Source organism: Silene latifolia, chromosome 9, assembly GCF_048544455.1.
Source record: "Silene latifolia isolate original U9 population chromosome 9, ASM4854445v1, whole genome shotgun sequence".
NCBI classification, from domain to species: Eukaryota; Viridiplantae; Streptophyta; class Magnoliopsida; order Caryophyllales; family Caryophyllaceae; genus Silene; species Silene latifolia.
The window spans coordinates 74,735,369-74,807,457 of NC_133534.1; the positions used below are offsets into that span (position 1 = coordinate 74,735,369).

The 72,089-nt window shown below is 38.1% G+C and overlaps 1 protein-coding gene across 5 annotated transcripts; it reads left to right on the forward strand.

The window, feature by feature from the left end:
• Positions 1-25,372: 25,372 nt before the first annotated feature.
• LOC141599930 (putative WD repeat-containing protein C2A9.03) lies at positions 25,373-30,778 on the forward strand. Of its 5 annotated transcripts, none has more exons than XM_074420058.1 (10): positions 25,373-26,041; positions 26,681-26,835; positions 26,918-27,085; positions 27,179-27,265; positions 27,957-28,091; positions 28,246-28,356; positions 28,696-28,787; positions 29,009-29,114; positions 29,227-29,313; positions 30,001-30,778. In XM_074420058.1, exons 2-10 carry the CDS (start codon positions 26,707-26,709, stop codon positions 30,412-30,414), a joined length of 1,329 nt encoding a protein of 442 aa, XP_074276159.1. In that variant the 5' UTR covers positions 25,373-26,041; positions 26,681-26,706; the 3' UTR covers positions 30,415-30,778. The 5 variants fall into 5 exon arrangements, with proteins under 5 accessions (XP_074276159.1, XP_074276162.1, XP_074276158.1 ...); XM_074420061.1 differs by having other exon boundaries at positions 25,385-26,041; positions 26,699-26,835; XM_074420057.1 differs by having other exon boundaries at positions 25,692-26,041; positions 26,644-26,835.
• Positions 30,779-72,089: the final 41,311 nt, after the last annotated feature.

Sequence of the window (72,089 nt, forward strand, 5' to 3'; positions counted from 1 at the left end):
GTATAGCGAGCTATACATTAATCATAGAAAATATATGTAATAAAAATTGAGAAACTTGCCAAATTGAACAATAATGACACATGAAAGGTAGTGTGAAAGTCATATCGATTCACATATTTTACGTAATAAGAAAATGGCAAGCATGGGAAGTTGGTAGTACTCCTTTAGAGTAAAGAAATTTGGATGTCCCTTAAGTGACATAGATATCTGAATGATAATAGATGACCTATATGAAAATGGAATGGTATTATATATATTCAGATATCACTGATTCAGTAATAACAATATCATGAGATGTTGAAAATATATCGATATAATTAAAGAACTGATATGCATTTGCGCGCAGGGTTTAATGGACTAGATAATGGGGATCTTATAAATAAGTCCAATTTTATTGTCGACATATAATCTATGATGATTATAAATGAGCTCATGGACCTGAAGTCCATCTATTGACTTGAAGTCAATCGAAATTATGAATATTGGAAAGAAAACTGTACAGTTTGCATTATCGAGTCATCATCATGTGCATTTAGAGATTAAGTTCATCATTTGCATCTTAGTTTTAATATATATACATTATTGCATTATTTTATATTGTTGTTTAGAATTAGTTACATATCATATACATACACATAATTAATTAAATTGTTTTACTTTTATACATGTTTAAAAAGGAGAAATGTTATATTATGAGATACTTCAACGAGGATAACTCCCTATAGGAGCCTCTTATAAACGATCATCAAATGATGATATTTTATTAATTGAGTTTTGGGAACTCAAGATTATATATGAACCTCTACGACACGATTGAAAGGTTATCGTGATTATTTTCGAAATGGAAAATTTAAACTCCTGTAGAGTTTACTTAAAGGAAAATATTATTGTCTCAATCCAAAGTCTGAGCATATGAGAATAATGATTTAAATGAGCTTAATGCTAAATATGTGAAATTAGTTTATGGTCCAGAAGTACCATAACGATTGGAAAATAATGTAGTCAAAGTCTACAATGAGAATGTCAATCAATACATATATGTGGTTTAGCAAAGAAAATTGCTCAAAGGTATTGGATGATTTATTCAATAATTATCGGATTGACTCTCCTTAAGACAGAGAATTAAGGAATGATAGCTACACTCTTATTCCCTTCGACTAGGTTTTTTTGTCCCAACGGATTTTTCCTAGCAAGGTTTTTAACGAGGTAGCATTATAAGCACATTATTACGCTATTGTCATGATTGTCATTATATCGAAGCTGTCATGGATTTTTTATTGATCGAAGATTCAAGTTTATTAACCACAATGGGTACTACTTCAACGATCGAGAAGTTACGTCAAATCATGGATCATTTCAAGATATATCAAGTTATGTAATCATCAGGGGGAGTTGACACGCGCTGTACTCTTTTTCCTTATCCATGGTTTTGTCCCACTGAGTTTTCTATGGAGCGAGGTAGCTATTATTATGCGTGTTTGAAGATTAGTGTACTCTTTTCCTTCACTAGCGTTTTTCCCATGGGGTTTTTGTAGGAAGGTTTTTAACGAGGCATCTTCTTCAGTAATAGACATCCGAGGGGAAGTGTTATGAAATATTATTATATGGATGTCGATATATTAGAATACTCTAGAATACATCGTCTTATGGAAACTCTATCACATCGTATATGTATATATACCCTTCATAATGGAATAAGAATACAGTTTTGTCTCTCTCATATTCTCTCTACCTTCTCTCTACTTTTCTCTCTTGTCTTTATTTCATAACACATTCCAAAAACTCGAGCCAAACACCCTCATCACTTTTCTCTCTTTTTCTTTAAAAGTCGGTATATTTTTGCTCGGGTCATGCTCTTTTATGTACATGATTTAGTTAATCATGGACATGAATTACCATTATACCCTTATCATTTCTACACCCTATTTTACATTTTGTTTCATAATCAATAAATTCTCTCAAATTAACCAATCCAACACCCACCAACAATCTACCAGTCGTCCCCCCACATCGCCTCCCTTACACGGCCACCCAGTCACCTGCCACACCACCCAATACCATGAAACTAGGTAGTATCCCGCGCTTTGCGCGACCTGTTTTAATTTTTTATGATTATAATTAAAGAAAAATTATATAATTTATATATAACCTTCAATATTTTCTCTTATAAATAATTTTTTTTCAAATTTAATATTTTTAGTTTAACTTCAATGTTTTAAAATAAAATACATAAGAGTTTTAATTAAAACTAATAAGTGATAATTAATTATACATGATCAACGTTTAATAAATAAATTTGTGAAATATTGATGTGACCATAATTAGAGCATATTTAGTCCCCGAATTAGCCTTGTTCCCATGCTTTTTAGTGCATATTTGGGTCATTTATTGTCTTTAGTTCTTTGTTTTTCATATTCTTTGAGGTTTTGATCCCTAGGTAGGAAAGGAGTGCAAACCTTGCATTTTCATGGCAAAACGAGACTAAATTGATTGAATTCAATGACCAAGCATCAAGGAGAGACAAGATTAGAAGGCCTTTGTACATACTATAGTAGATGGGCAATGATGAGAAAAGATCCTTGCACTCCCGAGGAAATCCCCAAGGATCTTATGAAGAAAAAGGAAGAAAAGAAGAAGAAACAAGACTGCCCAGCAATCCGTGCGTCTTCCCCAGAAGACGTCCGTCTCCACCACCACAATCCGTGCGTCTTCACTCCAAGACGCTCGGGCAGCAGCTCCAGAAGACGCCCGTCTTCACCCTAAGACGCCCGGGCAGAGACCACCAAATCCGCCCGTCCCGTGCTAAAGACGCCCGGATTTCCAGGCAGGCCCATTTCGTCTTCTCAAGCTTCAAGGAAAGATGCACATCTTTTTCTAGAGACCGGAGTCTCCCTAGAGACCGGAGTCTTTCCAAAAACACCAGCGTTTCCTTAAGTAGGGACTTAATCGTCATTTAAGCCCTTAGTTAACCCTAATTCACACACCTAATCCCCACTATAAATACCCCATTAGTCTAATTAGAAGAGGATGTTCTTCTTAGCAATCTTTAGTGTAGTTAATATCAATCAATTCTCTCTTTAATCTTGTAATCAACAATTAATCAAGTTTTAATACAAGTTTTATTTCCTTAATCTCTCTCTTGTACATCCTTTATTTTGGGTAATTGAAGATTATTTGGGTTATTATTGGGAGATTGACAACCTCTCAATCAAGCATCAAGTACTTCTTTTATTCTTTGCTTTATTATTGGAATCATTAGTAGGTATAATTCTCTTAATCCCTCTTTAATTATTGTTAATCACTTTCATTTATTCATCATGTTTCACTTTGTTGGTATGATTGACAACCTTGCTAGCATGTTCAACATGATAATGAGTGAGTAGTTTCTTTAGCTAGGGTTAATGGGTAATTAGGGGAAACCAACATGGGGAATGATTCATGCTTAAATTAATATGCTTTCATAGTTTATTTGCTTGCTTGTTGTGATCTCAACTTATGCACATGTTATGTTTGATGAAATGTGAGCCTATGAATCCTTGCATTTTTTACCCATCACCTATCTTTTCAATGAGACTTGTAAGATATAAACCAACTCGAGTCTCATTAGACCATGCATATTGTTGAGTAGGGAAGATTAAGTCGACTTATAGGTGTTGTACAATCTAATCAATTCGGCTCCGGGACCCAAACTTTCCTAGGATTGTAAGATATAAACCAACTCAATCTATCACAACAATAATTGCTTGCTTATAACTGAGAATATGTTTGTATGATCAATTCCCATGAATCCCCTATGACCCCATGACACCCTAGTGCTTTTTATCAATTGTTTACATCCCTTTTAATTCATCTTGCTTGTTTACTTTCATTGCTATTTAGTTTAGTGATCTTCTACATCAACCCCAATTGTGACACCCCCTAAGACACCAATAGTTGCAATAGAAATCTCATCTCAATTCCCGTCCCTTGGGATCCGACCTTTACTTGTCTCTTTACTAATTTGTAGAGTTGTTTGTGAAGTTATAAATTGTGTTTTGGTCTAGGTGCTCCTAACGACAAGTTACCAAAAAGACATAGTCCGACCAAAAATGGCGCCGTTGTCGGGGACGGTGTTAACTTGATTTATATTTTCTTACATTGTCATTAGTTGTGTCTTTCTTTGCCTTGGGGAAGTAAAACTCCTCAAGGTTTGCTCTAATTGTTTTCAAGTTGTTTGATATTTTGCAAGATGGACTTTATAGATTGTTTTGTAGAGGACCACTTAAGTATACCTTTCTTCAAAGATCCCATGCAAGCATTGGAAGCCTTGGAAGCAAGTGAGGCTAAAAATATGTATTTGGAATTGGAGGTAGATCTTTTTGAAGCCGCTCTAGCTAACAAAGAACTTACTCATGCACAATCCGAATTAGTGCATAACATCCTTGTGGAAGCATGTCAACCTATAGAAGATGAGCAATCCATCCTAGAAGACATCTTACAAGCTCAAGAGCAAGAGGAATCCATTATGGAATTCGAATGTGATGAGATTGATGAGAATGAAGAACAAGTTTAATATGCTATGAGAATGGAATGTCTAATGGAGATGGAGCAAATTCTCAATGAAACTCCAAAGGAGGAAAGTGAGGTACAAACTCCTACTCTAAAACCCCTTCCCCCAAATTTGAAATATGCTTACCTTGATGAATCAAAGACCAAACCCGTGATTGTTAATGATAGAATTGATGAGAACCAATTGGGAAAATTGCTTGATGTGTTGAAACAACATGAGAAGGCTATAGGTTATAGTCTAGATGACCTTAAGGGAATAAGTCCCAACTTTTTCATGCATAGAATTCATCTAGAGGAAGACCATAGACCTACCATTCAACCGCAAAGAAGATTGAACCCCCACATGCAAGAAGTTGTCAAAGGAGAGGTTATGAAATTACTTGATGCGGGAATCATATATCCCATATCGGACTCTTTGTGGGTTAGCCCCGTTCAAGTGTTACCTAAGAAAGGAGGTACCACGGTAGTGACAAATGAAAAGAATGAGCTAATACCCACAAGGAAGATCACCGGTTGGCGTATGTGCATTGACTATCGAAAATTAAATTCCGCAACAAGAAAGGATCATTTCCCCCTACCATTCATTGACCAAATGCTTGAGAGGTTAGCCTCCAACAAATTCTTTTGTTACCTTGACGGGTATTCGGGATTCTTCCAAATCCCTATACACCCGGATGACCAACATAAGACCACCTTCACATGCCCTTATGGTACTTTTGCATATAGGAGGATGCCTTTTGGTTTATGAAATGCCCCCGCCACTTTCCAAAGATGCATGATGAGTGTCTTCTCCGACTACCTAGAGACCATAATGGAAGTTTTTATGGATGATTTTAGTGTTTATGGAAAGGACTTTGACTCATGTTTGCATAATCTTTCTCTTGTATTGCAAAAATGTGAAGATGTTAGTCTTGTTTTAAATTGGGAAAAGTGTCACTTCATGGTCAATGAAGGAATTGTTTTGGGTCATTTAATCTCGGAAAAGGGCATCGAGGTCGATAAAGCTAAAGTTGAGGTGATAGAGAAACTCCCACCTCCCGTGAATGTTAGAGGGGTGAGAAGTTTTCTCGATCACGCGGGTTTCTATCGCCGTTTCATAAAGGATTTTTCAAAAATAGTGAAACCCCTCACTCAACTCTTGCTTAAAGATGCCCAATTCCATTTTACTGATGAGTGTGTTGAAGCCTTTAATAGAATCAAGGAAGCACTAATCTCGGCACCGATCATTCAACCTCCAAATTGGGAACTACCGTTCGAGATTATGTGTGATGCTAGTAACTACGCCGTTGGAGCGGTTCTTGGCCAACGGGTAGGAAGAGCTCTTCATGCCATCTATTATATAAGCAAGACTCTTGATCCCTCCCAGGTGAATTATGACACCATCGAGAAAGAGCTTCTTGCCATTGTCTATGCTTTGGACAAGTTCCGTTCCTACTTACTTGGATCCAAGGTGATTGTCTTTTCGGATCACCGTGCTCTCCGACATCTCTTGATAAAGAAGGAGGCAAAACCAAGGTTGTTGAGATGGATTTTACTTCTTCAAGAATTTGACTTGGAAATAAGAGACAAGAAAGGAGCCGAAAATGTAGTGGCGGATCACTTGTCAAGGATCCGGTTTCATGATGAACAAGGAGAAACCCCGATCAATGACTCATTTCCCGACGATATTTTGATGGCCATTCAAACACAACTTGAAAGGCATATCACCCCATGGTTTGCCGATTATGCTAACTACATTGTTGGAAAAGTACTCCCTCCAAATTTGAACCACAACCAAAGAAAGAGGTTTCTATTCGAAGTAAAGAGGTACTTTTGGGATGACCCAAACCTCTACAAGGAGTGTAGTGATGGGCTCTACCGGAAATGCATCCCTCAATGGGAAGTCCAAGGAATCTTGGAAGGATGTCACTCATCACCCTATGGTGGGCACCATGGAGCAAGGAGGACCATTGCAAAAATTATTCAATCGGGCTTCTATTGGCCTACAATGTTTCAAGACACAAGGGAATTCATCATTCATTGCGATGCTTGTCAAAGAACGGGGAATATCTCTTGGAGGAACGAAATGCCACAAAGGGGCATTCTAGAGGTGGAGATCTTCGATGTTTGGGGGATCGACTACCAAGGTCCATTTGTGACATCCAATGGGAATAAGTACATCCTTGTGGTCGTAGACTACGTCTCAAAGTGGGTGGAGGCAATTGCCACTCCAAATGATGGTGCAAAAATGGTCACCAAGTTCTTCAAGAAAATAATCTTCCCAAGATTTGGAGTTCCTAGAGCAATCATAAGTGATGGAGGAACGCATTTTCATGAGAAGAAACTTGCATCTCTTTTGACCAAATATGGTGTTCAACATAGAACCGGCTTGGGATATCATCCTCAAACAAGCGGTCAAGTTGAGTTTCAAATAGAGAGATCAAACAAATCCTTGAGAAAGTTGTGAACAAGACCCGAAAAGATTGGAGCACAAAGCTTGATGATGCTCTTTGGGCTTATAGGACGGCCAATAAGACTCCCATAGGAGCCTCCCCTTACAAGCTTGTCTATGGAAAAGCATGTCATTTGTCAATCGAATTGGAGTACAAAGCTTTTTGGGCAATCCGAGCACTTAATCTTGATCTCAAATTGAGTGGTCAAAAGAGGATGATTCAAATTCAAGAGTTGGAGGAATTCCGACTACAATCCTATGAGAACGCCAAGATTTACAAAGAAAGGAAGAAATTGCTCCATGACAAGAGGATTAGACAAAAGGCCTTGCACAAAAGGGACAAAGTCCTTCTATTCAATTCCCGCTACCGACTCTTTCCGGTAAAGTTGAACTCTAGATGGATGGGTCCATATGTGATAACCGAAGTTGGAAAATATGGAGATTTTGAAATCAAGGCGGAAGATGGAAGCAAGTTCAAAGTCAATGGTCAAAGGTTGAAGCCATACTATGAGGGAGCGTTTATTGGAGAGGTCGAGGTCACCTACCTCGGGCCTTCTCATCCTTGAAAGAACCATCAAAAGGGAGAGTTTGGTAGAGTCCTCCCTAAACCACCACTTGTAAATATACTAACCCTCTAACTTGTATTTATAATTTTATTGCATTTCTTTAATTATAAGCATAAACTCTTTCCATGAGAGTAAGTGAGGGAGGGTCACTAACGAATTTTGAATGAAGGAAGGAACCAATCTTCAAGTGTGGGGAAGCATTTATGAGAGGAAAGGAAATCAAAGGAAAAATTCGCAGCTTGAACCCGAGCGTCTTCATTGAAATTCGCCCGTCCTGCTGGAATCCGGGCGTATTAGGAAGAATCCGTCCGTCCCCCTAAGCTGTGAAATTGAAAATTTTGGGACTGCCGAAGAATCCGAGCGTCTCAGCAGCGAACCCGCTCGTCCTGAGGAATCCGCCCGTGTTTGCAGAAAGCCGGCCGTCTTTTTGCCTGTGCATTTCAAGAAATCTCACTGTCTCAGAATCCGTCCGTCTTTTGGAAAAGACGCTCGTCTCCTTTCAGAAGAATCCGAGCGTCTTGGGGTCAGGCCGCCCGTCTTGGTGGCGTCAATTTTTTTGGAAAGTGTAATATCCGAGAAAAATAAGACTATTATTACCCGTATAGACTATTGTCCAACTAAATATGATTATTGATTTTCAACCCATATACTAGTGTGTTTAGTCATAATATCCTTATTATTTTACTGGCCATAATTTTATAACTATATTTGTAAATATAGTAAGATAAGGATGGTTATTAACTTGTTGTAATCCATGTAATGGATAATATTAGTAGGATAGGATAAGCTTTAACTTTTCTTGCTTATTAAGAAAGAAGAAGCAAATATGGACTTGATCACTAAGGGTTTAGCCGACATATGTTGGCTATAAATAGCCCATCACCCTCATTTCATTCTAATTAATTCACACATACAAAATTCACTATTATTTCTAATAACTAGGTTCCCTCGATAAAATAAGGTATGATTTCGGAACCCTTCGTCGTAGAAATAAGTAATAATATTGTGATTATTGTATAGTATTATCGACCGTATAATGTTATATTTTCACTATATTACTCACATGTTATATTAACTGTCTTTGTATGAAAATGTGACTGTCATGTCAGTACTTCTGTTATAATGTACTATTGGCCAATTGTAGCATTCGGGATACGATTACGGGGGAGAGATGACATTATAAATTTATCCTGTGTACATGGAAGGGGGCACTGCCTCATGTGAACTACGGTTCTAATTATTACTGGTGAAAGTGCCAGGAGGTTTACACGGGTCTTAGACCTGGGATCCTGTGTACATGGAGGAGGGCTTAGCCCATGGGAGTTTCTACTCCGTAATGTCTCTCTATTCAGTAATGGTAGACCGGTATAATTGTAAAGTAAGTTATTGTATTCTAAGATGACAGGTTATGCATGTCTATTTAATAATTATTCAACTGTGTTCATGTGGCCTATTTTTTATACTTGTGAGATCGGAAAGAAGTGAAATATTAAAATGGAGGTATGTAGGGCCGATGGAGGTGACTGGAGTCATACTCGGCCTGTGGTTGGCTGATTCCGTTACTTTCATTCTTTTTCATGTACAAGTGTCAGGGAAGGACAAGTGTGAGGATTTTTAGATAGGATCAATGACCTAATAAGATGAATTTGTTATAGAGTTATTAGTTTTTAGCATTAAAAGATGTATTTATCTTTATTTTTGTATAAGCCTTGTATTCTCCGAAGGGGGAATACGGCGGTGACGCCCTTGTAATTCCGCTGTTGTTTATTATTAATAAAAAGAGTTATTTTGAGCTGCATGTCTGCTTTTCGAGGGCGTTACAGAAAGTTAACTGTGACAGAATCCGGGTGTCTTGCCACAAATCCGCCCGTCCCGAGAAGCTGGAATCCGAGCGTCTTATGCTCGAATCCGCCCGTCTTCCTGCGATAATTCGGCCCGACTTTTCTTAATTTTATTACACCCCACCACACAATTTGTGACACATCACCCTTCCTTCCACTTGTATTATAAAAACCCACCTCCTTATGACTCCAACGCATTTCCCAATTACTCTTTTACCCCACAAAATTAAAAAGCCCCAAATTTCTAGGGTTTCAAAGGCAACATTCAATCCACAAGGAGCATCTTTATTCTTTCACAAATCAAAAGTTCCAGCTCGATAATCAAAGAATGGCACCAAGGAGATCTTCTTTTAGGGATGGGAGAGACCAAGGGTAAGAGGAAGTTCTTCTACCTCCCACATCAACACATTAAGAAGGGAGCATGAAGAAATTGTGGATCTTACAAGACTTGATGACTTCTCAAATGTTGAATTTGTCAACGATGTGCAAAGACTAGTCTTCCACCGGCTTCTTAGTAAGAACATTCTCTCTACTAAGTTTTTATGTCATAACACTTTAAGGAAGCTTGGGATTTATCACCAAGTGGAAGCTCTCTTTGAAGTATTTGGTCTCTCCACCCTTTTCCACATGTATGAGCAAACTTACCGATCCCTTGTGCTTGAGTTTTTGAGCTTTTTGAAGATTACAACCTTGAATAAAACAATATGCATAGAATTTAGGTTGGAAAATGTTTCAAGGATGATGACCCTTGTGGAATTCGCAAATGTGCTTGGTCTCGATGTTTCGCCTACCCGGACATCGAAGCCAAAGAAATACAGTGTTGAACCTTTATGGAGGGCCATGACCGGCCGAGATTTCATACACACCAAGGAGTGTCTCGCTTTTCATATTCAAAATCCGATTTTGAGACTCACTTACCGGTTCCTCTCCGGCACCCTCCTTGCTCGCCGAGATCCGGCGATTGTGAATCAACTTGACCTTGTGTTCATGGAATCTTACCTCAATATTCAAGGAAGAAGTGTTTACCACTTCAATGCGCCTCTTGTGCTACTCGAAAAATGGGCAAATTTTAGGAACGGTGATGATGATGGGATGAAACACATTGTAAATGGAGGGCTCATTACTAGGCTTGCGAAGCATTTCAATCCGAAATTCAATGAGAATAATGAGTATGCTCCTCTTTCGGGAAACACAAGGATAAATGAAGATCTTCTTCTTATTCATCATCATTGGATAACCCTTGAGGGGGTTGATAAGCGGATCAAGTGGATAACGAAAGGAAGTGATCCGATCTATCTACCAATGACCGGCCTACCACGAATCTCCCCAAGAAGAGGACCTTTATCACCAATCCCATCCTACCTCATCCCTCCAAACCCAACCCAAGCAAGACAAGCACCACCACCTCCAAATCCTCAACAACAACAACAAGAGCAACAATCTCAAGATGAGAAGATCAAAGTGCCTCCCTACCCATTTCCTTATCAACCGTACAACCATCCCAACCCCTTTATCCTTCCCCGTGATGACTTTGTCACGGGAATTCTACAAGATTTACACTACCGACAATATGAAGCTACCGTGGACAATTATTATGCACTCTATCCTCAATACCACGATATGATTCATAGGGGAAAGGTTAGTGAAGAGGGAGCATTTCCCTCTTGGGCACAAATGGACTTACTCTTCCCCAATTCGGAGAGGGCAAATGAAGGGGCAAACGGGAGACAAGAGAAAGGGAGCAACAATTCTTGCGGAGAGGACATGGTGGAGCTTGAAAGTGAAAAGGACGAGTTCATGGACCCGAATATGAGTGATGCATCAAAGGAGATATGGGATAGTGATCTAGAGGGAGATGACGGCGATCTCTAGAGGATCACTTCATAGCTAGATGGAGCGGGCGTGAGGCACCCATCTCAAGTTTAAGTGAAGTTTCCTCATCTTCTCTCTTTAATTTTCAATTTTCTTGGAAGAGTTTTTATGTTTTGTTAAACTTGTATTTTATTCAATCTTGATCATGGTTGGAGTAGTCCTAGCAACATAGAGGACTAACACCTCGGCCCCATTGAGGTGTTCTTATTTCATTGTTCCCACCTTTTGAAAATCCAAAATGACAAATTTAGTTTCATACATTGCATCTTGTGTGCATGAACTACCCCAACTTTAGGACATTAGAAATAATGTCTAACTCGGTTTGGGGAAGTACATGCATACGCAACGGGAGGTAATCTAAATTACGCTCTCCGTCATAAACAAAAAAACCATGCATCATGTAGTGTAGATTAGTGTAGCTTGCATTTAGAGTAGAATTCATGCATCATGCTTGCATGATTTCCCATCATTTTTGCCATTGAGGACAATGCCCATATTAGTGTAGGGATGGGGAATTCTAACTTAACTTTTATTCAAAAATCCAAAAAAAATTGAAAAATTTCGAAAAAACCATAAAAATCTGAAAAATTGAAAAACCAAAAACAAGTTCATTTCCTTTGAAGTGTAGTCATGTATATATTGTTGTATATATTGTGTTTGTTCTATCCTTGTTCACATTGATCGATTACGCCACATCCGAAACATGAGGATATTGAAGACCGCATGGTATGATCTTTCCAATCTCCTTTTTCCTCTTTATGTTAATGACTATGTGGCTTTATTTTGATTGATGCGGTATAACAATGTGAACTTAGGACTTGTATTTAGTTTATATGGCATATTAGTTGGTAGAATCATTTGCATTAGGATGTTTATATGCTAGTTGCATCATGGAATGTAGTTGCATGTTAGAAACATTTTGTGAAACCGTTTACTTGGGAAGCTTGACAAGTGTATATAGGCCCTAGTAGATGCTTTTTCTTCTTAAGACTTTGCTTGTTAGAATACTTGTAAAACACCCTAGGATGTGTCATGCTAGTATCCTTTGACCCATGGATTAAGGCCTAGTCAAGAGTACCTTGTGGTGTGATAACTCCTTGGCTACCGTTTATTCCAATGTGACCCTTGAAACCATGCATCCATCCATCCATCATCCATGTTCTACCACATTTTTGTCAACAAAAGGGAATGGGCACAAAATAAAATCAATTTGAGTTCAATAAAATGAAAAGTGAAAGAAAGTTTGCAAAAATGCATCAAATGAAAAGAGGAGCAAAAATAGAACTCCTAAAGCTTCAAATATAAGGCACCCTCACTACATATGGAGTGACTTTGAAAATGTTCAAAAAAGAAATGCAAAGAAAAGTTGAAAGTTGTCAAGTGTTGAAATGCCAAAAATCAAAAAGAAATGGCAAGAAAGTGTTCTCAAATGTCAAATGCCACAAGAAATTGGGGGGAAAAACAAAAACAAAAGCAAACTCCCAAAGTGAAACTCAAATATCTATTGATCCCTTTATCCATCGTATCCATTTTTGTGCATGGTAGAGAGGGGACGACTCTTCTTCTTGTATAGGCAAGAGGGGGAATTCCGCGATCCTCCAGTGTTTCTAACACCATAGGGAGTCTACTCTTGACAAAAGCATTTAACGATTGAGGACAAAGGTTGTAACACCCAGGATATTTAAGAACATTGTTGACCGGTAATGTTGACCAAACAGACCTTAGGGATGAATGGGTGAGGGATCAGACTTGTATCATGAGGTTTACAGGATTGCTTACTCGACCTAGCTGAGGCTACTCGGCCGAGTATCCCCGATACTCGACCGAGTAGAGCCTACTCGGCCGAGTACTCTTGTACTCGACCGAGTATGGTTGCTGTCGACACGTTAATATAAACGCAAGTTCGCCAGATTCATTTCATTTCTCATTTCTTCGACAGTTCCTCTTTCTCTAACCCTAGTCTACCTCTCTCCCCTATCACCCCATATCTTCACACTCTAGTGAAATTAGCCTAAACCCTACCATGGGAATGACGGGATTCGCCGATAAAGGATGACGTAAGTGGTGGTCGTCTATGTCACCGTCGATGTGTAATGTAGGTAAGTTTCTGCCTTGTGTTCTTATGAGTGATTCTTTGAGTATAGTTGTGTAATAGGAGATGGTTATCATTGTTAGGACGCTTGTTGGAGTCCTACGTGGCTGTAAATGGGAGTCTTGCATGCTTTGCGATGAGGTAGGGTTTCCCTACTCAGTTTACTGTTAATTGAATTAAGATTGTAATTGTATTGTGTATGATTGTCATCTGCTGATCATCGGAGTATGGGTGTAGCGGTGATGGTGGCGTTGTTGTGGTGTTGTGACAGCGGTAAGGTTGTGTGTGTTGTGATGGTAGTGGAGTCACTTGCGGGAGTGACTTCACACCCTAGTTCGCCCTCCGTGGAACCCGCCACGGGAGGGGATGTGCACATTAAGGGACAGAGATTATTAGTCGCTCGTTGATGAGCTGGACTAGGTGGGATGGGTTGCGGTCACCCACTGGCGGCGAGGATTACCTGTTGCGATAGGTAATCTGGCAGGGCTACACCCTTCGGGGCGTAGTCAGTTATTGTACGTGGTTGTGAGACTGGGATAGAGGATGATCAGCTGTTTATATTGTTATTCCGTCTTACATTTGATTAGTCAATACTGACCCCGTTGTTGTTGTTTTGTGAAACCTGCGGTGATCCATTCGGGGATGGTGAGCAGTTGGCTTAGCAGGTTTTGTTGATTGTGGCAGCTAGGATTGGAGGGATCGAGTCATCACGCTACCGTTCTAGAGAGGCAGTGTCATTAGTGTCATGGTTGTATCTTTATTATAAAGACGTTGTAGTAAGCTGTATTTTATAAGACATGTTAATAATGAATTATTGTTCTTTAGTTGTCTAATTTGATCTACTCCCTCGGAAAACCGAGATGGTAACACCGTCTTACACTAGAATGGTCCTTGGTAAGGCATCCTCGTGTGCGGGGGTGTTACAAAGTGGTATTAGAGCCGACGATTTTGGAACCTAAACCAATGAACCTAATGAATATAGGGTGTCAATTAAAATGAACCTGGTGTATGTACGTTGGGAGCCCCAGCCGATGCTAGATTTTGGGTGAGTAGGCGCCCTCATTTCAAAATCATGGCCCCATCGGACTTAAGCCAGACACGGGAAAAGGGTAGCTAGTGAGAGTCGTTGATTGCTTGGTAATGATTGATGTGTGTATCTATTATTAGGGTGATACGTGTTTGATGTATGTGTGGAAAAGTTGAAATGAGTGATGGAATTGTCGCAATGGGAGATCGGTGACAAGTCAACTTATTTGTTTCACGATGAATGTGTTGTGTGTTGGATTGCTACGTTGCAAATGTGACTATAGTGTATATCTGGTGATTTAACGGAATTAGAGATGATGTGACTTGAGAGTTAAACCTTGCAGGTACTGTAGTTACATTGTTGAGTATGCTATAAGGATAGAATATAATAATTTCATGGCAAAGTGAGGAATGAAGGTAGGAGTAACGATCATTCCGATGATGGATGTGATGTTGTTATGTGTTTACGTGCTTATGTGATAGAAATCAGCCTTAACAGTGACGAGCCGGACGCACGGAACTCCGAACGATATTATCTGATTTTGCAGGAATAATGAAAAGTTACGACTTCTTCTTTGTTTTCGGAAAACTCGACCGAGTAGATGAGTATACTCGACCGAGTAGACCACACTCGGCCGAGTATTAAGCTACACAACCGAGTGCCCGTTTTGTGAGAATATTAATCGCTTCTGTTCTTCAGAACTCGATCGAGTAAGAAAGGTACTCGACCGATTAGTAAACACTCGGCCGAGTATCCTAAATACTCGACCGAGTAGTCGACACTCGGCCGAGTATTCCCAATACTCGACCTAGTATTGCTGTATCGGGACTTATGCGGGTTATACAAAAACCCTATTTTCGTTCCTTTCTTCCTTATTTCCGCCTCCCACCTTTCCTTTCCTTCTCTCTAAAAACTCCATATCCTACCTCCCTCAAGCTTTTGGGTAAAACTTGGGTATTCTACTTGTTCTTGCTCGTCTCAAACCAGTTTAAGGTAAGGTTTAAACTCAATTTTCTCACTTGCTTTCAAAGTTATGGTATAATAGCATGTTATATCTTGATTTCCTTGTTAAAACAATTGATATTTAGTCTTTAATTTGTTGATTCTTGGATTCAATTGTATATCAATCTTGTGTATGCCTTAATTGATTAAGTTCATGGTTTAAAAACTCAGTTTCTGAAGTCTAGGGTTGGCAAAAACGAATTGTGTCCAAATTTTCTGTTTGTTGATGATTATTCCTTAATTTGAAACCAATTAAAGCTTGTAAGCATATAAATTGTAAAGTAGTTGGTGATTTTCTGATAGATTGTCTTAAAAGTATGGTTTTATAAATCGATATACAATTGAAAACAAATCCGTCTTTTGAGCTAAGAATTTTGTGTCAATCCCCCCGTTAAAGCATTGTTTCATTGCGGTATGGTGAAAATCGAGGCTTACCCAACAAAAGAACTCGTACTAATGTCCAAATTGAGGTCAAGTCACCAAGCACTGAACCGATAGTTCCGCCGGTGGAAGCACATCCATCGGTAATTTTCTCTGATTTCAACCATCGAAAGGCTTTTGTGGCTCTTATGCGTCGTCCTTTTCGCCCCACCCGCTGTGTTAACCCTAGTATCCTTGAGACTTTGGGGATCAAGGAGGACATAGTTCATATTTTCAAGATTTTGGGCATGGAGGGGTTGTATCATCTGAGAAAGAAATCCTACCCCCACTTGACCTTAGAGTTTTTGAGCTCTTTTGTTTATGATAAGAAGGGAAAGACCGTCTCTTTTCGTCTCATGAATGAGGATCATGAGCTTACCCTGGACGAGTTGGCTGGCCATTTGGGTTTAGAGGCCGAAAAGGATGACTACCTTAGTGACGTGGCCAAGAATAGTGGTGCACCCCTTTACCTTCCTTATTTGATCGTAGACCCCCCTAGTGCCGGTGCCATGCATATTAATGATGTTCAAAGATGTTTCCCTTCGTATGTTTCTGAGGATGATAACCTGTTTGTTATACTCGAGAGATGATGTGAGCAAGCTTAATTCTCATGAGGTCATGTTGCTTATGTCTTACCTCAACCTCCACCGTCGAAACCATTCTACTACAAAGTGCCCCTGGTGTAGTATGCTCTAGTCCGGAGCGTATGGCACGACCGAGACCCGACACATTGCTTGCGGGGCCATAGTGACCCGTCTAGCTCGGCCCGACAGATTTTGAGGCCCCACCTCCTAAGAGGAGTGAGTATGTAGAGATTGTGCCTACCATGGACGCTCGATCGGTGTCGAACCGATGGTTGAGGAAGATGGATGATGGGTCGTATGCTTGGAGAGTGAGGGGAACTATGTGGATGGTGCTTCCTGACCCACTCATCTCCCCGTTGTTGATCATTTGGCTGAGTGGGAGCCTTGTGGCATTCCTGACCGAGCCCCCAGTCCTATCTCGATTGACCCACGATTCTCCCGGACCTACCCGAGTCCACACCGTGCCGAGGGACAAGCGCGAGCACCTCCCCCACCTCGGGAGCGTCGCGGAGTGAGGCGCTAGGGCGACCCGGTTGTATCTAAGCCCTCTTACTCTACTCCTGACTCCTATCCTTGCTACCCTTACCAGTATTCGCCCTACCCCACAGTGCATGACCCTAAGATGTAGCCGCATGAATTGGCTGAGCGGATCTCCTCTACTTTGGTGCTCCGCAACCTACATGAGATGACCCTTAACCAGGGCATAGGGACTCGCTTAGCACGGCACTGTCTGTGGAGGGGACCGGGGTGGATACCGGGGGTATTTCACGGTATGGAGTTCACCCGAGTTCTCGGAGACCTCCGGAGGAGACCGAGTTTGGCTACCTCGCGGGACCGTGGGGAGCCAACTCGCGCGATCGATTAGGAGGGGACTACTCGGCAGCAGCAGCAGGCTTTCCAGGAGCAGGGAGTTCAGGTGCAGGTACTTCGGGCGCAGGTGGTGATGATGACATGGAGGAGGGTCCCCGTCATTGATCTTATGTTGTTACACTATTGGTTTGAATTCTTTGAGGTTGGATTTATTTGGTTGTGATGGATTTGTTTTATTGTGTTGGATTTCGTACTTTTATTTTGGGATATTTCTTTCGGGATTTATTATCCATTGTTGGATGACTGTACTCGGCCATAAGGCCGTTATTTACTTAATTATCGTATGGAGACATGTTGAATGTTGTGTATGTTAGGATTTGGTTGTGTTTAATATTGTTGTAAAGAATTTGATGCAGGTTGACGGTGAATGCTCTAAGTAATGTCTTCAAAGGCTCTCTGGATGCGATAATTCGACCGAGCATAGATACTACTCGACCGAGTAGAGCTTACTCGGCCGAGTATACACATATATTCGACCGAGTAGCCTTTCATACTCGGCCGAATATTCCTGAAACAGAGAATTAAGGGAAATAGCTATAAGTTATGTGATAGTTGTATGAAAGAATTGTTAATACCTTATTTTGCTACTTTATACTATAACATGTTCCACAGATGGATTATGACCGTATCACGGATACGTGATTGTTGGAATAGGCTATGAGTTAGTGGATGTTTCGTGGTATAACATTGGTGCGTGACTAGAATCTTATATTACTTGGGGGGGGGGGGGGGGGAATAACTGCGTCATTAAAGCATATGAAAGGTAATACCCTACTCATATAGCGGGGTAGCTGTAACAAGTTTTATGCGTACATCTATATATTTGGTTACAGTGATAATCGCCTCAACGGGTTACGCATCAAGCTGCTATTTCTTATTAATTCCATATTTTTAATTGTTATATACTACTTGGTTGCTGAAACATTTTATCTTTATAAGCCACAAGTGTGTAATGTCATAAAGTAAGTTGTGCTAAAAGAGGGGGATGGTCGCGGTGGTGTTTCGTTTTGTTAGTTGTTTTGTTTTGAGTCGGGGTAAACGACTTTTGTGACGACTGCTATAACTCTTTGGTGATGTTATACGTGATTAGTATAGTCTTATGGTGTAGTGTTTTGCTTTGTCTTATAGTAGCGTGTGCCGTCAGGATGTACTGGTTGGCTTTGGGCACGGATTTGGCTAGTGGTGAACTTCGGGGACGAAGTTCCTTTAAGAGGGGAAGAGTAATGTCGCGGAGAATTAAGTATTTAATTACGTGAAATATGTATGTAGTTATACCTATGATTTTGGAATCATATGTATGTTGGGCACGTTAACATTCGGAATTTATGTTCATGTTTTCTTGAAGCTGTAGCTATGTTGTATTCAAGTAATATGAAGGTTATACTGTGCACGGATGTCTCAACCCAATTTTTATGATAATTGATCGTGGTAGTCCACATTTGTATATGGTTTGCATAATTGATCGTGGTAGTTCACATTTGTATATGGTTTGCATTTGTATGTTGCTATGATTGTATGATTGAGTGCTGTTTTGAGTATTGTTTCGTTTCTGGGTGTAGTTGATAATAGTTATGTCGCGTTTGGCAAAAGAATGCATGTGAGTTCATTAATTTCTGTAAGAGTATGTGAAAGTTGGTGATAGGTGATTATTGTTTGAGTAAGTTGGTGTGATGATGATGCCAGGACGGTGTGAATTTGTGCACCTTGGTGTGAGTGGTCAATGTCACGGTACGTAAACCTGAGGAGAGGGTCGTGTGGGCTGAACTTCGGGGACGAAGTTCTCTTTAAGGGGGGAAGATTGTAACACCCAGGATATTTAAGAACATTGTTGACCGGTAATGTTGACCAAACAGACCTTAGGGATGAATGGGTGAGGGATCAGACTTGTATCATGAGGTTTACAGGATTGCTTACTCGACCTAGCTGAGGCTACTCGGCCGAGTATCCCCGATACTCGACCGAGTAGAGCCTACTGGGCCGAGTACTCTTGTACTCGACCGAGTATGGCTGCTGTCGACACGTTAATATAAACGCAAGTTCGCCAGATTCATTTATCATTTCTTCGACAGTTCCTCTTTCTCTAACCCTAGTCTACCTCTCTCCCCTATCACCCCATATCTTCACACTCTAGTGAAATTAGCCTAAACCCTACCATGGGAATGACGGGATTCTCCAAGAAAGGATGACGGAAGTGGTGGTCGTCTATGTCACCGTCGATGTGTAATGTAGGTAAGTTTCTGCCTTGTGTTCTTATGAGTGATTCTTTGAGTATAGTTGTGTAATAGGAGATGGTTATCATTGTTAGGACGCTTGTTGGAGTCGTGCGTGGCTGTAAATAGGAGTCTTGCATGCTTTGCGATGAGGTAGGGTTTCCCTACTCAGTTTACTGTTAATTGAATTAAGATTGTAATTGTATTGTGTATGATTGTCATCTGCTGATCATCGGAGTATGGGAGTAGCGGTGATGGTGGCGTTGTTGTGGTGTTGTGACAGCGGTAAGGTTGTGTGTGTTGTGATGGTAGTGGAGTCACTTGCGGGAGTGACTTCACACCCTAGTTCGCCCTCCGTGGAACCCGCCACGGGAGGGGATGTGCACATTAAGGGACAGGGATTATTAGTCGCTCGTTGATGAGCTGGACTAGGTGGGATGGGCTGCGGTCACCCACTGGCGGCGAGGATTACCTGTTGTGATGGGTAATCTGGCAGGGCTACACCCTTCGGGGCGTAGTCAGTTATTGTACGTGGTTGTGAGACTGGGATAGAGGATGATTAGCTGTTTATATTGTTATTCCGTCTTACTTTTGATTAGTCAGTACTGACCCCGTTGTTGTTGTTTTGTGAAACCTGCGGTGATCCATTCGGGGATGGTGAGCAAATTGGCTTAGCGAGTTTTGTTGATTGTGGCTACTAGGATTGGAGGGATCGAGTCATCACGCTACCGTTCTAGAGAGGCAGTGTCATTAGTGTCATGGTGGTACCTTTATTATAAAGACGTTGTAGTAAGCTGTATTTTATAAGACATGTTAATAATGAATGATTGTTCTTTAGTTGTCTAATTTGATCTACTCCCTCGAGAAACCGAGATGGTAACACCGTCTTACACTAGAATGGTCCTTGGTAAGGCATCCTGGTGTGCGGGGGTGTTACAAAGGTACCCTAGCTTGACACAATTTGGAGGTGATTTATTGGTATCCTTCTAGGCTTAGTAATTTGAAGAAATTGCATCTATGAAGGAGTGTGTACCCTTATATTGCTTTCCTTGTAGATAATTTCCGCCACTTAGATGAGGAAAGTGGCTATTCTTTTGTAGATGCATCCATTATTTGATTTTGTGTGCTTAATGTTTGGATGTGTCGCCATTTTGGCAAGACCCACCTTGCCTTGCAAGAAGGCATCCTACCTCATGGTTGTCTTGTTGTGAGTTGAAGGGGCGGAGTGAGACCCGCTAATTGTCTCATATCGGCTATGTTATTAGGTTAGTTTAAATAATGGTCCTAGTCTTTGTCACCTCTTTACTCGGGACGAGCAAAGGTTCGGTTTGGGGATATTTGATGTGACCATAATTAGAGCATATTTAGTCCCCGAATTAGCCTTGTTCCCATGCTTTTTAGTGCATATTTGGGTCATTTATTGTCTTTAATTCTTTGTTTTGCATATTCTTTGAGGTTTTGATCCCTTGGTAGGAAAGGAGTGCAAACCTTGCATTTTCATGGCAAAACGAGACTAAATTGATTGAATTCAATGACCAAGCATCAAGGAGAGACAAGATTAGAAGGCCTTTGTACATACTATAGTAGATGGGCAATGATGAGAAAAGATCCTTGCATCCCCGAGGAAATCCCCAATGATCTTATGAAGAAAAGAAGAAGAAACAAGACTGCCCAGCAATCCGTGCGTCTTCCCCAGAAGACGCCCGTCTCCACCACCACAATCCGTGCGTCTTCACTCCAAGACGCCCGGGCAGCAGCTCCAGAAGACGCCCGTCTTCACCCCAAGACGCCCGGGCAGAGACCACCAAATCCGCCCGTCCCGTGCTAAAGACGCCCGGATTTCCAGGCAGACCCATTTCGTCTTCTCAAGCTTCAAGGAAGGATGCACATCTTTTTCTAGAGACCGGAGTCTCCCTAGAGACCGGAGTCTTTCCAAAAAGACCGGCGTTTCCTTAAGTAGGGACTTAATCGTCATTTAAGCCCTTAGTTAACCCTAATTCACACACCTAATCCCCACTATAAATACCCCATTAGTCTAATTAGAAGAGGATGTTCTTCTTAGCAATCTTTAGTGTAGTTAATATCAATCAATTCTCTCTTTAATCTTGTAATCAACAATTAATCAAGTTTTAATACAAGTTTTATTTCCTTAATCTCTCTCTTGTTCATCCTTTATTTTGGGTAATTGAAGATTATTTGGGTTATTATTGGGAGATTGACAACCTCTCAATCAAGCATCAAGTACTTCTTTTATTCTTTGCTTTATTATTGGAATCATTAGTAGGTATAATTCTCTTAATCCCTCTTTAATTATTGTTAATTACTTTCATTTATTCATCATGTTTCACTTTGTTGGTATGATTGACAACCTTGCTAGCATGTCCAACATGATAATGAGTGAGTAGTTTCCTTAGCTAGGGTTAATGGGTAATTAGGAGAAACCAACATATGGAATGATTCATGCTTAAATTAATATGCTTTCATAGTTTATTTGCTTGCTTGTTGTGATCTCAACTTATGCACATGTTATGTTTGATGAAATGTGAGCCTATGAATCCTTGCATTTTTTACCCATCACCTATCTTTTCAATGAGACTTGTAAGACATAAACCAACTCGAGTCTCATTGGACCATGCATATTGTTGAGTAGGGAAGATTAAGTCGACTTGTAGGTATTGTACAATCTAATCGATTCGGCTCCGGGACCCAAACTTTCCTAGGATTGTAAGATATAAACCAACTCAATCCATCACAACAATAATTGCTTGCTTATAACTTGAGAATATGTTTGTATGATCAATTCCCATGAATCCCCCATGACACCCTAGTGCTTTTTATCAATTGTTTACATCCCTTTTAATTCATCTTGCTTGTTTACTTTCATTGCTATTTAGTTTAGTGATCTTCTACATCAACCCCAATTGTGACACCCCCTAAGACACCACTAGTTGCAATAGAAATCTCATCTCAATTCCCGTCCCTTGGGATCCGACCTTTACTTGCCTCTTTACTAATTGTAGAGTTGTTTGTGAAGTTATAAATTGTGTTTTGGTCTAGGTGGTGCTCCTAACGACAAGTTACCGAAAAGACATAGTCCGACCAAATATCGTATTAATCAAAATACAATTTATTCGAATAATACAACAACCAACAATAAGTTCTCAAATTATATCATTTCACGATACTTTATGTCTCAAATCAATTAATATTTATTCAAAATGATGTGAGCATAATTTTATGTAATTTTTAATTTTTTATGTATAACATGTGACATTTATCTATCAAACATATAGAGTTCAAACTCAACTTATTCAAATGTTTTGATTGTGTCTTGCATGTGATATGTGTCAAACATATTTATGAGAAATTTGCACCTTTTATTTTTTTAAACAAATATATATAATGATGTTTAGAGTTTATTACCTGCAAATATAATAGGATTGAACTTTCTCAAATATTATTTTTTGATGTTTATCTTCAAAGACATATAAAATATTTAACTAAAAGTAATATGGAGTATTTGGTTAGTCATAATTAATATTTTATATTTGACTTATACATATTTAATTAAAGATATTAAAAAAAATGTAACATGTTTTCTATTTTTTCATATCATTTATAATACTATATTACTTAATAATCATTACTTTTGTTTTGATTATTCAAATGTACTCGCGATCACGAGTACATACACACTCGTGCACATACTCGTTATCACACTATTGAAACCTATCAAAATCTCATATGTATTCAATTTGTCCAATATAATTTTTTTTCATTCTCAGACTATAAAAACTTATCTCTTAGTAGTTTTTTAAAGCTGTGTTTTTAATATATACAATGACTCTTCCAAATATATTTTTCTTAATGGATTTAATAGTCTAAGTTTTATAACTTTCTCAAAATATTTTTTTACGTAAATGTAAAACATTGTGAGACACTAAATTTAATCATCTCTACATATCAAAATAAATATTTCAATAAATATAATGAAAATTATACTCAATTGAAAGCATTTTTCACAATGAACGTAATGATTTACATTTAAGATTTTTTATCAAAATAACTTTTTAGTAAATTTAGAATCAAATCACCGTAATTATTTAATATAAATTTATAATAAAATTTATTAAACTATAATTAATACTTTGCTGAGATTTTTACAGCATTTATTATGTTTGTATTTAATTTCAGCTGTAATTAATACGTGTATTTAAGGCTCGGTTGACACGTGACGCATCCACAACGTTTCAACCCAGTTATATATATATATATATATATATATATATATATATGTGGGACGTGCTTTTTCACATACGGATTTTACTCTTTCACATACGACTTTTACAATATTGCCCTTGTCATTTTTTCATTCCCTCACCCAATTAATTTTCCTCTCTTCCCTCATCTCCCATCACCACTTCCGTTCACCAGTACCTCTGGTCACCACCTTTGATCAGTCGCCGACAAACTTCGCTTCGACTGACCTCGTGCCAGCCGACATCGGCCGCACTCCCCTCTCCCGATACTTCTTTTGAAAAAATTCAAGGTAAAAATCATATTGATAATCTTGAAAAGCACGTGAAACTGGAAGCAAACAAAAATGGTATTGCAAATTCATCTTTTAAACTCCACTAATCAATCACTTACTCCGTGAATGCTCTTTTATGGGAAATTTGGGTGTATTGCGAATCAGCAAACTAACTTGTTACTCCGTATTTATTTTACTCAATTCTTCTCTTAATTTCTAAATTAACAAAGATAAAGATGAATCGAAAAGATGATAGAGTGAAGAAGATAAAGATGAATCGAAAACACATTAATTTCACTAATTGATAAACCCTAAAAATTTCAACAAAACATATTAATAATTGTTCAAACAACTAATTTATTTCACTAATTAGATAATTACAATCCATTGTTCAAGTTTTTTTAGAGCAATTAGATTCGATTTTAGTGAAAACGCACATATAAAACTTACTTTGTTTAGGTTAGGTAAAAGGGTACTATATGGAAAGTTAATGAAAAAATGTATGTGAAAGAGTAAAGTTCGTATGTGAAAAAATAATTCCGATATATAGATAGATAGATAGCAGTCCAATCTAGATTCCCGTAAACTTAAAGAAGTCGGACGATGAACATTTGACGACTTACGTCCTTCGGAGTAGTATCCAATTGAGATACTCCGTAATATTAACAAACGTAATTTAATTCCAACATAAAGCTATGCCCAATTAAAAGAGTGTGCCCTGCAAAAGAAGAACTTTGTCCTGCAAAAACATGAACTTCATCGAAGATGAAGTTCTAGAAAACTTGTCAAGATGAGCAAAAGTATTACGGAGTATTAGGAATTTAGTTCCATCATAAACCCTAATTTTATTAGTTTAAATCAATCTCCGTAAATTGATATAGCATAGTTAATAAAGTTGATAAATTATAATTATTATTACTTGATCGACATGAAAATTAGCGTCTATAATTATGTAATTTGATGAATTTTGCGAGGAAGAGAATTAAAGAGATTTGTTTTTTTGGAAAAGGTAAGGTATGGAAAAATAATGACCAAATGTCCATAAAAGAGTAAACTTTGTGCATAAAAGAGCAACTATGTTTTGATCATCCCCTAGAAAAAAAGAAAACCCATTTACCTAGTAGTAGTAGAGTACTCGGTAGTATTTTTACTTGTATTTACGTAGTAAAGAAAACTCATTTACAACCCTTTTAAGTTTACTTCTACGTGAGATTAAGCCCCTTAAGTTTGATTTGGAGTAAATAACCCTTAACTTTGCTATAAAGTGAAATCGAGCCCCTTTTATTTTTCCGGTCAAAATCTCACCGGATTTTTCAAATTCTCACAAATTTCTCATATCGGTGTACATATTAGGTATAAATTTCTCTCGGATACGTTTACTTTTTCATTTGTGTGCTCCTGTCATCAAGTAAGGGCGGTGATGATGATCCTCAAAAACTGTCGAGTTGTTTGCCCGGTAATCTAAGATCAAATCCATGGTTTGCCAAATTGGTCTTCCCCTCCAAAATTACAAATGAAATTGTTCAAGATGCAGCTATTATTCTTAGCATCATTCAAGGGTGTTGGTAGAGAAAAATATGTTGTACGACTATTGAGTGTGCGCAATTAATGGAATTCATAATTATTCTTCATTCACGCATTTTAGTCGGTATTTTGATTGTTAATATCAAGAGTATGATCATGTGTTTTTTTAAGACGCTATAAATATTGCGGTACATCTACTAAGGAATGAAATTTATACCTAATATGTAGACCGATATGAGAAATTGGTGAGAAATTGAAAAATCCAGTGAAATTTTGGCCGGAAAAATAAAAGGGGCTTGATTTCACTTTATAGCAAAGTTAAGGGGAATCAAACTTAAGGAGCTTTAGGGTTGTTACCACTTTCGCGATTTTATTTATATACATTTTGGCGTTGGTATACAGAAAAAGCGACCCCATTGAAGTGAGATACAATAATTTCAAGGGGACAGAGAAATAAAGGAGAGTTTTCTAGATTAGAATTAGACACAAGAAAATAAACCCTGTAATTGTAATTGTTTCAAAGGTGACATCTTTTTCTCTGTCTTTTTTTCTTCCTATTTTTACTTTGATGATAGCCAATATTTATTTATGTATTATATGTATCTATCTTTTTCCCTTTCTGGGTTGGTTTTTGGTTTGCATTTTTCAATTTTTGTAAGCTCAAGGAGAAGATTTTGATATAAATTCATACCCCTTTTCGTTTTTTTTGTTGATTTTATGTAAGAATTTAAAATGGGTTTTATGTTTTGGTTGTTCATTAGATCTCATGGTTTTGTTTCCGCAATTTATTTTTGATTTTTTTTTGTTCATCTCTGAAATTTTCAATTTTATCATCCTCATTTTTTTTATTAGTATTTCTCTTGGAGATCTGCGGATGATTGTAGTGTGACATGGGTTTGTTTTGTTGTTTGGATTAATAAATTTAATTATGAATTTTTGTTGCTGATCTTGTGATTAGTTAAATTCTCATAATGAATTTGCTTTTTGTTAAATTTAGTGTATGACTGATTGACTGTTATATTGTTCTCATTGATTTGGTTAATAGCTTTCGTTGCTGTGAAATTACATGTTCAGGGAGTAGTTTTGATTAATTTTTTTACAGTCATAATTGTTGTTTAACTATAGGGACATAGAGTTTGATATGCATAAATTGATGATATAGCTCAGTGTTGCGAACCAGGGCAAATCATGGCAGACAACCAAATTGTAGAATTTGAATACATGGCTGACGATCAGGATGTAGTCGATTTGGTTGATGAAATGGAGGAGTACTATGGTAGAGACGATGTAAACATGGGAATGGATGAGTATGATTTGGTGTGTAACCTATCTTTCTTTTCATGCAATTCTATTCACATTTTAGTGTTTTACTAGTGCTAAAGCGTTTTGATTTGAGCAGCTTACTAAGGTGACTGATACCTCAGCCGCCAACGCAAGACAAGGCAAAGACATACAAGGTATTCGTTGGGATAGATTGAATATAACAAGAGACAAGTACAGGTTAACTAGGCTCGAACAATACAAGAATTATGAGAATGTTCCGACCTCTGGAGAAACTGTCGAGAAGGTTGCTTATTTGACTAGATTTGCTTTTCCGTAGTCTATTTATTGTATACTTCAGTCTGGTTTATTAAGGCTGATCTTTCATCCTGGTGACTAGGAGTGGAAGTCAAAGGAGAAAGGTGGAAACTACTATGATTTTTTCTATAACTCAAGAATGGTGAAGCCTACCATTCTACATTTTCAGGTATGCAGAGTGTCTCAAAGGTTGCCTTTTATGTTGCTGGTTTGTTTTTATCACACACAAAGATTTTTCAACTTGTCTGTTCCACTGTTTCTTTTTCATTGGTTGCTATATCAGTCCATTTTCATGCTTTGAAAGTAGAAAATTCAAAGTCTTCTCACAGCAGCTTCTCCACAAATTTCGGTTAAGGCTATGTAAATCTTGACCTGACATATTAATCTCTTGATTAAATTTGTTGGTTTTTTCTTTTTGAATGGCCTATCCTCTTTCCTAGTGAGTCATGTATGAGACTCGGTTTCGTATGCGAGGCCAACACTCTCATGCGTTCCTCATTAAACTTTAGGGGTAATGGGTTGGTTTCACGTTTAAAACCGTGTCATATGAATTTTGTGCTTCCCTTCTGAGACTGCTGTGTGCTTACCAGTTTCAGATAAGTGTGGAATCATATCTTTCAGCTTTTCTAGGAACTTCTTATTTGTCCTCGTCCCCTTTTGGTAGACTTGTCAATCACTCTTTTACAGTAATTTTCGAGAAGTTTTTAAGTTATTGGTGCACCCAATTCTGCTATTTTTCCTCAATTTTGTGGACTTGCTCGTGGAAGAGTCAACTAATCACTACAGTGGTGTAAGTTGCTTCAATCAGCATTTTAGGACTCATATTTGTGTCTTAGATACTTGTTTTGACATGTTCACAGCTAAGGAACCTTGTTTGGGCCTCCTCAAAACACGATGTCTATCTCATGTCCAACTATCAAGTTATGCATTGGTCATCATTATCTCGAAATTTGACCGAAGTTGTCAATTTTGCCGATCATGTTTCCCCTTCTGAGGTATCCACAATTCTGTCGTATTATTTTGAAACTATTTCTGTGTTTCCTGCTGTTTTTGAGGATGAATAGAGAACTTATTTTACAATTTTTTTATTATTGTTTCTGCATATCTTTGAATGAATTCTTAAGTTACATTCTTTGTTTCTTGCTGTAGAAACACAAAGGAAGTTTATTGGAAGGTTTCACACAAACTCAGATTAGTACGTTGGCGGTGAAGGACAAACTCATGGTTGCAGGGGGATTCCAAGGGGAATTAGTATGCAAGGTATGTTGCTTAATTCTAACTTCTGTCGCACTTTCTTCACTTATTTTTGTTGTTCTGATCCACACATATGACAGCATCTATGGTGTAAGTGTGTTCTCGTTCTTTGAACTCTTTGTACGTTTGTACATGTATGATGTGCTTTTAGTGGTGTATTGGAATTGACTCTTCATGATTTTCTTACTCTCGTGCTGTAGAATCAAAAATTGAATTCTTTATTCGATTTTAGATTTGTTCATGGGATCTCACATTTGGATTTATATATTGTTGCATACTTGCACTTTATTTATTAAATTTGTTGTCGTTGAAGTATTTATGTTAATATTATCCTGATAATTACAGCATTTGGATAAACCTGGAGTCAGCTTTTGTACACGGACAACATATGACGATAATGCCATCACCAATGCAGTTGAGATATATGACAGCTCAAGGTGACATGTTTATTCTTTTGGTTTGTTTTCTGTGTTCTTTTTGTATTTTCCCTTTTTTATTCATTTACTTCATTTGTCATTTTGAGTTATATGGCCCAGTATAGAGGTACGCAATGTACATTTACCTTTACCTTGTCGTAGGTAGCCTTCTAAGCCACAACGGCCATGTTCTGTTATTGGTTTGATTGAGTTCCCACTTAGTTGTAAGACTGATGTTGCAGTGGGGGATACCGTTTCATGGCATCAAATAATGATGGTGGAATCCGAGAGTACGAGATGGAGAGATATCAGCTCCTGAGACACTTTCGTTTCCCATGGCCAGTTAATGTAAGTTTTTCTGTCATTCCCCTTTTTAGTACTTAAGCTGTCACTCGCCATGACACATTATGTGAGATTTCAAGTTGATAGTAACTAAAGCCTGATTTTCCAACGAATGCAGCACACATCAATTAGCCCGGACAGGAAGCTTGTCGCCGTTGTTGGTGATCACGAAGATGGCTTGCTTATTGACTCCCAAACTGGAAAGGTATGCTTAACTGCGTACCATGTGCACATTGATCTTTTATATATTTGAAAGGGCGATCTTTTATATATTTGAAAAGGAGATGCTGTGCCGCTGTGGTTCTAAGAAGAGAGACCTGTTATCTTCCAAAGAAGGAAATGCTTTCTAGGTGGCGAACCTTCCTGTAAAAATTATCATTCAAGTTTGGCACAGGGATAATGGTTAGAACTTTGAGCCATATGAGTGTCGTGTTTGCATGTTTAGAGACCGGTATGCATAGACTTGGGGTTTGGGCTAGGTGTGCTACTTAACAAGTGACTCTTTTGTAGTTGTAATACTTGTTGATCCACGTAGCAAAATTGGTGAGTCCCGAATTACGTACCTAAAATGACCTTTATCCATAAGGCCATAACGAGCCTAGTCGAATCTGATCCAATATGTCTCATATGGAAGCAGATTCTATTTGGGGGTTCCGTTTGCTTCACAGGACCGTGGGGGTTTTTGCGTTCTTTGTTATTTTACTGTTTCAAAAGTTTGTATAGGTCTAGATTAGCTCACTTCCACAAAGCTCAGTGAAATTTATATATGCTTGTATATGTTGAGAAGTATCAGGTTCTTTTTATAGAAAAGGTGTAAGCCAACCCCCATCTATATTTTTTCTTCATTTTTGGATCCATCTTCATTGTACCGAAATCCGTGGGACATTTGCAGGAGGTTGCATCAGTGGTAGGTCATCGAGACTACTCCTTCGCCACTGCATGGCATCCCAATGGACGAGTTTTTGCCACTGGCAATCAAGACAAGACATGCCGAGTGTGGGATGTGAGAAAGTTATCTGCACCCGTGTCTGTTTTAAAAGGAAACTTGGGGGCAGCACGGTCCATCCGATTCTCATCGGACGGGCAATTCATGGTGGTTGCCGAGCCTGCTGATTTCGTCCATGTGTACAGTACAAAATTAAATTACCAAAAACGCCAGGAAATCGATTTCTTTGGAGAAATATCTGGGGTTTCTATGAGCCCCGATGACGAGTCTTTATACATTGGAATATGGGATCGAACTTATGCAAGCTTGCTTCAGTATAACAGGAGGCACTCATATCAGTACCTTGATTCATTCGTGTGATCTGAGAAAATCTTGTCTACATGTTTCTTTTGTCGGATTGAATATATTGGGTTTTCTGGATACTGAAATTACAGACCAAAGTTGGCATGAAGTGGGGGTCCTTATAATTAAAAGGGCATGAGATGATATGATAAACTAATATTAAGTGGAAACTATACTTGTAACCCTGTACAGTCAGGTCGCTTCTTCAACATGGGAAAGACTCAAGCTTTCAATATGAGTTTTTCACTCAAATAGAGTGTCGGGTTTACAATGTCAGGATTTCATATTGAATTTGAAGTGTCTGATAGACATGTTTACTCTTGGAAGAGACGCTTTTTTCAGAAATTTGTTGCAATTTATGGCGTCTCAGTTCTCTGGTTTATCTCGTCCTTTTGGGATACGTCGGTTGTTTTCTTGATTTTAAACTGTAATTTTTACCAGTTAAGCGGGCTGTGGCATTTGCGTTATTTACCAAATGCTATGATGGTTCAACTATCCATCTTGATTTTAAACTCTTAACTTTTACCAGTTAAGCTGGCTGTGGCATTTGTGTTATTTGCCAAATGCTAAGATGGTTAAACTATGCATCGGATCAACCCATCATGGTTCCTTCGTAGCCCGTCAAGAAAAAAGGAAATTCTCATTTTAGACGGGTGGTATCCGTCTCAAATTAAAACGGATAAAATGTGACTATTTTACGATAAAATGTGAACATTTCCCGATAATAAGTTATCATCAGTTTATTGTTAAAAAAGCGACAATGTTAGGAGGATGGTAGGAGAGAAAAAAGAATATACATCGGATGTACTACATCCAACTTTTTAATTTTTTGAGCATATATGTATTTTTTTTTTGAGATTATTGCCTCAAACTTTATTTGTTTTTGAGCATATGTATATTTCTTTGAGCATATTAAAGTTTATAAGTTAGATTTTAATATTTTTTCCGTCAAAACTCAAATTTAACTAAACTAATATGTAATATTTTTGAGTTTTATTGTAATTTTTTAGAGCTTAATTTTTAAGTGAATAAACTCAGAAACTTTATAGTAAAACTCAAAAACTTTAAAATAAAACTCAAAAACTTGATTAGAATACTCAAAAACTATAGAATTGGAGGTAATACATCAGATGTATAATCCTCTTACTGAGGGTAGGAGAAGAAGCAGGAACGCGGCTGAGAATTTGCACTTCTTGATCAGCAAGTAGACTTCCATACAAGAAACTGGTTAATTTAGGAAATCAAGGATTAGTAGGGTGAATTTTTTTACCGGTGATGTAGCAAATTACCCCCATAATTTATGTACTATGTGTAAAACAGCCCCTTAAGTTTCACTTGTAACGAATTAGTCCCATAACTTTTCAAAAATGTGCAATTAAGCACAAATCAAGTTTTTACCATTTTTTTTAACTAAAATCTATTATTTTCTATTATAAAACTATTTTAAATATATTTATTAAAAATTAAATATAATATTTACATATTTAACGAAGAATGCGAACCAAATTTAGTACTCCCTCCCAGTCACTATATTGTTTCCATTTGATATGGGCACAATAATTAAGGAAAAGTATTAAAATATGAGTAAAAGAGTTGTGTGGGGTTGGTGATAGGAGAGAGGGATGAATTATTAGTAGTTAAGTAAAGAATTGTGAGGCCAAAACATAAAGGAAAGTAATAAAATAGGAGTAAAAGAGTTGTGTGGGGTTTGGTGATAGAAGAGAGGAATGAATAAAATAAGAGTAAAAGTTTCTAAAAATAGAAAGGGGAACATTAGTTGAATAATCCGTTTCGTGAAAGAGGGAACATTATAGTGACTGGAAGGGAGTATAAACAAAAATTTGGTTATGTAACTTTCATTATAACTTCATTAACAATTCTCATATTATGAATATTTTTCACCAAAATAAATTAAAAAAAAAATATATTTGAATAAGATTTTCAATAATCAAGAATTTTAGAATTAAAATTTAATCAATAATTTTGATTTTCAATAATACTCCGTAGTAAATATTTAATTAGCAAATTTTATTTTTAAAAATAAGATATGTGGTAAATTGCACATTAAGAGAAACTTATGGGGTCAATTTGCTACATTTCTAAATTAAGGGGTTGATTGCACATAGTATCAAACTTATGGGGATGATTTGCTATATTTCCCATTTTCTTATTACATAGGAAATTACAAGTCACTCAGCATAATACGGAGTAACATACTCCGTAGTAGGGGTGCTAACGAGCCGAGCCGAGCCCGAGCTTGGCCTTGCTCGGCTTGTGCTCAAGTACCCAAATTCGATCTCGAGCCGATCTCGAGCTTACCCGAGCTTGATAAAAATGTGCTCGTTATAAAGCTTGCGAGCTATAAAGCGAGCTCGAGCCTATATAAAATTGTTTTTTTTTTCCTTTTGATATTTTCAATAACAAGGCTCGAAGATTATATGTGAAAAGATTTGGCAAATCAGCGAGACATTTGATATGTGTGATACAAAAATATAATCATGATAAAATATTTTTATAAAATATGAGCAATATCTTAGGTAATCAATCACACAAGTTCTAGCCGCTCGCGAGCTTTTCGAGTCGAGCCAGCCTTTGCTCGGCTTGACTCGTTAAGCTTTCGAGCCGAGCCCGAGCTGAGTTCACACGAGCCGGGCTTTGACCGAGCTTTGACCGAGCCAATCTCGAGTAACTCGCGAGCTGTCTCGTCTCATTAACACCCCTACTCCGTAGTAAATAAACATTACTAAATTACTATAACAATTGTTGTCATTGTAATTTAACAGTTTTAAAAAACCGATTTTTCTAACCTATACCCACTAGGCATACGATAATAAACTAAAATAGGAAAGTATTACATGTATTTTTTCAAAAAAGAAAAGTAAAAGTCATGAGATATTACAATTTCCCATAAAAATCTCATTTAATACTTTCCTTTTTTGGTTTATTATCCTATGCCTACTAGGCATAGGTTTAGAAAAATCCTTAAAATTTAGTCACAGTTACGGTACCTTGTTCTTCATCTAGTGCCGACTCGTTGATTAATTTCAAACTCTAATATGAGAAATTCGTTAAACATGAAGAGCAATTGAAGGCACATGAATTTTGTTAATTACTCAGCATAACTAATTTAGGTCAAATTTATTTGATTAGCAAATTAAAATCTTAAATCTGTTAAATAGGTGCAAGTATGGAAATACTGGTATTGAACAAATCAAGTCAAAACCTACCAAGCTGAGTCCAACACGATCACAAAGCGAGAACAATTTGATTGATTGATCAGGGGAAAAAGGACATCGATATCCATCGAAAGGCCCCTACAAATTAGCGCTCTTTGATTCTACGAGTTAAAGGCACAAGAAGGACCCGAACTTACCAATTCTTTAGTGATAAGGACCTCAACTAATTCCGTTTAGCGATAAGGACCTCTACTCTAACGTCCGTTACTATTTACAATCTTCAGCAATTAAATACGGCACACAGTGACACAACTACATAAGACACATTGACACAACTGATAACAAAATCTTGGGAAATGAAGTGTCAGGACGGTACGTATTGGATAATTGGACGGGTAATATCCGTCTTAAATTTAAGACGGGTCAAATATTATATATACAATTAGTCTTGTTGAAGACAGGTCGGAGCAAGTGACGGGTAATGTCACTCACAAAACGAATAGGAAGGACAAGGTGGGGGCACCCCCATGTGCTTCCCTCTCTCCTCTATTTGGGTCATTTGTGAGAGGAAATGGTATCCGTCACTCCCGTGCCGTCTTCAATGAGATTTTGTGCTTGAAATATACATAAGCCTAATTTATTTAGTTTCAATTCTCAGTACCCATTTTCTAAAGTTTTGGTCGTTGGTCTAGTCTGATTTAGCCCAAGATCGGCTAATCTAGGCTGACCGAATGAGCCGAATTTTATATTTTAAAAGACTATTCAATAAAATATTATGGAGTATAAGCAAATGAACATTTTTTTATCTTCAAAAGAAATTATAAAGTAATACTATTAGTAATTATATTTCATAAAAATATCGTCTAATTTTTCAGTACATTATTATTATTATTGCCTCTCGTCCTATTCATTTGTTTACTTTTTTTTTAATTATTTGTAGAGTTATTTTAATCAAAACTAATTAAATGATTAGGACGAGGGGAGTATTTTTTTTATTATTATTTGTAGTGGTATTTTAATCAAAACTAATTAAATGATTAGGACGAAGGGAATATTTTTTCTTCTTTTTTTCATTCCAAAAAATCTTTATATAGTCATTTTTATTATTTAAATGTTATTATACAATCAATGTTATTATACAATCAATTTATATAAAACTAATTTTATGTTAATCTTAATCTTAAATGTTATTAAATAAAACTAATTTTATGTTAATCTTAAATGTTATTATACAATCAATTTATATAAGAGTTCTTAGGCTAATTGAAAGATTTAAGATGCTAGTACTCCCTCCATTCAACTCCACACTACACATTTCTATTTTGTACACTATTCACAAATGAATATTTAATTGCGATTTTCTCTCGATACATAGGTGAAAGTATATTCATGTGAGATCTTATTTGATTCGTCTTTAGAAGTACATTTATAATATCTAACTTCTATAATTTTTGCAAATACATAACTAAAACTATTTATTGCATAAAACACGCGTTGATAAACGTGAAAAAACAAACATGTAGTGGGGAGTTAAATGGAGGGAGTATAATTTTATGCCAGTAACGTCTACTCTACGTCTCCATCCACCCAAATGAATACTCCGTATGCAAGATTTCTAGTTGTTTTTACTTTCTTTTTTCACAAAATCTCATTGAAGACGGTGATATCCGTCACATTTCACAAGCTTGTGACGGATACCATTTCCTCTCACAAAATATCCATTAGATGTGAGTGGGGAGCACATGGGGGTGCCCCACCTTGTCCCCTCTCCCTTTTTGTGAGAGGTCTTCAGCTTGACGCTTTGTTCTTTTTTTGCTACTGTGGGCCCCTTACTCACTCAAAGAGAGGTGACACTAACGGGAGATAAACGGAAGTTGTAGATAGGTCCTCATCGCTAAACGGAATTAGTTGAGGTCCTTATCGCTAAAGAGTTGGTAAGTTCGGGTCCTTCTTGTGCTCTTAACTCTCTACGTTGATTTTTCTACCTTCTAATGATACTTATTTACAGCTTTCTAGCTACTTTTTTTTTTTTTTTTTTTGGTACAGCTTTCTAGCTACACTTCAGGGCACACACATACACAAGTTAACAATACAATTAGACTCCACAAATTAAACGTCCCAAGGAGAGGGATGTCTCTCCGTACCACACCAAAGATAACTTAGGGAAAAATGGAGTATTTAAGAAAAGGTGGAAAAAGTAAGGGTAAAAAGGAAAAAAATATGTGGGGTATGTAATCGTGGGTTTAATTGTGGGTTGGTAGGTGGGGTATGTAATGACATTTTGTGTCAATATCAAATGGGTATAAGGATAATTTGGTAATGTTGTGGGCCAAATAAGGAATGTTACCTTTGATGTGGTACGTCCGTCTATATTAAGTGTTACCTTTGGTGTGGTACGGAGGGAGTATCTTTTAATATCTTCACTACTTCAAGCATGTCGGACCGCTTACCCGGATTATCATTTGTGCACATACGGGCAATCCTGAGAACCTGCAACATTTGATGGCGCCACGCTGAAACCGCCGGGATAAAAGAATCCAACACCTCATCTTCTCTCCCGTGGACCACCATTACTCGTGTTGGATTTATGATCCAAAAATAATAGTCAAAGTTAGTTTCCTATCTCTATGTTAGTGGGTGTTAGAGCATCCGCAAAGGTGGGAAGCTAACCTCTCCATATGCGCTCTCTCTCCTCAAATGGGGAACCCCATTATTGCACACACCCTCCCAACAAATGAGGCTCCTCTATTTGTAGGGAAGGTCCCCAAAGAAAAACTAAGGTATTTTGAGTTGCTTTTGGGGAGGCTCCCAAATTTTTGGATGTAAATTAATATTGATGGGAACCCCATTGTTACATAGATGTAGATATAAATTGGGGAGGTTAAATGGAAAAGTTAGTGGAAAATGAGGTTGATGAATAAGAAAAGGAAAGAGAAAATACGGGGAGCCTCACCTTTGCGGATGCTCTTATCATCCTATATTTGAGTTAGTTGTTTTGGATAAGCCTAATAAGTAGTTTAGTGGTTATGTAAACATGGGCTACATTTGATCTTATTTGTAGGACGTGGGTTGTTGGTTACTAACCGACTTCATAGTAAGTAGTGATGCCTATTTAAAGGCTTTAGGTGTATTTGATTTACTTGAGTTCGTTTACAAGCAAAACGTCTCCATATAATTTCACTCTCCTCCCATATTTTTGTTAGGATTCATTAATCTCATTAGTTTACATATTCATATATGAATTAATTTATTTGGTCATAAAATAAATACAAGATCTTATGCATGCAAACATAAAACAAAGTAGAGAAGAAATCGTCACTTCTTACATTTGTGTTTCGGATTTTTGGGCACCAACAAGATCTCCTTCTTGCTAGTTCTTGAGCTTTCCAACAATGGATGAACAAAGGTTCAAATTAGAACCTCTCCCAAAAGCTTATACCCAAGGAATACCCTTAATATTTTAATTAATATTGGACTAGTATCAATTAAAACAAGCTTAAATTTAGACACAAAAATATAATTTTGTTCTCTTGTATTTTCGGCCAAGAGAGGAGCAATTTATGAGGTTTTTCTTTCTCTAAGTTTTTTACAAATTGTAGAGAGAAAATAAAATTCTAACACTAGAAAATTATTAAGTGAAGTGAATAATTGAAAGAAAATCCTTGGCTTTTCTCCTCTAGAAAACCGGTGGGGAGGGGGGAAAGGTGGCCAATGCATGAGCTTGTTTTTCTACCCAAGACAAACTAGGTATGCATGGCTATATGTTTGGGTAATCATTGTATTTTCTCATTTAAAAATAATTAACACAATTTTAAACCCTAACCCTCCCCATTTTCGGTACACTTAACATAAAATGGAAGGTCCATTTTATTTTGTCATTTGTCAATTGTGACATATGTGACATGTTACTTGACATGTGAAATTGTAATGTATTTTTAACATATTAAAAATCAACATACTCATAAAATATGTCATATAAAAAATCGACTAGTAATTCGTAATTACTTGTACCAAAACGGTTTATCAAATTATAAATTACAACGTCTTGTATTTATAATAAATTATTCATTCAATTTCAATTTCAATTGTTTCGTAAACAATAATTTTATCTAAGTAATAAAACAATTCGATTACTTAGACCGTATCTAATTTAATCGAATTATAATAAGACACGTTAATCTTACTCACAAATCATCCGTCAATTTTAAGAATTTAATTAACTCGTATCGACATACGATTAATTAAATAATCAGTTAAGAGTATTTCCCTATAGGTATGACCTAAGGGGATCAACTGATCACCACCGTCGCACGACAGTAATGTCAAACTCTAGTAAGCCAATCATTACCGATATGTGTGGACCAGTTGACTGTAAAATATTACATCCCTCTTGTATTCTTAAACATGAGATTTAAACATGTGATCATCATGATCGACAGTTGTGATCGCATTTTTGTCGGAGGACACTTATTCCAACAATTTTAAGTCTATTAGGTGGTATCAGAGGTCTTGAGGCGGCGTTGACAACACAAGTCACCTCCGCTCAAGTAGCCAGGTTCGATTCCCGAAATGGGGCGATCACAAAAAAAACGGTGAGAGCAAAGAAAAAAAAATCACACATTTTTTGTTTGAGTTACAAGTGAGCCACGCAGCCCTTGTACCGAGTTATTTCCGCATTGAAAAAAAATTGAGAGAGAAGGTGAGTGAATTATTCGGAAAAAATGGTGAGAGGTGCACCATAATTGAGAGACAGAGAGAAGTGCTCTATCGGGTTTGGTAGAGAAAAATGGCTCTACCGTATTTTGGGTGAAGAGAAGTGCTTCACATATTATGGTGAGAAGTGCACCATGAGATCGAAGTGGTGGAGAGAAGGGCTCCATCGATAATCGTATTTTGGAGAGAAGTGCTCCAAATGAAAGTTGGTGATGATGTGCACCAACAAGAGGGTGACGGGAAGGGCGTCACAAAGTGAAGACAAGGGCTTCACAAATTGAGATGGAGAAAAGTACTCTGTCAATTGACGTTGGTGACAACGGGCATCAACAAGGCCGGTGACAAAAAAAAAAAAAGAAATGGGTCACAAAGTGAAGACAAGGGCTTCACAAAGTTAGATGAAGAAAAGTCTTTTTGATCGAGCAATTTCCGCTTTTTGGAGTCCAGGCAAAGAGGCTCAGTTTAAGTCTCAAAAGGAGGCTATGTTTGAAGTTGGGTGTGGAACCTAACATGTGCAGGTGTGAGAAGGATCACATTTCGTTTGAAGGTAATTTGCTCATCATTGGAGATAAGAAGAAATTTGCAAAGCAAGAATTGCAACTATCAGGTGGTATCAGAGCTCTTGAGGCGGCGTTGACAACACAAGTCACCTCCGCTCAAGTAGCCAGGTTCGATTCCCGAAATGGGACGATCACAAAAAAAAAATGGTGAGAGCAAAGAAAAACAAATCACACATTTTTTGTTTGAGTTACAAGTGAGCCACGTAGCCCTTGTACCGATTTATTTCCGCATTGAAAAAAAGTTGAGAGAGAAGGTGAGTGAATTATTCGGAAAAAAAAATGGTGAGAGGTGCTGTAATACCCGTCCTTTTAGAGACCCGTTGACCGTCATTGATGACCTTGGACACCTATCTAAACCTTCGTAAACCTTACGAGTTAGCCTTGTGACGTTATAACACTTTGGAGTTGTTGTTGCTCGATCTAGCGGAGGCTAATCGATCGAGTAGCTTAGTCACTCGATCGAGTAGAGGCCACTCGATCGAGTAAGTTGCCTACTTGATCGAGTAACGGGTTTTCAGCGGGGAATTATATATCGTGAAACCCCAAATCATTTCTCCTTTCTTCCTTGATGTGACTCTTATTTGCACACATTTAGTCCCCTAATTGAACCCATTTTTCATACTAATATAGCATTTCATGACCATTTTATCCGTCAATTCCTTCTTATTTTGCTTTCCTATTGCATTGTATATGTCTTGTAGGAAAGAAGATAATGAGGCGGAATTCCCGTCTCTTATGCATATTCGGAAGCTTGTTGACGATCTTGGATGGACTAGTATGAAGAGGAGGAAAGAATAATGACCAAGGATCTAGGAATAAAGAGTATATAGAAGGATCATAGGCTTAAAAGCAAGGATGACGAGAAGGAAGCCATTACAAGAAGAAATTGCTCGGAACCAAAACAAGAGTTGCTCCTTTAGCTCTGAAAGTATGCTAGATGAAACAGCGTTGAAAAATCAAGTGGTCTAGGCTTTTGAATCACTCCAATAGAAGTACGGATGAGGAAATGACGTCCGTTTTACAATCCGAGCTCAAATAGACAAACTGGCCGCCAATCCGAGCGTCCCCGTAAGAAGACGCTCGTCTCCTGCAAGAAGACGCTCGTCTCCTGCAAGAAGACACTCGTCTCCTGCTAGAAGGCGCTCGCCTTGAAGCAAGAAGATCCGAGCGTCTCCTCCATGATCCGCTCAGATCATGAGACATGAACTCCGTGTCAAGACTCCAGACGCGCGGGACGAGCATATTGTGGCGGGACTAGCAACGTGATATGCGCATCTTCCTTCGAGACTTGTATTTCCCTACTCAACACTTATCAATGCTATTTACTAATCTACCCTTGCTTAACTTATGATGTACTACTATATATACTCCAATTGTAATAATCAAAAGGGAAAAGCCTTCTTAGAGGAGAAAAACCTTCCTTAGATTAGATTAGGAGTAGATTAGAATAGATTAATCTCAATCATTCCACAAAATTACATTTTAATCTTTCCTTAATCATTGTTCAAGATTATTATTATTGGGTAATTGAAGATTATTGGGTTATTATTGGAGAATAGACAACTCTTCATCAATCAATCAAGTTCTCTTCTTTTATTCCTTGCTTTATTATTTGGATTATATCAAGTTTGGTATAATTCTTTTACCCTTTACTCTTTATTGTTTATTTCCTCAATCTTTTTATCATGCTTATACTTGTTGTAATGATTGACACCATAAATGACATGTTTTCCATGATAATGAGTGAGTAGTTCTTTAGCTACGATTAATGGGAAATTAAGGGAAACAAACATGGGGAATGATTCATGCTTAATCTAATATGTTTTCATAATTAATTTGCTTGCTTGTTGTGATTTAAACTTATGCACATGTTATGTTTGATAAAATGCGAGCCTATGAATCCTTGCATTTCTTACCCATAACTTATCTTTTCAATGAGACTTGTAAGAAATAAACCAACTCGAGTCTCATTAGACCATGCATATAGTTGAATAGGAAGGACTAAGTCGACTTGTAGGTGTTGTACAATCTAATCGATTCGGCTCCGGGACCCAAACCTTCTTAGGGATTGTAAGATATACACCAACTCGATCTCATCACAATAATAAGTGCTTGCTATTTAATTGAGAACATGTTTATATGATCAACTCCCATGAATCCCATATGACCCCATGACATCCTAGTATCCTTTATTATTTGTCTACACCTTTACTTGCTTGTTTTACTTTGTTGCTTGCATTAGTTTAGAACACAACTACAAACCCAAATCAATTGTGACACTAGCATAAATTGAGATAGATAGACTTAGAACCCAAAGCACACTCTCCCGTGGATCGACCTTGACTTAACCACTAACTAGTTATTTGTTGAGAATTATAAATGTGTTTGATTGGGAGACACGACGACACCTTCCATCAAAATGGCGTCTACGGATGAAAATGAACCATACATCATACCTAGTGTTGACAAGAATCATGGGAATGTTGGTCTGAAGAATTGCATATATTCAAGTGCCAAGGGCAAGGTGAAAGAGAGAATAAGTGACAAGCTACCTTGGCCAAGCTTCATATTGAATTGGAACAAACCGTATTCATGCTTATTTGAGGATTGTGCTCAAGCCTTTGACCGGTTATTGAGAGCATTGAGCAACATGGACAACATCAATAACCATGGCAACAAGGAATGAGTTTGGTGGAGTCCTCCTTCAAACCACCATTTGTAAGATATCCTATCCTTTGACTTTGTATTACATTTACACTTACATTTAGTTATATACATATACATTTATCTTGCATTTGAATTATATTTCATATTGCATTTACATTAGTTAGTCCATATTGTATAGTTGCATTGTAATATATCACAAATGATTAGATTAGTTTGCATTGTAATATATCTCACATAATTCATGTAGATAGTTGCATATAGACTAGAATTCATACATAATCACTAATGACCAAACCTATTCATTTCTACACTAGAAATATTGTTTAAATCGTTTTGGGGAGGTTTGATGATAGGTGACCATAGTTTACTAGAAATCATGCGTCATATAGTATAGTTTAGATTGCATTCATTTGTTATATATGTCATATAGAATTGCATTTAGTTAGAGCATGCATTCATATCATATGAGTGCATTTGTATTTCAATTTCCATAAAATAATAAAAAAAAACCCAAAACATGTATTTCTTTTTTCATTCCTACTCCTACATGTACATTGAGGACAATGTCCAAAATAAAGTGGGGGATAAGAATTTATATTCCAAAATGCATAAAAACTGATTTTTTTTTGAAAAATCCCAAAAATATGTTCTTTAATTTCATAAAAACAAAATCCATAAAAATTTGAAATTTTAAAAATTCCAAAAACATGTTCTTTAACTTAGTATTGTAGAATTGTATATACTTGTATTTTTATTCTCTTCTCACATAGATACAACACTACATTTGAGGCATTGTCAAGGGAATGTGAAGACCGATTGATATAATCGCTCTAATCTCTATTTTCCTTCCATTTATTTTCATTATTCATATGAGGAGGATGGGCTTACATGTCAAGGAGGATGTGGTGTATTTTGTTGTTGCGGTTTGTGTATCTATGTGTTGTTAGGAGTTTGCATATCGTTTATATGACATACTAGTTGATAGAAGCATATGCATTAAAGTTGTATATATGTTAGTTGCATCATGGCATGTAGTTGCATGGTTAGAAAATTTTTGAAAATGCCTATTTGGGAATCTTGACAAGTGTATATAAGACCCTTCTAGATACTTTTTCTTCTTGAGACTTTGTTCATTAGAATACTTGTAAAACACCCTAGGACGTGTCATGCTAGTATCCTTTGACCCATGGATTAAGGCCTAGTCAAGAGTACCTTGTGGTGTGATAACTCCTTGGCTACCGTTTATTTCAAGGTGACCCTTGAAACATGTAGATACATCATTTATGCACCTCCCGCAAGCTACCCGGTGATGATTGGGCCGCATGTTTGGTACGCGGAACGATTTGTGACAGTTCGTAAGTTTATCGTCAAGTGATTGCTCAAACACTGGTGTCTACCTCTTAATTGTCATCTACGCGCCGATACGGTCGTTTTGACAGTAATTAGAGTACATTTGGAGTCCAAGCCTAAAACCGTCTTCATTTTCTGATAACCGCTAAAATCCCGAGTCAGAATGTTCTGGAATGTTCCGGATATTTCTATTCCATATTTCATAATCTTTTAATCTTTGGTAAAGAATTTCCCGTAATATTCATACAAAATATTAAGGAAAACAAGGTTATTCCGTTATTCCATAAATTAAACACGAAAATCTTTCTTCCGCAGGAGGAAACCACCTGGGAACAGACGCAGCAGGTGCTGCGCCTCTACCAAAGGACGCAATGACTGCTGCGCCTCTTCCCAAGTCCTTTTCTGCGTATTTTTCGTATCTTTTCATATCTTTCCGAGATTCACTTCCAAAGTTTCTCCGAAAATCCTAATTCCTTCACGTGATTAGTATAAATAGGAGCCTTCGCTCCGCATATTTCTCACGCGAGTGTCCGCCCTTCTCTTCTCCCTTTGCATTCTAGACCACGTTCTTACTTTTTGGCGCCTACGTGCTTGAACTTTCGACCACGTAAGCTCGGATCTTTCTGAGTACCAGCCTCGTTTTGCATGACCGACCAATTTGACCAACTCCACAATAATCAACTTTAATTAATCTTAATCGTTTTCCTCTTACGAGAGCACTTTCGTTACATTCGAGTCGAGCATCACTAAAACATAAACGTAGTTCATCTCGTTTCATCAAACATGTAAGTCTGATGGTGTAAATCCTTCTTTGTTTATTGTTATTTACTTTTTGTAATCATCATGTAAGATTTATGTCGAAATTACTTCTAAAACCGATTTGTAAAACCATGTTTAAAACTCTTTTTACGGATTATCAGGAGACAGACGTTGAGAAAGGATGCAGCAACTGCTGCGCCTCTTCGAAGGGACGCAGCACCTGCTGCGCCTCTTCGTGAGGCTGCCGCAGTTCCTGCTTCCTTTCTTCTTCCTTCGTCTTTTGATAATTCGATTGTTTTGTTTCGTTATCAATTGTTCATTGTTTCTTTAACACGATAATTTTAAGTATAATAATTTTAACATGTAAGTAATTCATTATCATTTAATTCATCATTAAATCCCGACTTTAACGGGTTTTCGTCATTAAAATCAATCCGGGTTGTAGAGATTCGATTCTTTCATATTGAGTTTCTGGAATTCGATCTTTGATATATTTCCATCTGTCTATTATCATATCCGTCATTAGTTCTTCATTAATTCGTCATGTTTAACCTAATTAGTTCACCAATGTCACTAATCAATCTTTCATTCATGTAATTAATTCGTTTACATTCGTTTCATCCATGTTTTATCGTTTTTATGACTCATTCACATGTAACTAATGTATTAAATCACTTTCATCCGAGTCAAATATCATAATTAATCATTAAATTCACCCACGAATATTAACGATTTGCGATTCGCTTCACGGCGAACTCGGCCTTGAAACAGACAAAGAATCTGCTGCGCCTCTTCCAGAGGGCGCAGCTCTGCTGCGCCTGTTCCAGGTTGATTTCTGTCTCTGAACTTCCGTTATGCCTTGACCTAGTTTAATTAGTTTACGTATGTAATTATCTAACTCGTATTATCGCCTAATTCCTGTTCGTTAATTCGTTTGTTTATTCTTTCTCAAATTATCCGTTTTAAAAGTATTTTCGACATAAATCAATGAATCCGATGTAATTATTGTAATTTTCATTATTTTATTTATTGTATTTCTTTTATTGTACCATTTGTATGCCTTCACATGTAATTGAATCTAAATTCCTACCTTGACATTAATTGTATGTTAAATTAATTGATAATCGACTTAGTCTAATTCTCACATGTTAGGATTAAAACGTTGGATGTTGCATTGCATGCATATAATCGACAATATATCGAGTATAGATAATTTCCCTAATCATTAGTAGAGGCCGCTATCGAGGCGGGCGGGATTAGGTGTTCGATCAAAAGAGCTTCCTAATACGTACCCTCACCCCTTACTCCAGATCTCTGTAAACATCCGTGTTCATTGGCATCCACGAGAGTCATTCTAGACATAGAATGCTAAGGGTAACGAGTTCTTGGCGTTCATGTCACTAATTTGTGTCTTGACATGGCACGAGGTATTCGAACGGTTTCTAATTTTCCACAATAAATTGGTGGTGACTCCACAAATACAAACGCTTGTTTCCCAAGCGCCCCATTGGCCCGCGTCCACAGTTTGGCGACTCCGCTGGGGATAATACACTTACGTGTAGCCAAAAGGGTAAAACTTGAACAAGGTTAGGGAATAGTTTGTACGAGACAATTGATACGTTCCTAATGTATAGTCTTTTTGGCCTATTTCAGCACGTATTTCTATGCATTTCTATACTGTTTTTATAGTATATTTCCCCGAATTGGCTACTTTGGTGTATTTTGTCCTTTTTGTAGGAATGATCGCGAAAGTAGTGGAACCATACTCCTTTGTGTCCTTTTTGCATGCATTTAGAGGAGACGGGATTGTCCCAGAGTGAGATACTGCATTTGGAAGCATCGTGGCACGCATTACGAGACACTTGGGTGAAGACGTGAGCTGAAATGAAGACAAAATCAGTCGATCGAGCTGTTTCCCAGTCGATCGAGTGGTTTCTATACCCCCTGATGGTCGATCGAGCAACATTTTACTCGATCGAGCTGCTGCACCAAGACCATCTACTCGATCGAGGGACCTTTTGGTCGATCGAGTAACTTTTGCCGAGAAGTTGGTCGATCGAGTGGTGTTAATCCACTCGATCGAGTGGTTTCGTCATTATGGGCTTTTAATCAGTTCGTGTTTTATTTTTTCCGCACAAACTCTTTGTTTGTTTTGCTATTTAACCTATGATTTACTAGGTTATTAGTATCTCTTTTTCTACTATCTTAGATACTATCTTTCAGACTATCAAAACTCTCTACTAGAAACTTAGTACGTTGCTTTGCTTTTCCCTACTGTTACTTTACTTTGGGTTATTAATTGCTCGGATTCAGTTGTTCTTTACGCCAGATTCGCACTGATTGTAATCCTTTCTCTCCCTTATTTAATAATAATCATTTGTTACTTTAATTTCTCAGTTGTGTTCTTATTTTCCTTTCCCCTAATTTTCATTATTGCGATTTATTGTTTATTCATTATGTTTTCTGCTGGAAATTTGTCTGTTGTTAGTTTAATCACCGATATGAGTAGCTAAACCCCTTTCATGTTGGGATTAGGGAATCTACGGTAGAAAGATGACGATGTAGTGAATGAATTAGACGAATTAATTACGAGACTCTGTCACTATAGCAATTTAACTGTAATTCCCGACCTAGTTGAGTGCACGCTTCTATGTCAACCTTTAATCTGGCTAAAATTAATCCTGGATCGAAAGATTGGACTAAATAGGCCTGCTATAAACAGTAGACTACCCTAATGAGGACGAAAGTTAAGTTAGTGGTATTTTAGGATAGAAAGTGGACCGAAAGGACCTTTTAACATCCGTCTCACATTAGTTAAATCCCGAGTCATTTACAAAAGAGTTATTGGACTACCGTAGTGAACCGAAATCCCGACATGTCCCTCTCTTTTTGATAGTTTAATCGTATTTTATTCTTTACTGCTCTTTATTTTATTTCTCTTCTTTTCAACCTTCGTAGCTTAGAACCAATTTCAAACAAACCCCCATTTGTTACCATAGGATTAGAAATAAACAGCTATAATTACATTACCTCCCTGTGGATTCGATACTCGATAGCCGTGTCAACAATTGTCAGTTTTCATAACTCGGTCTTCCTAGATCGTTTATTCGGCCTTCCTAGGCCCAACCCAACCCATTCGACCAATCGTTCCGTCTAAACGGTCCTAATTCTTATTTGGGCCTAAGGATGGATAGCGATTGACGTCATCCATACCATGGTACTTACTCTTGTTTGTATCAAGGACTTTCACTACTTGAGGAAATGGACTAGGAATCGGCCTTACTCTTGTTTGGTATGAGCCTCTCCACATACTTCGGGTTTGATTGTTCGGTATGGCAACCCACCCTTTAAACCAAAACCCTTTTAAATGCACTCAGCATCCCGTTATAATGCTTGTATAAATGTTTGTACCTTACGTGATCACCATTTCTAAACGAAACCATGACGATTTTTGTAAAATCAAAATCCCTTTAAGATGTAAATTTCGAAAAAGCCAATCATTAGCGCAAAACCGAGTCAAAACTCTGTCCATTTGTCGAGTCAAAATTCCGGGCCCAAGCCCATTTCAAAACCTCACTTCGAGTCCACTCCTACAAATACACTACAGTTGACTAGGACCCACATTTTCAAACTTCATCATCTTTTCAAAACTCACTCGACACAAGTGGCACACACCCACTTCATAAGTCAAAGCATTTCTCTCTTAAGAAGTGTGTTAGAATGGCCGATCGTGTTTTGATTCGTCATCGATCTCTTATCCAGTTTCCAAGATGCCTGAAACAAGCGACGTAAGCACCGACCAACCCCAGAATGGTAATGATCAAATCCTAACCGCGCTAGCTCGCCTCCAAGTCACTCAAGATCAAGTGCACGACCGTCTCGATACAATCGAAGGCCGAATCTATACCGTAGAAACGAGTTTGCCTCCTCGGGAAAGTGAAGTAGATGATGGCTTTGTGAACACCTTCGGGGAAGAAAACCCTCCCATAGGAATGACTGCAGCTGAGAAACGACTCCAATATTTGGAGGAACAATTGATGTATCTCAAAGGGGATGACATTTATAGGGAAAATAACCGTAAGTATGAGGCCGTGAGTTCCAAGTTGCCAACCAACTTCAACATGACGGATATCCCTAGATTTAAGGGGCACGAAAACCCTTTGAATCACATTCGTGCTTTCACAGACTACATGTCTATCAAAGGCATCAAACCCGAGATGTTCTTAAGGATCTTTCCTTCATCTCTTGACACCATCCCAAAGCAATGGTTCTACTCTCTACAACACAAGAAGATCGCTACTTGGGAAGATGCCGCGATCGAGTTTGCTAAGCAATATGCGGATAATGCTGAAATCCAAGTTAACATGCGCACTTTAGAGGTTCTTACCCAAAATGACAAAGAAGGTTTCACCGACTTCCTAAGTAGGTGGAGGAAGACTAGTACCCAACTAGTTGAACGCCCAGACGAAGCTATCCTTGTGGAGAAGTTCGTGGACAACCTAAAACCCATATATGCGAGTCACTTGTGTTGGAGCTTGTGTCCTCCACAAATTAGTGTGATAACATTTGTAAATCTCTTACAGGTTCACAAGGGTATACTTCGTATTTTAATCAAGTGATTAACGATTACCTAATAACGGTTGACTTGCTAGAAAGTTTGACGTTATTATCATACAGATGACGGTGATCAACTGCTCCCTAAAGGTCACACCTATAGGATGTGTTTGAGAGATGTGGTTATAGAAATATAATCACATTGATGCCTTATATGACTAAACAGTTAGTCAATGTGTTGATGAGACAATTATTTAATGAAGATTAAATAATATTAGTTGAGACGAATTAACTGTCAATTCGTAAATTGAATATAATACGTTATATTTAATTAAATGCACTACAAGGAAAACACGGTAAAGTGACGGACGAATCCGTCACTATATAGCATTTCCCGTCACAAAAAGCGGATTTGTGACGGATTATCCGTCACAAACCGTCGTCACTATATATGGTCACAAAAAGCGGGTTTGTGACGGATAATCCGTCACAAATACACCTGGGACGGATTTGTGACGGCTAATCCGTCACATAGTTTATCAACAGTGACACGTGTAATCCGTCACAAAACTGATTGTTTGTGACGGAATATCCGTTGCAAAATTGATTGTTTGTGACGGAATATCCGTTGCAAAATTGATTGTTTGTGACGGAATATCCGTTGCAAAACAGTTTTTTGTGACGGACTATCCGTTGCAAAACAGTTTTTTGTGACGGACTGTCCGTTGCAAAAAAAAAGATTTTTGTGACGGATTTGTGACGGCTAATCCGTCGCAAACTGAAACAGCATTTTTAAAAAAACCAGCAGGTTTGCTACTGGCCACAATGCACGTAGCATTGTTTCAAAAAAAACCTGCAATATACAACATGAACCCCGTCGACCGCAAAGCGGAATATATGTCAAGTCGACCATTAAAGGAACCAATCAACAATACGTTTTAACTAACACCAACACCGAATCATAAAGTTAAAGGTTGTCTTTTATAAATAAAATCTACCATAATTAAGTTAGTGGTTTACATAAACTTCATCAAATCTACCAAGGTTCAAGATTTGATTTTTATTTAAGAAACTAAGAGTTTACCTAATCGGTAACGTGCGACTACCAAATGGATGACCGTCATCCGTGAAATCGTCTCTACCAAATGGAGGCGGGCCACCTGAGCATGTAGGGGGGGGAGGGGGAGTCCATCCATACTTCTCGAACAAGAACGCCTCCATGCTATCTCCTTTGTACTTTTGGGTCATCATCTCTCCCTCCATCCTACCGATTTGCTGTCGCAATTGTGAATTTTCCATTGTGACTCGAGAAAGCAAACTAGGTGAGTAAGAAGAAATCGAGTGACGGGCAAGCCTATTAGCCGGAGGATCGTACAACTCGTGCCGCCGACCCCATACCCCACACGCGCATCTTCTCATTATAGCCTCCACTGGCAGTATAGTAGGACTCGTTCGGATCTGGTTCCAGTCCCTCGGGCATTGGCTGGTTCATAAGTCGACGGTAACCAACCTGAAAAAGTAATAAGTAGGAAAAAAGTGTTAGTTAAAATTTAAATTAAATAATACCTTACTAATTTATAAAATAACATAAGAAGGCTAATTAAATCGATTTTTTCTAATTAAAGAAACTTACATCGGTACGTGTTTACTACCTAAGTGACTTGAAACGTACAAAGACAGTCCCAAAACGGGGACTATTCAAGAATTGCTCCTAATGAGAAATTCTTGAACGGGTACTAGGTCAACATCAAAACAAACAATAATTTGAACATCAACAATAAAAACAATGGCTACTAATTTTAAACCAATTTCTAACTTACAATTTATATTCTTCTAATTTCTAACTAGCATAACAATTTGTAAATGACATTTTAAACCAATTTTCAACATTTGACATTAGTTTATGATCATATCTAACTTACATTTTAAACAAATTTCTAACTTACAATTTATATTCTACTAATTTCTAACTTATATTTTTAACCAATTTACATTTTAAAACAATTTCTAACTTACATTTTAAAACAATTTCTAACTTACAATTTATATTCTACTAGTATACTACTAATTTACTCCTTATATTTTTAACCAATTTACAATATTTTTGACCAATTTCTAATTTCTAACTAGCATAACAATTTGTAAATGACATTTTAAACCAATTTTTAACATTTGACATTAGTTTATAATCATATCTAACTTACATTTTAAACAAATTTCTAACTTACAATTTATATTCTACTAATTTCTAACTTATATTTTTAACCAATTTACAACATTTTAAAACAATTTCTAACTTACATTCCACCACAATTTCAAACTTAAAATTTATATTTTACTAGTATACTACTAATTTCTAACTTATATTTTTAACCAATTTTCAACAATTTCTAGCTTACAAACCTAACCATTTCTAACTTACATTTTTTACCAATATCAACAACAATAATACACACAACATCAACTATAACAACATAAACAATAACTACATCAACAACAATAATGGCTACTATCCTAGAGTCATTAGCATAATTTAAATACTAATTAGTAATTTAAAAAGATAATTAGTAAGAAAAGATTACCTAATTAACTAAAACTGAAAAATGATGGTGGTTGATTGCGGCGGCAGGAGGGTGGGGTGGCGGCGGCAGGAGGGTGGCGGCGGTGGCTGATGGGATGAACAATGGTGGTGGGCGATTTTTTTGGGTAAATAATTAGGGAAATTGATTTGGGGGAAATGAGGAAGGGTAGGCTCGCTGCTTTGATTTATCAGAAAAAGAGAACTTGTGACGGAATAGCCGTCACAAATTCCGTCACATAGCCGTGTTTTTTGAATTTTTGTGACGGAATATCCGTCACAAGTTCTTAATTATTCCGTCACATGAATACTTTTTAGATTCCCTCTGCATGAAATGACGTGTGTCAGCAAGTGTAAATTTGTGACGGACTATCCGTCACAAATCCGTCCCATTCCCGTGTTCTCAATTCACTATGTGACGGGATATCCGTCACAAGTTTATTTTTCCTTTGTAACGGAATATCCGTCACATAAAAGGACTTGTGACGGAATATCCGTTGCAAAACACTGTTTTTGTGACGGACTATCCGTCACAAGTTCCTCTTTTGTGACGGGTAATCCGTCATAGGCTTTGGCGCCCTTGTTTTTCTAAACGCGCCAAATTCCTGTGACGGTATGTGACGGCTAGTCCGTCACAAATGTCAGCCCGTCACTAGTCCGTCACAAGTCCGTCACAAACCCGTGTTTTGTGACGGGATTTCCATCCGTCCCTACTGTTCCGTCACTATGCCGTGTTATTCTTGTAGTGATGTATGTAATGTTAGCTTGGACGAATTAATCTGTTAATTCATAATTAAATGTAATCAGTTATATTTAATATCAACAAGATGAATGTGTCATAGTGGTAATAGTGAGGGTACTCAAACCAAGAGGTCATGGGTTCGATCCCCACTAGATGACAATTTACACATTTTATACATTTTTAGAATAACCGAAAATAAGAGAAATAACTCTCCTAATTTCGGATTATGGGCCGAGAAATTAGAAGAAAAAAATTCTACCCTAGTCTCTCTCACACACGGTTTAAGGGAGAGATAGGAGTAAATTTTTCTGACCTAATTTTTCTCACTCATTCTCTTGCCTCTCATCTCTACGAAAAGCACAAAAAAAACTTAAAAATTATTTAGTTAATTTTTGGTGGATCGATTCTAGCAAACAAGTTAAGGGCATTTCTCATATCGTCTTGGGTGCAACTAATAGGCGAATATCATTGCGATATTGTTCTTAGGCCGAATTTGCTAGGACCGAATGTTATTTCTTAATCCTTTACAATTTTGTTTATGCAATTTATTTTATGACATGCTTTCATCATGATAAATTCGTTATAGTCCTTAAATTTAAAGGGATGCATACAGATAAAATCCCACAATTTGAGGTACCAAAACATCAAAACTTTCAAAGACTTAACCGTGCTAGGGACAAGGATCGAAGATGACATCCGTAAAGGGCTCTTGTCCAAAACGGTAGGCCGAGGATATCAAGGCTTAATAAGTCGTTCTTACGGCTTCACTAGCAAGACCGATGAAGTTAACCTCCTCGAGCCATCCAAGAAGAGTACCCCACCGAGGAAATTTACAAATCTTGGGGACACTAATTCCAATGCTCTAAAAAGGTTAATGAAACAAGGCAAACTCCAACCCATAGGCCCTACACCCGAACCTGAAAAGAAGTCCAAGTTCTGGGATGAGAATTCATACTGCGAATATCATAGGGGTAAGGGACATGACACAGAAAAATGCTACAAATTGAAAAATGTGCTTCAAGACATGATTGAGGATGGTCGACTACCAATACCGCCGGGAGGTAAGCCCAACAACACTCAGAATCCTCTTAGAATTCTAGTGATCACAAGTGAAGAATCTACCTTAGATTGTTCACACCTCATTTCTCCAGTCAAAGATGATATCCACGCGATCGAGAATGAAGGGTTCTACTCTACCATTTCCCCTACCATTGCCGACTTCATCGCATGGGTAAGGAGTGTGGATAAGCAAGTTTCGGAATTGGAAAATGTGGTGACTACTTTACATGACCCTAATGCAACACCTAAAGAACATGCACCACTAACTTTCTCCCAAAATGCTACTATGCAAGAAGTAGTCGCCGTGGTTGATAAACTAATCGACCAAATTACACAATTAGAGGATGAGATCATGAGAATGAGGGAACTAGCTACAGTCAATGGAGTATGGGCCGACGATGATGAGGACGAGTATCTCATTGAACACTCCCTAGTCAAGGAAATAGTCCAAAATGGTGAAGACCAAGATGTGGACCACCTAACTCATTCAGGGCGTCCATATCAAAGTACTACTCAAAATGGTCCAACCAATGTTATCACACCAAATGATAATGAAGATGACTCTACTGATCATTTGCTAAAGCAATTACAGAAGACAAAGGCTGATCTTTCAGTCTGGCAACTAGTAGCAAGCTCATTCCCACATCGCCAAGCTTTACTGCAAGCTTTGGCCAAACTAAATGTAGCACATAACTCCACACCCGACGATGTAGTCAACTTGAACTTCCAAGAATAACCAAAGCTAAGTAATCCTATTACTTTATCAGATGAAGATTTGCCACCCTTTGGCGCTAGTCACAACTTGGCTCTTTACATCATTGTCATTTGCTTAAAGAAGAATGTGCCAATGACCTTATTAGATGATGGCTCCGCGGTCAACGTCATACCCTTGAAAACGGGATACAAACTAGGCATGAAAGAGTCGGATTGGACCCCTACCAATCAAGGTGTCCGTGCATATGATAGTACATGACGAAAGGTAGTAGGACTCGTTAACCTAACCATAGCCACATGGCCAATTGAGCGAAAGGTTAACTTCCAAATAGTGGACATTGAAGCTTCCTTCAACATACTTCTGGGAAGACCTTAGATTCACGCTTCTAAAGCGGTAACATCCACCCTTCACCAAAAGATCAAAATTCCACTAAATGGCAAAGTGGTGACGATCACTTCGTCGCCCATCAAGGCAATAATCGAAAAGAAGTCAAATAATCAAGTCCTTGCGGATCCAGTATATGAACTTGGGGGCTTTCAAAGCATAAGTGTCATAGAAAGTGAGTTGGCACCCCTATACTACGATCCCTACTCCAACTTGGTGGTCAACCACATACTCAAATCCCAGGGATACTTCCCGGGAATGCCTTTGAACCCTGACCGAAGGTTATTTCTTAATCCTTTACAATTTTGTTTATGCAATTTAGTTTATGACATGCTTTCATCATGATAAATTCGTTATAGTCCTTAAATTTAAAGGGATGCATACAGATAAAATCCCACAAGTGGTATCAGAGCCAAGGCCACGAATTTTAATTTTGATGATTTTCATAATATTGTTTGTAAACAATAATTAGGGTTTGCGAAAAAAATATATAATCGGCTGGATTTTTTTTATCCGTGGAATTTTTTTTCCTTCCGTCACGTTACTGTTCACGGATGAACAGTATTTTTATTAAAAAAAAAAAATATTTCTGTTTTTTTTTCTTCCTTTCGGTTTTTCCTGAAAAACCGATTAAAGTTTTTTGCGGCTGTTTTTGTTTATGCCGATTTGAAAAGCATCCGAGAAAAGAAATTTTTTTTTTCTGTTACTGTTCATGTCATGTTACTGTTCACAGAGGACAGTTTTTTTAAAAAAAAAAAAATTTTTTTTTGTCTTGTTTCGGTTTTTTTACAGATAAAAACGTGAACAATATGAGAAACGGGCTGTTTTTTTTGGTTCTTGCTGTTTTTGCCGAAAAAAAAGGGCTTGTTTTTTTTTCTTGGTTTAGCCGAGACATATAAAAAAAAAGGATTTTGTTTTTGTTTGTTTTGGCCAATATTAATTATACATTACCTTTACAATGTATGATTAATTGTTGTGAAACGGTTCACAATTTTGAGATACCTAATTATTTTAAAGCAGTTCAAAATATTGATGGATTAAATTCATATTACAAGTTTAATATGAATTAAGATTGAAATTAATGTGATTAATTGAGGAATTGTCACTTAATTTGTTTTTAAATAGGTGGTTTGGATAAATTAATCAACATAATTAAGGAATTGTGTCATGTATGTTTAATTTATTTTTAGTTGCTGCATTTTATTTTTGTTGAATGAATTTATTTATGTATTTTTTGCAATCGGTTGTAATTTGTAATACTTAGTGTGGCCTTAGTCAAATTATGTTTTCGTAATGAAGGAAACATAATTTTTTATGTAATTATGAGATCTCGAATCTCCTTTTTTTTCCTTTAGTTTTGGGTTTTGAAATTAGAATGTAATAAATAGGTTTATTATGTAAATTTATTTATTGTAATTTTCGAAGAAGACTAAAGATGGAGATTGGAGCTCACTCCCGCTACATGGATCAAGATGGAACATCGAGACAAGCTTCTCGGGTCCAAGGATGGATTCCAAACTTGTATTTAATGTTCATTTTGATAGGATAGGCCACACTAGGACTTTATTATTGCTTTTACATTTTTCTTTCATATTGCTTTTCATTCACATGATAGTTTATGCATCATATTCCGCCTAAAACCAAACCACCTACTACTAAAATGCATGAAAATTGACACATATAGGTTGTATGTTAGTTTTCATAGACAAACAGATGTCACATGCTTTTAAGCCATCACCTTAGTTTATTCATTCACACATGCTAGATATTAGTTCACTTAAAATGAATTAAAACGAAGTTGATGGGATCTTCCTCTAAAACGGAAATTGAGACTAGTCTTTATAAGGGCAAACAACTATGAATCCCTTCTTCGTCGGTAGGCATAATATGACCCCTTCTACGTTGGGTAAGTAGTTGTGTTGACTTAGTTTACCTCAACATCATAGTCCGAAGAGTTTCTCGTGATTATGATGGACTAAAGATAGAATTTACAGAAATTTATCGACAAAGAATTCTAACGGTAGAATTAGCTAAAAGGTTAGCTTATCAATTTACAGAGAATTGAGTCTTGGGATCATTTATATAATTCTTGAGGAAGGTCAATTGTATAAATGTTTTGAGTCTTCGCGTTATGACAGTAGTTCATTAGACTTAAAAATATAAACGATGCACATGCTTATTATTTTTACTCTTCTTCTCGCAGTGTAGAACACGTTTATTTTGATAATACTGTTACAACAAAAATGTCTAGAAATAACGCAATCCAAATGCCTAGTGCCACACTTGGACGCGAGTCCTGGCTGAAAATATTCATGGACCAATTGAATCAGTTCACACGTCTGAAAAACGACGGGTCCAACTTTACGGACTGGGAGGCGACACTACGGAATGCTGCCATTGCTGACGGTAAGCTCAGGTACTTAACTGAGCCAATACCGGTAAACCCAGGCCCCAATGCAGGAGTCAACGAGTCACTCGCTTATAGTGACTTCGTTATGGAAGCGGGTGCGATAAAGAACGTACTCATCTTTGCAATGGAAACCAATTTGCAGAGACGCTTCATTGCCCAAGGTGCGAACAAGATTTTCACCACGCTCACTAACGAGTTCTCAAAGGCACCGAGAATCGTTACTTATGAGCATACCTATCGCTTTTTTGATGCGAAACTCCAGAAGGGCCAACCGGTTAGCCCACACATTCTTCACATGATTGAGAATGTCGAGAAGCTGGAGGCACTTGATTGCAAAATCAGTGAGAGCATTGTCATTGACCGAATGCTTCATTCTCTTCATGATGGTTTTGCCCTTTTCAGGGCGAACTACTACATGAATGACTTGAAAAAGAGTCATCATGAGCTACACTCCCTTCTCGTACAGACCGAGAAGGATATGAAATTGAGTGGGAGCATGAAGCAGGATGTTCTCACGATTTCCAACAAGGGTAACGGTAAGGGCAAGGCTCCTGCCGACCTAGCTGTAGGTAAGCCAAAGTTTAAAAAGCCAGGAAACGGTATGAGTGCGCCCGGTGAGACTAGTGGCTCACAGGGCAAGGCAAAGAGCAAGGGCGGTGACATTGAGTGCCACCATTGTCACAAGACTGGACATTGGAGGAGGAACTGTCCCGTGTACCGTGAGGACATCAAAGCAGGCCGCGTCGTTCCTGTTGGTATGTCATCTTATATTCATATGATTGAGATTAACCATGAAAGTTTCGGAACTTGGGTACTTGATACTGGTTGTGGTTCTCATCTGTGTAATTATTTGCAGGACCTAAAGAACATCATACCTCTCGAAAAGGGTGATGTGGACCTGCGAGTCGGGAATGGAGCACGAGTTGTCTTGTCTCGAAGGGAACATATGTAATCCAACTCCCTAGTGGTTTTGAGTTATTTTTAAATAACTGTTACTATGTACCCAGTTTGTCTAAGAACATTATTTCTGTTTTTGTACTTGCTAAAGACGGTTTTGCATTTTCAATAAAGGATAATGGCTGTATTTTCTCTTTCAATGAAATGATTTATGGTAAAGCAGTTTCCATGAATGGAATTTACATCTTAGATCAAACCACGGAAGTATTACACATGAATAATAAGAAGTTAAAGGTTGGTGACAGAGATCAAACCTATCTATGGCATTGTCGAATGGGACACATAAATGAGAAACGCGTGAAGAAACTCGTCGATAATGGGACTATTCCTGCATTCGATTTTTCTACATATGGCACGTGTGAATCATGTCTCATTGGCAAGATGACTCGAATTTCCTACAAAGGTGTTGGAATGCGCGCTAGTGACCTATTAGGACTCATACATACTGACGTATGTGGACCTATGTCAATTACCGCTAGAGATGGCTATAGATATTTTATCACTTTCACGGACGATTTAAGTAGATACGGATATGTCTACTTAATGAAGCATAAAAGTGAGTCCTTTGAGAAATTCAAGGAATACCGAACAGGTGCAGAACCAACTGGGTAGAAAGGTTAAAGCACTCCGTTCAGATCGGGGTGGCGAATATCTTTCAAATGAGTTTGATCAACACCTTAAAGACTGTGGAATCGTTCTACAGTTAACTCCACCTGGAACACCTCAAATAAATGGTGTGTCCGAACGGAGAAATTGAACCTTACTTGATATGGTTCGATCCATGATGAGTCACATGGTAGTGCCTGATTCATTATGGGGTTTTGCTCTTTTGTCAGCTGCTCTTATACTTAACCGAAGTCCGACTAAAGTCACGACAAGACTCCATATGAAATGTGGAAGGGAACGGTCCCTAACTTGTCCTTTATTCGGGTTTGGGGCTGCGAGGCTTATGTCAAGTGGAGACACGAGGATAAGCTCGGCCCGCGATCGGTCAAGACATACTTTATAGGTTATCCAAAAGGAACATTTGGTCATTACTTCTATTCGCCTACCGAACATCGAGTTTTTGTTGCGGCTAGTGCGACGTTCCTAGAGAAAGAATTTCTCGAGAACAAGACGACTAATAGAACCTTCGAGCTGTCGGAGATTCCAGAACCAACAACTGAGGAACGGATGGAGGAAGTTGTTCCTCCAACTGATGATACGGTTAATATTCTTGAGGAACCTAGGAGGTCGGGTAGAGTCTCTCATCCTCCGGACAGATACATTGGTATGGTCGAGGAGAATGACGTTTTACTCTTAGAGAGTAATGAACCCGCTACCTATAAAGGTGTTATGGCCTGTTCCGACTCAAAGCTATGGCTCGAAGCCATGCAATCCGAGATGGACTCCATGTATGAGAATAAAGTATGGGATCTAGTTGATTTACCTAATAAGGTAAAACCTCTACAGTGCAAATGGCTTTACAAAATAAAGCATTCTGTAGACGCGCAACCAGATACCTATAAGGCACGACTAGTGGCAAAAGGTTTCACTCAAGTGCACGGATTGCATTATGATGAGATTTTTGCACCTGTAGTCATGCTACGTTCCATTCGGATAATCTTAGCGATTGCTGTTTTTCATGATTATGAAATTTGGCAAATGGATGTGAAAACCGCCTTCTTAAACGGTTATTTGGAGGAAGAGTTGTACATGGTGCAACCCGAAGGTTTCATAGATCCTGAACATCCTAAGAAAGTATGCAAGCTTAAGCGCTCCATTTATGGACTTAAGCAAGCTTCTCGGAGTTGGAATCATCGTTTCGACCAGGTAATAAACGAGTATGGTTTCACTCGATCGGTCGAAGAACCATGCTTATATATCAAGTCGAGTGGGAGCAAGATTGTATTCTTGATATTGTATGTCGATGACATACTCCTGATTGGGAATGACATTTCTGTGAGGTAATATCCGTATAATACCCTTAATTTATAGGACTATAACGTAAATTTAATATGCAATTTATTGTCATAAACGAAAAACAACAATGAAACGATAAAGATTAAAAACAACCTCGGGTCCTTTGTAGTGCGGCGTAAAGAACAAAAATCAACAGAGATTTCCTCCTAATCGTTGCACCCAAGACCGTCTGAGACTATGCCCTTGTGCTAGAAATCAATTCTCTAATTGCCTTGCAATATTGAGAGAATTTGTTGTGTGAGTTTTTGCTAGATGTGAGATCTAAAGTTTTTAAGAGAAAATGTTTCTCAAAACCCTAATTTTTGTTGCAAAAATGAATTAGGTTAGAAAGGAGGAGAAGCTCTCCTTTTGTCCCTTCACTCGGCCAACCGAGAGCTTACATGGGGAAGTGGGCTTCCACTTCCTCTTAATTTTAACTCGTGGTCCGGCTCGTAAAATGCTAAATGTATATGACACGGTTTTATTATAAATCGTCATCGGTTATCGGCTATTAAAATATCAACTAATAACACGGATTAGCTGAAATATTAATACATGTCCGACACAGACGATATTGTATAATTAATTCAATATACATTAATTAAATATAATCGTTTATATTTAATTTACGAATTAACTGCTTAATTCGCCTTAGCCCATTTTATTTAATCCGTATTAAATAAAATATCTCAACATCGCATTTTGACTAATTACTAGTCAAATAACTCAGACTAACTGCTTAGTCAATTCTGGCATCAACATGACTGTATTTTCATACCGTCACATCTCTCAAACGTATCCTATAGGTGTGACTTTTAGGGACCAGTTGATCACCGCCATCTGTATGACAATAACGTCAAACTTATCTAGCAAGCCAACCGTTATTGATAAACGTGGATCAACTGATTATAATACAAAAGTATACCCTTTAATCCTTTTAGAGATTTATAAGTCCTTGCACTAACTGTAAAGGACACCAGCCCCAACAAGCTCCCACTTGTCCGTACAAGTGTATGTGCAATGACGTTATCCGCACTAACTGGAGGACACAAATCAACAAACTCCCACTTGTCCGTACAAGTGTATGTGCGATAACCGATTCTCATATTCATTTAAAATTTCTCCCGCTCAATGTAAAACAATTTGCAGATCCGGATCCGCAAAGGTCGTATTTTACAATCGATCTGTATCTAGAGTGGTTTCCCCGACTAGAGAGTAACTCAACTGATAAAACGAATTCGTATTCGAGCATGGCCATGCATTTCGATTCTGACTCCTCGAGTGGCCCTGAGAAATATCGAGTACCTGATAAAGGCTGAATATTTCCTTCAACTCGACTCCTTCCGATCTAAGCACAGCATGAAATGACCCAGAAAAAATCTACTTGGCCCCCTGTTACGGATGACCGTGAGAAAGAAACCAAAGTCACCCAAAATCTGCCTTAGTCTCAAGAGACAGTCGATAGTCAAAAGAATCGACTCTTAGGATCAGCATGAAGGTCCTATCCACGACCGGGCACCGAATGTTATAAAACATTTAGGACTCCACGTCGATGTCACAATTGTGTCCTACGAAATATCCGTATAAATCGCCTCTGTGATTGGTCAGTCAACCTTTTGACTTATGGCTCGTTGAACCCACCATCAACCAACGTCACAAAATAATTACCTTGAGTTATCAGCTCACGTGGGCAATTAAGGACCAAAAATATAATGTTTGTTCAGTTCACTTTGTGGTGTTCAAAATTGTCGTACAAAACCACATGAAAAACAAAATATATAAATATCAAAACGATGATGTCGTATAGAGTACAAAAGAGAATGAATCTAATCCATAAAAGAGTACTACAACTTAGGAACACGTTTAATTCCCATGGAATTAACATGCCCTTCATGCTTATCTTGTCGTAATGGTTTAGTGAGAGGATCTGCTATGTTATCATCTGTAGCAATCTTTTCTATCACTACTTCCTTTTGCTCCACGTAATCTCGGATTAGATGAGCTTTCCGTTGTACATGTCTAGACTTGTTGCTAGACTTTGGCTCCTTAGCTTGGAAGATGGCACCTCTATTGTCGCAATAGATGGTGATCGGGTCATTCGAACTAGGCACTACAGATAGTCCTTGTAAGAATTGACGCATCCATATCGCTTTCTTTGCAGCTTCAGACGCGGCATAGTACTCGGACTCAGTCGTAGAATCTGCTGTAACACTTTGTTTGGAACTCTTCCAGCTGACTGCAGCGCCATTAAGAGTAAAAACGAATCCAGACTTAGATTTTGAGTCATCTCGATCCGTTTGGAAGCTAGCATCTGCGTAACCGGTTGCGCATAGCTTTTGATCGCCTCCATAAGTCAATGCCCAATCTTTAGTCCTCCGTAGGTACTTAAGAATGTTCTTGACAGCCATCCAATGTGATTCACCTGGATGCTGTTGGAATCGACTTGTCATAATCAATGCATATGCCACGTCCGGACGTGTGCATATCATAGCATACATGATTGATCCTATAGCCGAGGCATAAGGAATCCGTGTCATGCGCTCTTTCTCTTCTGGTGTCTCTGGTGCCTGAGACTTGCTCAAATGCACCCCTGGAGCCATAGGAAGAAACCCCTTTTTGGAGTTTAGTCATGCTGAATCTCTCTAGGATTTTGTCTATGTAAGACTTCTGACTGAGAGATAACATCCGACGTGATCTATCTCGATAGATACGGAAGCCTAGAATTCTTTGTGCCTCACCCAGATCTTTCATCTGGAAATGGTTTTTCAACCATACTTTCACCGAAGTTAAGAGAGGTATGTCATTCCCAATCAGGAGTATGTCATCGACATACAATATTAGGAAGACAATCTTGCTCCCACTCGACTTGATATAAAGACATGGTTCCTCGACCGATCGAGTAAATCCATTTTCTTTAATCACTTGGTCGAAGCGATGATTCCAACTCCGAGATGCTTGCTTAAGTCCATAAATGGAACGCTTAAGCTTGCATACTTTCTTAGGATGTTCTGGATCGATGAAACCTTCGGGTTGTACCATGTACAACTCTTCCTCCAAATAACCGTTTAAGAAGGCGGTTTTCACATCCATCTGCCAAATTTCATAGTCATGAAAAGCGGCGATCGCTAAGATAATCCGAATGGAACGCAACATGACTACGGGTGCAAAAATTTCATCGTAGTGCAAACCTGGCACTTGGGCGAAGCCTTTAGCAACTAGTCGTGCTTTATAGATATCTTGTTGACCTTCCACAGAATGCTTTATCTTGTAAAGCCATTTGCATTGAAGGGGACGAACCTTAGCAGGCAAGTCAACAAGATCCCATACGTTGTTCTCATACATGGAGTCCATATCGGATTGCATGGCCTCAAGCCATAGCTTTGAGTCAGAACTGGTCATGGCACCTTTATAGGTTGCGGGTTCACTACTCGTTAGGAGTAGAATGTCATCTATGTCATGTTCCTCGACCATACCAATGTATCTGTCCGGAGGAATAGAGACTCTTCCCGACCTCCTAGGTTCCTCAGGAATATTCACCGCAGCCGGGATTGAAGGAATTGGTTCCTCCAATGGTTGCTCGGTATTTGGTTCTGGAATCTCCGACAGGTCGAAGGTTCTATCACTCTTTGCATTGTCGAGAAATTCTATCTCTAAGAATGTCGCATTAACCGCAACAAAAACACGTTGTTCGGTTGGCGAATAGAAGTAATGACCAAGTGTTCCTTTAGGATAACCTATAAAGTATGTCTTGACCGATCGCGGGCCGAGATTATCCTCGTGTCTCCACTTGACATAAGCCTCGCAGCCCCAAACCCGTATAAAGGACAAGTTAGGGACCGTTCCCTTCCATAGTTCATATGGAGTCTTGTCAACACTTTAGACGGACTTGGTTAAGTATTAGAGCAAATGACGAAGAGCATAACCCCACAATGAGTCAGGCAACACGGTGTGACTCATCATGGATCGAACCATATCAAGTAGTGTTCGATTTCTCCGTTCGGACACACCATTCAACTGAGGTGTTCCAGGTGGAGTTAACTGTAGGGCAATCCCACAGTCCTTAAGGTGTTGATCAAACTCGTGAGAAAGATACTCGCCACCACGGTCGATCGCAGTGTTTTAATCTTTCTCGCCCATGAGGTTACTGCCCTATTCTCGGTATTCCTTGAATTTCTCAAAGGATTCACTTTTGTGTTTCATTAAGTAGACATAGCCATATCTACTTAAATCATCCGTGAAAGTGATGAAATACCTATAGCCTTCTCGTGCGGTGATTGACATAGGCCCACATACATCCGTATGTATGAGTCCTAATAGGTCAGCAGCGCGCATTCCAACACCTTTGAAGGAAATTCGAGTCATCTTACCGAGGAGACATGATTCACACGTGCCAAATGATTGAAAATCAAAAGCCGAGATAGCTCCATGTTTGATGAGCTGTTTTTACGCGTTTCTCATTAATGTGTCCCATACGGCGGTTACCATAGATACGTTTGATCTTTGTCACCAACCTTTAACTTTTTATTCATTACGTGTAATATTTCGGTGGTCTGATCTAAAACATAAATTCCATTCATGGAGACCGCCTTGCCATAAATCATATTGTGTAATGAGAAAATGCAAGAATTATTCTCTATTACAAATGAAAAACCAAGTTTGTCAAGTGCGAAACCGAAATAATGTTTTTCGAAAGACTGGGTACATAATAGCAATTATATAAAAATAACTCAAATCCGCTAGGAAGCTGGATCACGTATGTTCCCCTTGAGACGGCAGCCACTCGTGCTCCATTCCCGACACGCAGTCCACCTCACCCTTTACGAGGGGTTCGATGTTTGAGCCCCCACATGATTACACTGATGAGAACCACAACCAGTATCTAGTACCCAAGTTCCGTAACTTGCGTGGTTAATCTCAATCATATGAATAAAAGTAGAAGAGGAAGAAGACATACCAACAGGTTTAACGCGACCTGCTTTTATGTCCTCATGATAAACAGGACATGTACGCCTCCAATGCCCAGTCTTGTGGCAATGATGGCATTCCATGTTATCGGTTTTGCTCTTTGTCGCGCCTGATGAGTTACTTGCCTCACCAGGCCCACTCTTACCTGACCCTGACTTCTTGAACTTCGGTTTGCCTACCGCTAGGTCTGCTTGAGCTTTGCCCTTACCCTTGCCCTTGTTTGTCACAACGAGAACATCTTGTTTCATGCTCCCACTGAACTTCATGTCCTTCTCGGTGCATACGAGAAGGGAGTGCAATTCATGGGGACTTTTCTTCAAATCATTCATATAGTAATTGGCTCTAAAGAGCGCAAAACCATCGTGGAGTGAATGAAGCATGCGGTCAATCACAATGTTCTCGCTGATTTTACAATCAAGCGCCTCCATCTCTCGACATTCTCAATCATGCTTTGAGAATGTGTGGGCTAACCGGTTGGCCCTTCCGAGTCTCGCATCAAAGGAGCGAGTGGTATGCTCATAGGTCACGATTCTCGGTGCTTTCAAGAATTCCTTAGTGAGCGTGGTGAAAATCTTGTTTGCACCTTGGGCTATGAAGCGTTTCTGCAAATTGGATTCCATTGCAAAAATGAGTACGTTTTTAATCGCACCCGCTTCCATGACGAAGTCGCTATACGTGGAGACCTCTTTAACTCGAGCCGTGGGGCCTAGGGCTGGCGGGAGGGGCTCGATCGATACTTGAGCTTCCCGTCGGCGGTGGCGGCATTCCGTAATGCCGCCTCCCATTCCGCGAAGTTTGATCCATCATTCTTCAGTCTAGTGGACTGATTCATCTGATTCATGAAGATCCGAAGCCAGGACTCACGGTCCAATGTGGCACTTGGCATTGGGTCATCGAGGATGCCAGCCATTAAGTTATTAGCAGTTTAAAAAACGTGATCTACGCTGAAAAAGAAAGAAAAACAAAAACGAAATAAGCAACTCATCGAGGTGATTTAAGTCTATTAAAAATTCATTTTAATCGTGTAGACTCAATGCACTTGCATAATTGATCTCCCTCAAGAATAATACAAGTGATCCCAAGACTCAATTTCTGTAAATTGATAAGCCAACTGTTTAGCTAGTTCTTCCGTAAAAACTCTTGGTCGATAGATTTCCGTAAATCCTATCTATAGTCCACCATAATCACAGGATCGTACGAGTGACCATAGTGTTGAGATAAAATAGGTCAATCGGTTCCAACTTACCCGACGTAGAAGGGGTCATATTATGCCTACCGACGAAGAAGGGATTCATTGGAGTTTGACCTATAAAGACTGTTCTCAATTTTCGTTTATACGAGGAAGATCCCATCAACTTAGTTTTAATTCATTTTAAGTGAACGAATATATAGCATTACGTGAATGAATCAACTTAGGTGATGGCTTAAAATGATCGTGTGACATAAGAATGTCATAGAAAACTAACGCGTGACCTCTATATGAGTCAGTTTTCATGTAATTATTAGGTGGTTTGGTTTTAGGCGGAATATGATGCAATCTATCGTTACGATAAAATAAATAAATGAATGCAATACGTAAATAAAAATTCCTAATGTGGCCTATCCTAGTAAAAAGAACATAATACAACTTTGGAATCCACCGTTGGACCCGAGAAGCTTGTCTTGATGTTCCATCTTTTCCATGCAGCGGGAGTGAGCATCCGATCTCCATCTTTGATCTTCTCAAAATTACAATTAAAATTTACAAAATATAAACCTATTTACATTCTAAATTAAAATTGTAATTACAAAAAAAATAAAAATGGAGATACAAGATCTCAAAATACAACCAAGACCGTGTTTCATCATTACGGTAACACGTTCTACTAAGGCCACACTAAGTTACAACCGTTTGCAAAAAAAAATAAATAAATACGTAATTAAAAGCATTCACTGTCATTCAACAATAACGATAAAAAAAATGCATCAACTAAATTAAATTTATTCGTGACATAATTCCGTAATTATGTTAAATTTATCCAAACCACCTTTTACAATTAAAATTATGTGACAAAACCGCTTCATCAACTTAATTTTAATTCATGATAATCCGTTATTTTAAATCGTTTTAAAATAACTAAATGGTACGTGAGTGAACCGTTTCACTATCAAGCGAATGCACAAAATTCGTATTGTGCACATGTTTTGGCCGAAAAAAAAATAAAAATTGAATTTTTTTTTTTCTTCTTCACGGTCTGACCGTGAACAGTACCAATTTTATTTTTTTATTTTTTTATTTTGAAGCTTAATGCCGAGAGCTCAAAAGGCCAAAAAAAAAATTAAACGGCTCAAAAACGGGAGCCTCATCAATATAAACAAAATCGATTTATTAAAAACCAATTGTAAAATGAACATAATCCGTATTAAAGCAAAATTACAATTGACATGATCTTCACATATTGTTATAATTATCGTTTAAAACAACAATACGCAAAGAACAAATCGAAAACAAAACAAGAGATCGTCTGATCTAGCAATAACCGTGAGGCACGCAATTCAAGGCAAAAAAAATGTAAACAGGCCGTGAAAAATAAGAAGGCCGCACGGTTTTCAACACAAAAAAATGCCGTGACAAAAAAAAATTGGCCGAGACCAAAAACAGCCACACGGTCCATCAATTTTATGCAAAAATTTATCGATTAAATTTCGTTTGATAAAAAACACATAGAAAAATTTACGTGGCCTCGCTCTGATACCACTTGTGAGGTAATATCCGTATAATACCCTTAAATTATAGGACTATAACGTAAATTTAATATGCAATTTATTGTCATAAACGAAAAACAACAATGAAACGATAAAGATTAAAAACAACCTCGGGTCCTTTGTAGTGCGGCGTAAAGAACAGAAATCAACAGAGATTTCCTCCTAATCGTTGCACCCAAGACAGTCTGAGACTATGCCCTTGTGCTAGAAATCAATTCTCTATATTCCTTGCAATATTGAGAGAATTTGTTGTGTGAGTTTTTGCTAGATGTGAGATCTAAAGTTTTTAAGAGAAAATGTTTCTCAAAACCCTAATTTTTGTTGCAAAAATGAATTAGGTTAGAAAGGAGGAGAAGCTCTCCTTTTGTCCCTTCACTCGGCCAACCGAGAGCTTACATGGGGAAGTGGGCTTCCACTTCCTCTTAATTTTAACTCGTGGTCCGGCTCGTAAAATGCTAAATGTATATGACACGATTTTATTATAAATCGTCATCGGTTATCGGCTATTAAAATATCAACTAATAACACGGATTAGCTGAAATATTAATACATGTCCGAAACACGAGACGATATTGTATAATTAATTTATTCAATATACATTAATTAAATATAATCGTTTATATTTAATTTACGAATTAACTGCTTAATTCGCCTTAGCCCATTTTATTTAATCCGTATTAAATAAAATATCTCAACATCGCATTTTGACTAATTACTAGTCAAATAACTCAGACTAACTGCTTAGTCAATTCTGGCATCAACATGACTGTATTTTCATACCGTCACATCTCTCAAACGTATCCTATAGGTGTGACTTTTAGGGACCAGTTGATCACCGCCATCTGTATGACAATAACGTCAAACTTATCTAGCAAGCCAACCGTTATTGATAAACGTGGATCAACTGATTATAATACAAAAGTATACCCTTTGATCCTTTTAGAGATTTATAAGTCCTTGCACTAACTGTAAAGGACACCAGCCCCAACAATTTCTCTCCTATCTTCGGTTAAAGAATGGTTGAAGAACCATTTCCAGATGAAAGATCTGGGTGGGCACAACGCATTTTGGGAATCCGTATCTACCGAGATAGATCACGACGGATGTTATCACTTAGAGAAGAGTCTTATTTGGATAAGATTCTTGAGAAGTTCAGCATGACCAACTCCAAGAAAGGGAACCTTCCAATGACGACTGGGATGCAGTTGAGCAAGTCTCAGTCACCCACGACGCCTGAAGGGGTTGAGCACATGAGTCGTGTTCCTTATGCATCAGCTATAGGATCAATCATGTATGCCATGATATGCACACGTCCAGACGTGGCATATGCATTGAGTATGACGAGTCGGTACCAAAAGAATCCATGTACCTACGGAGGACTAAGGATTGGGTATTGACTTATGGAGGAGATACTAAGCTATGCGCAACCGGTTACGCAGATGCTAGCTTCCAAACGGATCGAGATGATTAGAAATCTCAGTCTAGATTCGTTCTTACTCTTAATGGTGCTTCGGTCAGCTGGAATAGTTCCAAACAGGAAGTTGTAGCAGATTCTACTACTAAGCCATTGAAGTATGATAAGCATGGAGGGCACGTTATTTCCATGGGAATTAAACGTGTTCCTGAGTTGTAATAGTTGATTATGAATTTGATACATTATCTTTTTCATATACTATTTATAACTTCATCGTATTAATATAATATTTTGTTTTTCATGTGGATTGTACTGACAACTTTGAACGCCACAAAGTGAACTGAATTACATTATATTTTGTTTTGGTCCGTAATCGCCTACAAGAGCTGATAACTTTGGCTATTATATTGTGTAGTCGATTGATGGTGGGTTCAACGAGCCATAAGTCAAACTGTTGACTGATCGATCAAAAATGCGAGATTATAACGATACCTCGTAGGACAAATTTTTGTGACAACATAATGGAGTCCTAAATGTTTAAAACATTCGGTGCCAGGTCGTGGATAGGACATCCATTATGTTCCTAGAGTCGATTCTTTTGACTATCGACTGTCTCTTGAGATTAAGGCAGTTTTTGGAAGACTTTGGTTTCTTTCTCATGGTCTGCCGTAACTGGAGGCTAAGTAGATTTTTTCTGGGTCATTTCATACTGTGCTTACATCTGCAGGATTCGAGTTGAGGAAAATATCCAACCCTTATCAGGTATAGTTATTTCTCAGGGCTACTCGAGGAGTTGTAACTGAAATGAATGGTCATGCTCGAATGTTGATTCATTTATCAGTTAAGTTACTCTCTAGTCGGGGAAACCACTCTTGATGATGATCGCTTGTAAAATACGACCTTTGTGAATACGGATTTGCAAATTGTTTTACATTGAGTGGGAGAAATTTTAGGATATGAGAATCGGTTATCGCACATACACTTGTGAGGACAAGTGGGAGTTTGTTGGAGCTTGTGTCCTCCACAAATTAGTGTGATAACATTTGTAAATCTCTTAATGTTCACAAGGGTATACTTCGTATTTTAATCAGTTGATTAACGATTACCTAATAACGGTTGCCTTGCTAGAAAGTTTGACGTTGTTATCATACAGATGGCGGTGATCAACTGGTCCCTAAAGGTCACACCTATAGGATGTGTTTGAGAGATGTGGTTATAGAAATATAATCACATTGATGCCTTATATGACTAAACAGTTAGTCAATGTGTTGATGAGACAATTATTTAATGAAGATTAAATAATATTAGTTGAGACAATTAATCACAATTCGTAAATTGAATATAATACGTTATATTTAATTAAATGTATGTAATGTTAGCTTGGACGAATTAATCTGTTAATTCGTAATTAAATTTAATCGGTTATATTTAATATCAACAAGATGAATGTGTCATAGTGGTAATAGTGAGGGTACTCAAACTAAGAGGTCATGGGTTCGATCCTCACTAGATGACAATTTACACATTTTATACATTTTTGGAATAACCGAAAATAAGAGAAATAACTCTCCTAATTTCGGATTATGGGCCGAGAAATTAGAAGAAAAAAATTCTACCCTAGTCTCTCTCACACACGGTTTAAGGGAGAGATAGGAGTAAATTTTTCTGACCTAATTTTTCTCACTCATTCTCTTGCCTCTCATCTCTACGAAAAGCACAAAAAAAACTTAAAAATTATTTAGTTAATTTTTGGTGGATCGATTCTAGCAAACAAGTTAAGGGCATTTCTCATATCGTCTTGGGTGCAACTAATAGGCGAATATCATTGCGATATTGTTCTTAGGCCGAATTTGCTAGGACCGAAGGTTATTTCTTAATCCTTTACAATTTTGTTTATGGAATTTATTTTATGACATGCTTTCATCATGATAAATTCGTTATAGTCCTTAAATTTAAAGGGATGCATACAGATAAAATCCCACAATTTGAGGTACCAAAACATCAAAACTTTCAAAGACTTAACCGTGCTAGGGACAAGGATCGAAGATGACATCCGTAAAGGGCTCTTGTCCAAAACGGTAGGCCGAGGATATCAAGGCTCAATAAGTCGTTCTTACGGCTCCACTAGCAAGACCGATGAAGTTAACCTCCTCGAGCCATCCAAGAAGAGTACCCCACCGAGGAAATTTACAAATCTTGGGGACACTTATTCCAATGCTCTAAAAAGGTTAATGAAACAAGGCAAACTCCAACCCATAGGCCCTACACCCGAACCTGAAAAGAAGTCCAAGTTCTGGGATGAGAATTCATACTGCGAATATCATAGGGGTAAGGGACATGACACAGAAAATGCTATAAATTAAAAAATGTGCTTCAAGACATGATTGAGGATGGTCGACTACCAATACCGCTGGGAGGTAAGCCCAACAACACTCAGAATCCTCTTAGAATTCTAGTGATCACAAGTGAAGAATCTACCTTAGATTGTTCACACCTCATTTCTCCAGTCAAAGATGATATACACGCGATCGAGAATGAAGGGTTCTACTCTACCATTTCCCCTACCATTGCCGACTTCATCGCATGGGTAAGGAGTGTGGATAAGCAATTTTCGGAATTGGAAAATGTGGTGACTACTTTACATGACCCCAATGCAACACCTAAAGAACATGCACCACTAACTATGCAAGAAGTAGTCGCCGTGGTTGATAAACTAATCAACCAAATTACACAATTAGAGGACGAGATCATGAGAATGAGGGAACTAGCTACAGTCAATAGAGTATGGGCCGACGATGATGAGGACGAGTATCTCATTGAACACTCCCTAGTCAAGGAAATAGTCCAAAATGGTGAAGACCAAGATGTGGACCACCTAACTCATTCGGGGCGTCCATATCAAAGTACTACTCAAAGTGGTCCAACCAATGTTATCACACCAAATGATAATGAAGATGACTCTACTGATCATTTGCTAAAGCAATTACAGAAGAAAAAGGCTGATCTTTCAGTCTGGCAACTAGTAGCAAGCTCATTCCCACATCGCCAAGCTTTACTGCAAGCTTTGGCCAAACTAAATGTAGCACATAACTCCACACCCGACGATGTAGTCAACTTGAACTTCCAAGAATCACCAAAGCTAAGTAATCCTATTACTTTATCAGATGAAGATTTGCCACCCTTTGGCGCTAGTCACAACTTGGCTCTTTACATCATTGTCATTTGCTTAAAGAAGAATGTGCCAATGACCTTATTAGATGATGGCTCCGCGGTCAACGTCATACCCTTGAAAACGGCATACAAACTAGGCATGAAAGAGTCGGATTGGACCCCTACCAATCAAGGTGTCCGTGCATATGATGGTACATGACGAAAAGTAGTAGGACTCGTTAACCTAACCAAAGCCACAGGGCCAATTGAGCGAAAGGTTAACTTCCAAATAGTGGACATTGAAGCTTCCTTCAACATACTTCTGGGAAGACCTTAGATTCACGCTTCTAAAGCGGTAACATCCACCCTTCACCAAAAGATCAAAATTCCACTAAATGGCAAAGTGGTGACGATCACTTCGTCGTCCATCAAGGCAATAATCGAAAAGAAGTCAAATAATCAAGTCCTTGCGGATCCAGTATATGAACTTGGGGGCTTTCAAAGCATAAGTGTCATAGAAAGTGAGTTGGCACCCCTATACTACGATCCCTACTCCAACTTGGTGGTCAACCACATACTCAAATCCCAGGGATACTTCCCGGGAATGCTTTTGAACCCTGCCCGAAGAAACACCTTCGCACCCTACAAGGAAGACAACTAAAAAAGAATACCACTTGGTCTAGGATACAAACCCGCTAAAGAGGAAGTTCTCGAGATGCTCGCTCAAGTTCAAAGCCGTAAGCACATAGGAGTCCAGATGCGACCATATCTCCCTACCCTAAATGGATACTTCGTTAGGGAAGGAAGTAAAGAACTCTTTCACGGATTTCCCGAACCATGGCACTACCTCGGAA

What these genes read in the sequence shown, in the direction of transcription:
- LOC141599930 (XM_074420058.1), top strand. Translation starts at nt 26,707, where the DNA reads ATGGCAGACAACCAAATTGTAGAATTTGAATACATGGCTGACGATCAG. An exon ending in ATCATGTTTCCCCTTCTGAG is followed by an intron (nt 28,092 to 28,245) that starts GTATCCACAATT and finishes TTCTTGCTGTAG; the next exon opens with AAACACAAAGGAAGTTTATT. An exon ending in TTGACTCCCAAACTGGAAAG is followed by an intron (nt 29,314 to 30,000) that starts GTATGCTTAACT and finishes GGACATTTGCAG; the next exon opens with GAGGTTGCATCAGTGGTAGG.